This window comes from Pleurodeles waltl, chromosome 6, assembly GCF_031143425.1.
Source record: "Pleurodeles waltl isolate 20211129_DDA chromosome 6, aPleWal1.hap1.20221129, whole genome shotgun sequence".
Taxonomy (NCBI): Eukaryota; Metazoa; Chordata; class Amphibia; order Caudata; family Salamandridae; genus Pleurodeles; species Pleurodeles waltl.
In genome coordinates this window covers 1,561,239,338-1,561,311,426 of record NC_090445.1, presented here as the reverse complement: position 1 = coordinate 1,561,311,426, position 72,089 = coordinate 1,561,239,338, and positions in this window count along the sequence as shown.

The window sequence follows — 72,089 nt, the reverse complement described above, 5'->3', positions numbered from 1 at the left end:
TCAGGCGATGAGGTCAAACAAAGCACCAAGACATCCTTTTACCGCTTCTCTACGCTACGAGACAGGGTCTCCGAATCAGGGATTTCTTGTATGGCCTCAGTTTGCCTCTTACCTTTAAAGGTCACTAGGGGTCTAGGTTAGGGTAAAGGGAGCCTGTTCGGGAAAAGGCTATGACTCATACGGGTAACACAGATTGCACGAGACGGCCTCGCTGTGACATTCCATTGAAGTGCACATTCCTAAAGTCCCTGCTCATTTCCCGTAGAAGTTGCATTAAGGCGCCGTTGCTGACACGCAGAAGAAGGTGTTACTCTGAATACTGACAGGTGCTCTCCCCGCCCCATTCACGCTTCGGCTAATAATGACGCGCTTCTGCTCGCCCGCGGGGAGGCCACCATTGTAAAGTGGCTTGAGATGTGGGTTCCTAAAACCAGCAACAGCTACCCTTCTCTGTGGCAACATCTGTCAAGCCTGCTATGTATCTCTGAGAGGGCAAGACATATTCCCCTTATTAAACACCAAATATAGATCTCAATTATAACTATAAAATCATCCATGAGTCCCATGCCCTTCCTAGGGCTCAAGCCGAAGGCTCCCTGTCTCTGCGCCATTTGTACATCTCATCTGCAACATGTCCGACTGCGCATCTTTAATCAGAGCTACCTCCAGAGCACTGATGATTCATGTTCCCACCTCAAACCGCTGAGGGACTGATTTTGCCAAGGTTGGTAAAGGGATATATGTTAAAAACTGGGGGTGTTTCTCACGGATTCATCTAGGTCCTCTGCATCATTTAGAGTATCTGTGAGAATAGCAACTGTCTACTGTGATGTCGGTAAAACCATTGAACGCCAGGAATGGTACGCGCTATATAAATGCAATTACATTTATAATTACATCGGTGGAAATGGCGTCAGAGAGGACATATACCATCATTTCTGGTGTCTTACTTACTCAAAATCTCCATTGGTGTCCGGTAAGGAAAAGTCCACAAATGTCCCCTGCATTCCTCCATAAAATGGGGAACAGCTTCCAGCTTGTGGGGCAACCCTGTTTTGGGAGCTTGTCTTTGGAATAAAGTTCTGACCGGTTCTCCATGCTGACACAGCATTTCTGTCACATTTCTTTTCCAACTAGGGTAGCATGACCAGATTTTGTAAACAAAGAACCGGGACAGTCCACAAACAGAAGTATAACTGTAAATTTGTAATGACTTAGGGGCACAAATGAAGAACTTAATTGATCGAGCTGACCAAGATAGGAAAGACAGACAATATGGCATTAGAGGGAATTAAATGCAATTTTTACGCACAGTTTTACCTCTTACAAGTACATTGCATTTTGATAAGGGCTAATAAATAATTCAGCACCAAAATAGATGAATACTTGCCCCCCTATGTATTGAGTCCACCCTCTCTGGAAAGCAGGACAGGCTGAAACTTGATTAGAAATGTTGCGAGAACATAGGACAGTCCAGGCAAATCCAGAAGGCCAGTTCATGCTAATAATAATGATTATGCTTACTGCCATAGAAGGACTACATTGGCATATCTCACAAACCTATGAAACAGATGAGGTGTTAGGCAACAAAATCAGCATCTTTCAGCTTGCACCATTATGTTAAGCTCTATTTAGCCAAAGAAATATATTAAAGAGATCGCAAATTGCCATATGAGCAGCTCATTCAGTTTGTTTGCATTCTGGGGCTTGTAGTCTTGCATATATAAAGGTAGAAACAGAGCTGAAAGTGTCAAAAGTAAAGTATAAAACCAAGACTTGAGAATAGTAAATATATACCTACGAAATGGAAAGTGGAGAGATGCACAATGATTCATAAAAATGCTTTCGCTACAATATGGAAAATAAAATAAAGCATACAGGACCTCTTTTTGAAATACGAGATGGCATTAAAGTTGTGCCAACCTCACTAGTCAAACAAAAATAGTGCAATGTGATGAACCTAAGGGTAAAGCTCATAAGTTTGGGCGTCAGCTGAAAGTCCTCCTAGCTTCTAATGAGCCCCTCTTCACACCCTGCTGAGCTACTCCAGTGCGAGCCCCTCACAGGACCTCAGGGGAGTTTATATGGACTGATTTCGGTTGTGTAACCTTTTTTTTGGGGGGGTGCACTTCAAACTTCACATGTTAATGCTGAATGTTTCTTCTGACGTCTTGTCTTTTTAAGATTCCATTGAGTTCATCTGATGGAGCCTGGGACGGCCTCTGGGGACGTTGTGTGCTTTTAGTTATGATTCATGCAGGAAACTGGCTCTTTATATGGTATATCAAAATGAGATACACTGTACAAAGAGTCAGAGGGTTTCCTTACTAGTCGACAGGGTTAATTCCAATTTGAAGGTGCTCTTTTAGGGGGTTGGGTGATTGAGTAGCCTTAGGCTTATCAGAGATGAGCGTGAGGCATTTGCAAATACACACACAATCAATAAATGAGACACATCTCAATGAGGAGATCCACACCAATTTACAAAAATAACAAGTATCTTTATATATATGTTTTGGCACCAGAAGCAATACGTTCAGGTAAGTATGTTTGAAATCTTTACAGTGTAGAAAAGTCGACAAAGTGCAATTCTTCAAAAAATGAAATGTTATCCTATGGAGAGAAAACAAATACGGCAAACAGGTATCGTACAGCGACATACAGGACAAATCTCCTGGGCTTAAGGTAAGTATTGGCCAAGGATCAAGGTCGCACCAACAGGTCACACTGAGAGACACTGGGGCAGTTGGGTGCAGGGGAGTTGTATGGCGTTGGGTGCCCAACGTCAATCAATGGGCATCGCTCCGTTTGGAAAGAGGCTGCAGGTAAGTATTGGAAGTCCAGTCAGGGTGAGCCACAAAGTGGGTTCAGGTCTTGCGATGCTCGGGTACATAGGGACACCAGTGGTCCTCTTCTCCTCAGTCTAGAGCGGCCGGGTGCAGAGAGTTCTTGGACTGTCAGATGTCTGTCACCGGTGGTGGTCACGGTGGAAGAGGGCCCACACAAGCAAGCTGCAGGCGTGGACTGGGGGACCAGTGCGGGCAAACCAACAGGTCTCACAAGTCTGGGGGATGCAGAGACACCAGTGGTCCTCTTCCCCTTGGTCTAGGGTGTCTGGGTGCAGAGGCGCACTGGACCGTGGGGTTGCCATCACTGGAAGCCGTCGCTGTTGAGGAGGGCCTGCAAAAAGAGGCTGCAAGCGTCTGTGTGAAGGTCACAGAGGAGAAACCCACAACAGACTTTGTCTCTGGAGACGCTGGGGACCATGCTAGTACCGTTGGCCCACTTCAACACGGGCTGGGGGGCTCGGGTGCAGTGGTGCTGTCCAGCAGCGGATTTTTGGCAGTCCAGAGTTCTCTTCAGCTGTTCTTTGGGTGCCTGCAAGGCAGCTGGGAAGCAGCTCCACTACACCACAGGAGTTCCCTTATGCAGGGGCGAAGGCTGGCAGTCTACTGAGCTTTTGGAAGTTTCAGCAGCTGGAGGACGAGGCGACTTTGGCAAGATTGTCGAAGTTAGCAGGCAGGCTGGCAGGGTTGATGCTGAGTCTGTTACTGATCCTCAGTTCTCGCTCTGCGTCTCTGGGGTGTCCTTCTTCTTCAGGTCAGCAGGATCTGATTTTCTGGGGCCAGGGGCTCCGCTAAACACTGAATTTAGGGGCATTTCAGGAAGTGTAGGGTAGTAGCCAATGGACTACTTACTGCTGGGGTCACTACACCCCCTATATGACCACTTCCTGTGGGAAGTGGGCATAACCCTGTCCCAGAATACCCAATTCTGCCAACACCAAGAGAGCAGATTTCTAAATGTTGTGTCCACATCAGGCATCTCACCTTAGGAGAGGAACTGACATCAGGGGTGGACACACCTCCCTGACTTCTAATTTTCCCACCTGTTCAGGTGACAAATGGACCATGGGGTAAGGAATTCGGCATCCTCTCCTGTGAGGGAAGCCAGGTCTACATATGAAGGGCAGTGGACTTCTTTGAAGCCCTCGGCCTTAGAATGCAGGCTCACAGCTCATCCTGTTGGGAGGGGTATGCTAACACCCCTGCCAGAGTAGGCTTTGTTTCTGTCCTCCCGAGAGAAAAGGCTGTCACCCAAAGGGGGTTAGAAAGGTGTCTGGTGGTGGCAGGCGCGTTAGAACTGGTCAGCCAGCACACAGGTAACTGGTACTTTTTCCACTGGGCACCTCTAAGGTGCCCTCTGGGTGCATGTATTAATAAATCCATCACTGGAATCAGTGAGGATTTATGAATACAAGATTTGTTATACCAATCATTTCTATTTTCAATGACACCATCATGGAACTGGGATGCTGACAATTGTCCAGCATAGTTATTTAAAATGGCTTCCCTCTCCACTCACTATGTCTGTGAATCGACAAAGCCATCACAGGGGCATAACTGCACTTGCAGATATGTTCTCACATGTATTATAATGCACCCTGCCTTAGGGCCGTAAGGCGTGCTGTAGGGTTGACTTACATAGATTTCATGCAGTGTTAGAAGACATGGCACACAGGCTGTGAGCCATGTCATGTTTTCATTTTTAGCTGCACCAAGACATGCAGCCTGTAATGGCAGTCTGCATGTGCTAGGTGCGGGGTACCTGAGGTTGGCACACCCATGCCCTAGGTACCGGGGAACCACATACTAGGGACTTACATGGGTTGTAAAGATTGGGCCAATTGGAGAACACTTGCACAGTTTTAAGGAAAGAGATCTGGCACCAGGGACCTGGTTAGCAGGAACCCAGTGCACTTTCAGCTGAAATTGAATGAAATATCAGCCAAAACGTTGGGGTGACCATGTCAGAAAGGGGCACTTTCCTACATTTCACATGAAATAAAACTTTTTGTTCCTTATAGCTCTTTTGCTTCAATTTCTCAACCCAACATATTTCGGGGACGATTGAAACTCACTTTGGAACAACACCTTTACTTGGCACCATTCATCACTTCTCAACCTTGCCACAGTATATACATCAAGTTTGTGACAGGTGAGCTCATTCTTTGTTTTCCCAGCATTTTGGAACTCCAAAGTCAGTATATTAACTTTAATTCATGATTACGGCTACATTAGACTGTGGTAGTGCGAGCTTCAGTGCCTTCCTTAACCGCTCTGAACATGAACCAATTTACAGGTTTTAGGCTGATTTTAGAGTTCCTCTGTCCACTTGCGACTTTGATGGAAACCTTGACAATTATTTGAGGGATCAAATTGTTAATTATTTTGCTAGAGTGTGCAAAAGTGTTCAAAAGTTAGTTCTAGTGTCTGATCATGGAGCTGGTTCTGAAATCAGGGGGAGAGGCAAGTACCGTTGCCTGGAGAATGGTGTTGTCAATCAAGATGGCACGAGCGTCAGGATGTCTTGATAAAAATGGTGACTCTTTATGCAATGATAAATGTCGAAGTTACTGTAATTCTGGCCCACTGACCACCATCATGACTGATCAGTTATATTTCAAAGAGTGGAAGAAAGTAGAACTTTCTCCACCGGATATTCATGCTGTAGCGTTTGGTGGTTTCAACATTGATAAAATGGGATATTTTTTGAAGTATATTACTAATGAAGATAGAAAGATTTTCACAAAGGTTTACGTGGCAAAAAAGGGTAAAATGATCATCGGTGGAGAGATCAAGGATCATTTGGGATGGTGTTAAGACCAAGTACTGACTGTCCCATATCTCTAAATGATATCAATGACTGTCTGGTGAGTTCATTGGAGCATTAGCTTGTACATCTGAGTCACTGTTTGAGGCTAGGCTTTGTGTCATCAAGGGGTGTGAGCACAAGATTTTCATGAAGATGGATGCTATCCCTATAGTCCTCTGCCAGGGACCACTCTGCTACCTCCCTATGCCAAGGGCACGCAGACCCATTCAAGTGATGGCAAACCTCCGCCTACTCAGCACCAGCACCAACTGCAGTAATTTGTATGCCATTTACATGCTACCTTTGGATCTTTTAATGTTTCCCCCCCAAAAAGCTCTGGGGTGTCCATTCTATTCTTAAGTGTGTGGCCTGTGCTAATTCATCAACCACCCTGGTCCTGTAAGTCTGTACTGTCTGGCAGTCTGAAGCCAGGTGAAAGAAGTCCACCCCCAGGTGCCACAATGAGGGCAGCCACCCGGTCGAGCTGGTGTCATGCGATGGAGTTCCCTCGCGGTCAGATAGGTGCAGTGCGGATAATTATAATGTACTAGCTTGAAGCGGGTATTATTAGTGACTAATCGAGTTAGCTCACAAACTCATGCCCAGTACCCATCATCCAACGGGGTCCCTAAATCGGCTTTGAAGACTGCACTGGCCCGCAGCTGGGTACCCCCTGCATCAAACCTCATGGTTTTGTCTAACAGGGAGATCAAATGCCTACCTTCCCTGCAGGACAGTAAGATTCCTAGGATGTGGGTGGCTCCAGGTGTTTAGAGAAAGAGGGCCAAGTCTGTCTTGCCACCTCCGCTAAACCTGCATGGTGCAAGAGATGCCCTGGTTCTTGTGGAAACTCTGTGCGTGATTCCTCAAAAGTGATTACATTCTCACTGCGGTACAAATCCTCCAGTAGGGCACAGCCACTATCTCTCCAAGCTTGGAAGGAAATATTGGCCGCCATTTGCCTGATAAGCACCAGTATCCATACCGGCAGCTCTTGATGGAATGTGGCATGCTTTAACACTGCTGTTACAAATCATTGCTATATTCTTGCAGTCTGTCGTGCCACATACGACATGTCATCCCAAACCCCTGCTCCATCCATTAACAGCTCTGGTAGCTGACCTGCCCCAACTGTCCCCGCCAGCAAATGCTTCTCCCAACTGTCTCCCACCTCCAGCCATCGTGCTGCGTGTTGCAAGTGTCCAAACATGGCAACTCCAGTCCACCTTCCTCATATTGCCTAGTCGGTGTGGCCAGAGCCGCCCTACTACGTCTGCCCGTCCACAATAATGAGACGAGGATTGGGTCCAGTTGTCTGAATCCCCTCGCTTTTAGGGGGCAAAGAGAATTCTGTAGGACGTATGAGGAGCATGGCATGAGCAACTTCTTGGAGATGGCCAACCTGCCCATCAAAGAGAGAGGGAGAATATTTTAAAATGCTACCTTGGTCCTCAACGAGCTTAGCACCCTGCTGATATTGAGGTGCAGGTGTTGCATCCTTGTATGTGCCACCATGATCCCCAGGTATCTTAAGTGCACCTGCTCCCAGCATAAACCAATGTCCGGGAGCCGCTCCACCGGTGTTCTGACAGCCTTTAATACTCCGTTTAAGGCATTTAAGTTTCTGTGCATCCCATTCAGATTAGCGTTGGCAGCAGTGCTTAATTTGTAAATAAAGAGGTGCCGGTGCTCAAAGCCCTTCTCTTAAACACGAGGCTGCTGTAATTAAATCTACCAGCACTGAAAACTGAGGCAGCGTAATCCTTAAGCCATCTCGGGCCTTTTCAAACCATTTACGGCCACCCCTGCCCCTTCAGCTCATCCTGCAACTTTCTACTTTCTCCCTTTTTTGACGCTTTTTAGTTTTTCCTTCTTCCATGTTTCCCGTATGTGTCTTTTTCTCGCAGCAAATGCTTGAGGCATAAGAATAAGCCCCAAGCACAAATTAAGCACTGGTTGGCAGCATCAGTTTTTCAAAAATTGATGTTTAATTTGTTTGGTTCAATGCAAAATGTGTTGGCTTAGCAGGATGACATGCTAATATTTTTTGACAGTGAAGAGATTCACTTGCAGGTGCAGAGTGAAGTGCTGAAAACATTACAGACAGACTGCGTGACCATAAAGAAAGAAAAGTGCCAGTTACTGATGAAGGACATCGAGTATTTGGGGCATTGTATTTTGGCTGATGTTATTAAATCTAAGAATGATTTATTATCAGCCATTAGAAACAAGGACCATTTGCTGTTGTGTCTTGGGTTAAGTAGACATTATTTAAGATATTTTGATAATGTTTCTTTTCAAACAGAGACTCTGAGAAAATTGTTGAAGTGATGTGTGAAATACATGTGGGGTGCTACTGCTGAGGAAGACTCGACATGCCAGTCTCTGAAATCCTGGATTATTTTTGTCAATCCCATCGTTACAGTGAATGCCAGTGGGTGGGATTGGGGCTCTTTTTCGTCAAGTGGTGGGATGTAAAGAGACCACCATTACATTTCCATTGAGGAGATTGTCAGAATCTGAGCATGATTATAGGATTATTGAGCAAGAAGCACTGGCATGTGTGTGGGCCCCAAACCACTTTACTACATGTTTTTGGGGGAGGGGGTTTTCTCCTGTCACTGATTACAAGCCTTTGGTGCATTTTTTACCTGAAAGGAGTTTTAATTAGACAAGCCTAAGATTGGTAAGGTTGTTATCCAAAATGTATGAATTTAATTTCAAGGTAAGAAACATTCCTGGTTGGAAGAATTCCAGGGCAGACTTTTTGTCGAGATGTCCTTTGGCTTTAACTTCTAATGAGCAGTGTGTTAAGGATGTGGAATGTGTGGTAGGCCTGAGTAATAGAGTGATGGTTTCGGGAGAAGTCATCACTTTTCAAGAATGACTCACTTATTGTGAAAGTGATGTTTTTCAGTCATTACTAGGGCACTACATTTCTGGTTGTTGGCCTAGAGAAAACAGATTAAATACCGGGATTTTGCCCTATTCTAAATTAAAGGATCAATTGTCTATTGAGGGTGATTTGATTCTAAGGGGAAGTTTATTGATTCCTCCAATGGTGTTGAGATCTCATTAGGCAGAATCTACGCCACCAGGGCATTTGGGTCAAGCTAGTATGAAAAAAAGGTTACATTTTCACTACTGGTGACCAGGGATATACACAGAAATGGATGATTTTTTAAACTGTTGTTTGGTTCGTAATGAGGCAGACAAGTACCTCCGTGCATCAAATGTTCCATTAATACCAGTAGGGCTTTAGGGGTTGCCCTGGGAGAAGTTGGGCATTGACTTTATTGCACCATTGTATAATTTATAGGAAAGTTTCAAGTATATGTTAGTCTTGCTGGATAATCACTCTAAATAACTGGAATGCAAATTTTTGAAAGAGTATAACACACGTGTTGTTGAGGAATTCTTGAAATCTCAGTTCTTAAGAGAAGGGAATCCCAAATGTCTGGTGACTGATAATGGGGCACAGTTTAAATCCCACGCTATGAGTGGATTTTGTATTTTTTTGATATTGAACATTTAACATTGGCTCTCTTTGGCAAACCAGGTAATGGCATGGTGGAATGGGCTAATTGGATGTTGAGGGAGGCCATACAGTTAGGGTGTCTTTCAATTTGAATGTCTTTGATGCAGTTTCAGAAAGACTTTGGGGTTATCACCAATGGTGTAACCCCTTTTGTCTTGTTGAGTGGAAGGCATTCTTCCAGTGAGCTAGCCCCTAATTGCGTTTTGGAGTAGACTCAGGTGGAGGGCAGGAAACCTAATTTGAGAAAGGTGTGCCAGAGAGTGTCTGATGCTCAAGCTAAGTTCAAGCTGAAATACGAAGAGTGAAATAGGTTTAAATCCAGGTGGGGGATGTGGTAAAAATTAGGAGACCTTCAGATTCCAAGAAGAGGAATTCAACGTTTTTCCCAGTACACATGTGATCAAAGTCTCTAAACATGTCAGTCCTGTCACCAGTTATGTTGTTTTCCAAAAACAGGTCTTCAAAACAAGGATTTGTTTTATAAAAATATTTCTAGTGTCCCACCCACGCTCAGAGGGTTTCTCCTGTTACAAGAGGGGATTTGGTCAAATTTCCTGTCTTCAACAGGCATGATTTACATGGTGCCCCAGAGAAGAAATACACTGGCATACCTGGATTTGGAAGTACCGACATAAAAAGAAATGACCCTCTGATAGCATTCTCACAGGTGATGGATCTGGAAAAAGGGGTTGCTGACATTTCTGTGTCTATGAAAACCACAATGCACAAAATGAGGAGAAGAATGCAAATGGTAGCAATTTCTAGCACTGGTGCCTTCATACTCACTTCTAAGTCAGACCCTTTTGCCCTCATTACACGTGGCTATCTTAATTGTGATATGTGTAGTAACTCCTGTTACTGCATCTGTTGCAGTTAGATGTTTGGTGGCTAATACCCTACTCCTGCACTATTCTTCCAATACATTTTAGCAGGATAAACTGTTAAAGTTATTTGGTTGAAAAATGCCTGATAATTATCAGGCCATGTGTATTTTGGTTCATTAAACACTAAAATCTGAACGTAATTCTTCTTTTTCGGAGACTAGATAATAATTGAGAGCTATTTAGAGGACCTGATAAATTCTGATGCTGCAGAATTAGAGTTTGTTGGATATAATAAAAATTGGCCACTTGTAATGAGGATCTAAGTCTCTCCTTGTTAAAGCAGCAACATAAAACCTCATATCTATCCTTGTTTGACCATTATACTTACCTGTTTATGGACCTCTTTGATCTCCCAGCTGGTTTACCACTGAATGCAGTCTTTGCTAACCAGTGACAATAAATCAATGTATTGATTTATCAAGCAGTTTTATATGGTGCACCTACATCACAAGGAGTATTAGGGGTCTTTACTAGGAACTTTTTTGATTACACACAAGAAGGGTGCAGATCCTAAATACCAACTTTGTAATATCAGCAGACCGGCATACTGATTGTCAAAATATACATAGATATTGAGAAACAGAATACAGAGGATAAATATATTGTTTTTTAACAATACTATTGAGGTTTAAAATATTGTTTTCAATAATATTGTGGCGGAAAGTATGTTTATTTCAATATTATAGGTTTTAGGTAATGGAGATAGTAATTTCTGTGACCCTCTTTCCCAATACGTACACTTTCCCAATGATAGTTGGAGCTGTATTAGAAAAATTAATCTAATCACTCTAAATGTCTATGGATTTTCTAAAATGTTAGTGAGACTGGGTTAAATAGTTACATTGACACTCATATGCACTTTCTCGAATGTTACTGGAACTGGAGTTAGAAGAGCAAATCACTCCATAATATATGTATTTTCCACAGTGTTCATGGGGCTCGAGTTAGAATAGTAAATCTAATACCCTAAAGTATATGCACTTTTTTCAGTATAAGTGCAACTAGAACTAGAATAGTTAATCTGATCTCACTCCAAATATATACATTTTATACAGAGTTAGTGGTGACTGGAGTTAGAATAGTAAATCACATCCAAACCCAAATATAACCACTTTTCCTTATCTAAGTTGGGTGATCTCCACCACCAAGGACAACATCTCAGTATGGAAGTGAATAGGGTATCATTCTACACCTGATCTAAATCACACATGCCTGATCCATTGAGACATTGCACATAAATATAGCACACACCCTTGGCTCTGCTCTCTCCCCCCCTTGGAAAGATTGACTGTTCCTAACATGCACCAGGTTCAGACTCCAATATAGAGCCAGACCAATTCAGGAGGTAGAGTAGTGAGGAGGAGACAAGCCTTGCAGTTAACTGTGTGGTGAGTCACTACAGACAGGTACATAGTTTGCCTTCATAAAACATCAGAGTAAGAGGGAAGGCGGCTTTGGGGCAGGAAGTTACACACTCAGTTTATGTCTTGGGAAGGAGGCAAGCACCATGGAAGACAAAAGGCAGCATCAGAGGAGATAACTGAAGGAGACTTTCTCTGGGATTCATGTAGAAAAGACTATTTGCAGAGGTGAATCTGGATTCCATCTTCATCTCCCCCCCACTCAAGTAGCATGTATTTTGTACCAAGAGCCATGATCTACAATAAAGTTTGCTTGTTCCCGAGAACCTCAACATCAGGCTAGGTAAGAACTCATTCCCCTTCTATCTCAACAAGTTCTTCAACAACCACTTATGCCCCAGTGTCATCCCCGCAGTCCTAAAGAGTAGGCAGACATCTCACACAAGTCTCTTACATCCAAGCCATAACCCCCCGCCCTTTGCAGAGTAAACTGTTTAGAAAAAATGACCACACATTCTTCCTTTCTTTAATACAATCTCTATTACAAGTGTTTTGGTTGCTACACCTTGCACAGCAGCAGTTTCAAGTGTGGCAGAGCGACAGACAGGAACAGTCTCCAAATATGCCCATTCAACACTCCCAGGTAAGTCATAATGATATCAGTGTCAGTTCCAGATGATAGGGGGATAATATTCCGTTTTACCATAATGATTTAAATGTTTTTCTGCATTCCGTTTTGAAGAGTCAATTTTTTTGACTTTAACTTACAATGTCATGTAATGTATCACAAGAATTATCACCCACTTCTCCCCTTAATAATCTATTTTCAATGGGCTATGATGCTTTTGGTGTTTTCCACATTCCTATAAAAGACACTTCTACAATCCTGATGAAGTATCCTACATTCGGTCCTGGGTTGGTGATAAATGTTCATTGCCATCCATACTTCACCACAACATTGAACTCACCCTCATATGTGGACTGGTGGCTTTTATGTGCAGGACTAGACACCACGTGAGGTAGTTGGCACAATGGGGAATGGGGAAATAATTTGGTCTGACATTCTGGAAGACATGACAAAAACAGGTTTGGAGAGATGTGAAAGTAGACAAAACGTAAAGCCTGTTATCTAGGAGATAAGGATGGTACATAGGGGCATATGTACAAGAAAGTGGGGCATCAGTCCCGAACCGCCACTTTTCTTGCGTCACCCCTGCCCACCTAACAACATTATGGTTGCGCGTATTTACAATACCGTGCACGCTGGCGGTTCTTAGGACAATAGCGTCAACATTTTTGATGGTATTGTGGCACTTTGCTGCACTAGCATCAGAAATGTTTACGCTAGTGCAGCAAAGCACAGGGAGGCCCATTGATTAAATTGATAGAAAAAATGGCACAATGAAATGTTGTAAATTTCACTGCACCATTTTTTCGGTCCTCCCTGAGTCAGTACGCCCCCCTTGCATACATTATGCCTGGCGCAGGCATAATGTGGTGCAAGGGTTTACTTGCATTGCACCAGTTTGCAAATACAGTGTGGGAGACAGGCCTCCTTAGCGTAAAAAAAACTGATGCTAGGGTGGCGTAGAGTGGTGCTAAGGCCTTGTAAATATGCCCATTGTTTCCTATGGTGGTCATCCAGTGTCTCTCGGAGTGTAACTACTCATCCCTTTAACATCCTGACAAATCAAGAGTTAACCAGCAACTAACTTCCCCGTGGCCTCTTTGAAAGCATCTTTTTTGACATATTCATGATGGGGGTGTGGCCAACACGAGGGCTCAGCGGTGCCAGTGGTGAATGCTTCCCTCAGCCACTGCTCTTCTTGGCAGAGAGTTGGAGGTGGCGGAGACCGGCAGGGGAATACAGCTGGGGACCCTGATGATATGTGTGCCAATAGAGTGATGGAGGGGGTGGCTGTAGGGCCAGTTGATGGTCTCCATTTCTTCCTCTCCTTCAATGGCTACAACAAACTCTACACACAGTCATTCTGTCAAGAGCCGAGTGACTCACCACACAGGTAGCACTCTTCCTTCTGGCGCCTGGTTCCTCACTAGCGGCACTTAAAGGACATTCCTGCCTAATAGTAAAGGATGTTGTTGATCTTCGCCCCTTGTCCTGCTGTCCTGTTATTTCGCTAGCTCTATCCACTGAAAGAAGGAAAACATTCAGCCAAAATAAAGAAATGGTGAGTGCATATATCCAAATGTACATGTCCAGGCAATTACTTATGAAAAATATGTCTACATTAAATGTGACAAACATGACTTTGTCAAGGACTCTGCTAATCTTTGCCGTATTGTTATATAATTTACGTGTTCCATTTGTAACATTGGGTATTTAAATTAGAAAGTGGAAAACGCATTACTTTTAATTTGAACATCATAGCACGAGACCCAAAATGCAGAACGACTTTCTAACAGGAGAGCCACGTATGTTTCACAGGGTCTTGACAGCCCATGTAACTCAGACACCAGTCCCATATACCTGCACCCTACCATGGGAATGCTAATAGTCCAAGATTACCAGGCCAGCGTTTTTTTGTACACGAATAAGGAATACAAACCATAAGAACATGTAATGTAAACCCCAAGCATTGCCCTTCATTTTTGTTCTACACCACAAAACAACACCATTGCACGCCGTGCAGCAAGAATAGCACTTGCATGCATAACTTTCGGAACATAACTACATATGTTAGTGATGAAATTGTGTTGTCTGATGGGTACAGCAAACTTGGCTACATTCTGGACATATGATGGCCAACTGTTACAAATGGTCGCTCCCTGTTCACCAGTTTCTGACGACAAGCTAATGCAGTGGCCTCCAATGTGCAGCTTGAGAGCAACATGATGCTCAAGGCACCGAAATATTGCTCGCCGGGTGATCATTTCAAGTAAGTTTTTTTATCAGTGGTAAATTGGGTAGGCTTGTCTTTTCTTTTAAGTAAGAAACTGAAGAGGCTGTTATGACTCCATCTCCTCCCTTCAGCTACTCCCCCATTTGTTTTGTGGGCGACTGTGTGGAAGAACCACAAAGGTTTCAGGATTCCAGAGCCTGAGACTTTAAAACTAGAACAACTTTAAAGGTGGCCTGCCATCTCTAATAGACAACTGTAAACTTTCTGCTGAATTCTCCCTCCAGGACTCAAGACTAGGAGCAACCAGGAGCATCATGCGTCCATTACTTACTGTTAATTGCATTACTCCTTGTCCTACTCCCTCGCCTTCCTTAACCAAGGAGGCTCCTTTGCCTCACCTAAACTCCTCCCCTCTCTTTTAAAAGAGCCTCCCGCCCCCACCCACTCCTGTACAGAAACAAGCCAACCAAAAACTCAGTTATCCTGTACCGGGAGGGAGGGAGGGAACTGTAAGGAAGGCGAGAGAGTAGGACTAGGAGTAATGCCATTAATGGTAAGTAATGGACGCATTACCTCCCGTCCCTCCCTCGCCTTCCTTAACCAATGAGATATAGCAAGAAAAACAGGAGACAGACAACTGAGTTGCAATGCAGAAAAAAACATATTTAATCACAGCCAGGTCATATACAGAGGAAAACCCCTATTGCTTCATAGAGGACAAAATCCTGTGCCCCAAAACCGCCTCCAAACACCCCAATTCAGCAATACGGTAGTGTTTCACAAGTGGACGGAGATGCCGAAGCAGCGGCTCTACAAATCTCCACCACCGAAGCACCCTGCAACTCAGCCACAGTAGCAGCCATACCCTGCGTAGAACGTCCCTGAATCCCAGCAGGAGGCACCACTCCTTTTAAATCATAGGCCAATAGAACCATTGACCGGATCCAGTGATTCAGGGAAGCAGTAGAAGGCTTTTCCCCTTTTCTAGCAGGACCAAATTTGACAAACAAAGAATCCCCCTTACGGAATGCCGTAACCACCTGTAAATAACACAACAAGGCCCGTAGCTCATCCAAAGCATGTAATCTAATCTCCTCCTCCGAGGAAGGGTCAGGACAAAAAGCAGGAACAATCACCTCTTGTCGACCATGAAAAGCTGAATTAACTGTAGGCACAAAGGAGGGAACAGGAACCAGCACAACCCGATCAGGAAAAACTTTGCAAAAAGGAAAAGAGCAGGATAAAGCACCCAACTCCTCCAAACGCCAGGCCGACGTAATAGCCACCAAAAAACAAGTTTTCAACGTCATATGTTTGAAATCAAAGTCTCCCAAAGGTTCGAAAGGAGGGTCCATCAGCACATCCAACACCAACTGCAGATTCCAGCATGTGAAAGAACACACCGGTCTGGGAAATACATTTTCCAGACTCTGAAAAAATATAGGCATCAGATGATCTTCATCTTCCAGATTATGCCAACAACTCCTAAAAGCTTGAATTGCTGTCCATTGATCACGTAGCGTAGCCACCGACAACCCCATACGTGCCCCATCCCGCAAAAACTGCATGATCACAAACAGAGAACCAACCGTAGGGTCAATATGCTGTCCATAGGAATGCAACGTGGATTTACACCTAGCAGCCTGCAAAGTCACAGCCAAAGGACCAGGAACCTCCAGCCCCGTCAAACCCCGCCGTTCAACCTCCAAGCTGTCAAGTGAAGTCTCTTCAAGGATCCCCGGGAGAGACAAGGAAACACCAGCGGAGATGGATGGAGAGGAAGAACCCACTCCATCCCGAAGGTCAACTGCTGAAGCAGAGGAAACCAATTTGCATGTGGCCAGCGGGGAGCGATCAAAATAACCTGAGGCCCCGCCTGCCGCACCCTGACAAGAAAGGAGCGGATCAACTGAAAAGGAGGGAACGCATAAAGAAGACCCTGCAGCCAAGGACACGTCAGACCTTCCACTGGCCTGAGGACACCTATACTGGGAGCAGAACATCCCCACCTTTGCGTTTTCCAGAGAGGCAAACAAGTCCACAACCGGAAGGCCCCAGTTCCGAATCAGACAACGGAATAGAGACACGCGTAGGGAGAACTTCTGGGAGGAAGGAATGACCCTGCTCAATTGATCTGCCAGAACATTGTCAGACCTCTGAATGTACGTGGCCCGAAGAGAAAGAACCGAATGCTGGGCCCACAAAAAAATCGCCTGAACAACTAGATTCAGTGAACGGGACTTGGTCCCGCCCTCCCTGCCTGTTGATATGGGACTTGACCACCAAGTTGTCCGTCTGCACCAACACTGCCTCCCCTTGCAAGAGCGTCTGAAAATGCACCAGAGCCAGCCAGATCGCCATCAACTCCCTCCAATTCAAGGACCTCTCCGATTCCCTCAGGGAAAAAAACCCTTGAACCTGCCCCGACCCCAGCCATGCCCCTCATCCCAAGAGACTGGCATCTGTCGTTAACACCACAGGTATTGGCGGAGACAAAGGAACCCCAATCTGACGATGAGCTGGCACTGTCCACCAACCCAACTCACTGCGAATGAAATTCGACACAGGAATGCGGGTCCGTAGACTGCAAGGATCCGGAGACCATCAGGATAGTAACCAATTCACCAGAAAAAGAAGATGATACCTCGCCCAAGGAACCAAGAAGATCACTGAAGCCAAGTGACCCTGCAGCCGTAACCACTGAAGCGCCCTGGGAGCCACTTGAGACAGCACAGCCGACACCTGAGCCTGAAGACCTGTCCATCTCCTGTCTGACACAGTCACCAACCCCCCCAGAGTCAGAAATCGAGCCTCAATAAATACCAGGTCCTGGGAAGGCACCAAATCTGATTTCCCCAGGTGATTAAGAAACCGTGACCCTGTAGGACTCCCAAAACCCTTTCCACATGAAACCTCATTAGATCTGTGTCTGGAGCCTGAATCAAAAGATTGTCCAGGTAAGGATGTACAAACACCCCTTCCCCATGCGGAAGCACCACGAGAGGAGCCAGCACTTTCGTTAAGACCCTGGGAGCTGATTTCAGGCCGAAAGGAAGAACACAAAACTGAAAAAGGTCTGGACCTATTGCAAAGCGCAGAAACCTTTGAGAAGACACTGCGACAGGCACGTGGAGGTAAGCATCCTGAAGATCCAGAGAACCCCCCAAAAAAACTGGCAAAATGAGAGGAAGAATATCCTGAATGAACAACCTCCGGAAGTGCACAGTCTTGACCCAAGAATTCACCCAATTTAGATTTAAAACAGGACAGAAACCCCCAGTCAGTTTTGGAACAAGGAACAGAACAGAATAAGTCCTCTCCCCATTTTCCTCCATGGGAACCCTGCAAATGGCCCCTTTTGACAGCAAGGACTGGACTCCCTCCACCAAAGCCTCCCGCCTGCCTTTGTCTACAGGTAAAGGTGTCTGGAGGAAGAAGATAGAACTCTATGGAGTATCCATTTTCTACAATGTTCGGGACCCACTGATTGGTGACATCCTTTCTCCATTTGGACGGAACATGTCTCAGTCTTCCTCCCACTGGCCATGCTCCAACACCTTGATTGTCAGTACCCCTTCTTAGCAGCCCCTTTTGCAGAAGGAACAGACCTCTTAGGAGAAAACCGAGGCTGAAACCTATGCTTCCTGGAAGATGAGGCCCGAGGAACAAACTTTGAAGTGCGGCTTCTACCCTTTGCCAGATGCTGAGCTTCCTTTATAAGGTAAAGCATGCTTGCAGTCCTTAAAGGTCTTGAAAATCATTGCAGGCAACTGATCCCCAAACAGAGCCTGACCCTCAAAAGGAAGTCTTAGGAGAGCCGCCTTTCGCCCCAGGATCAGCCTTCCACTGACGCAACCAAAGAGACCTGCATGCGCCAATCACTGCCCCAGAAGCCATAGCCGAAGAGCGGATAATTTCTGAGGAAAACTCAGCCCTGGTTCTGTTACTCCATCACAGACAGTAATTCTGAACATTCCGATCCATCCTGCACAGCCACCGCAAGTTTGTCAAAGTCCTGAACCAAGGACTGCGCAGAATAAGCCTAAAAAATACTAGCCCGAAGAGTCAAATTTCCAGCAGAAAAGGCCCTCTTCAAACCAGAGTCCACCTTCCGATCGGTGGCATCAGAAAGAGTACAGTCTTCCGGATTGACTGCTGTTTTTCCAATCAAGGTAGCCAGCATGGAATCTAAACGCACAGAAGGAGGAAGAGCATCTGCCCCTTCCAGCAAATATAATTTCTGCAGAAAACGAGGAACCTGGGCTTTGTACACCTCCTTCCATTTCTGGAAAACCATGTCCTTAACAAAGCCCAGGAAAGGCATAGCAAACCGATAAGGAGTCACATATTGAGGAAATAGGGTAGAATCCTCCCCTGCAGGTTGAAAAGCAGGAAAACCGAAATTGTCCCGGACATGAGCCAGAATTCTCCACATTTCCTCATGAGACACATATTTGCCCCCAAAAGATGTAGAAGGACCATCCCCCTCAGAAGAAGAGGAACCAGCAGCATCCATGGAGGTGGTAGCAGCAGAGGGATGACCTGTACGAACAGCCCCAGCCTAGAGAGCCCTGGAAACTGCCACCTCAATCATGTCCTGAAATTCCTCACATGACATAAGAGGAGCAGAACCAGCCATATCAGTCCTTTCCACTCTGGTAGACTGTAATGGCACAGAAACTCCCCCTCATCCTCAGAAGAGGAAGAAGAAGAAATCACTCTCCTGCGTTTTGCACCCTTCTTTGACATGATGACAGCAAACAATTGAAAACCAAACCACCTTGCCAGTCTTAAAAAGGCCCAAAACGGCCTATCTAGGCAACAATCACATAGAGGTTCCTAATTGCCCCCCCAATCGGGATAATCAATGAAAATATTAAATAAACCCGGGCCCAAATGCCCGCCTTACCCCAAAAACCTGCAGAAACAGGCTGCCGGGCAATCGAAGTGCTCCGCGACCTCTGAAACCCGGAAGCACAGCCCCAGCCAATATAGAGCTGTCTGACTGCGGCAGACGATGTTGCCGGAAAACCCCAGAGAGGCAGCCCTGCACGCCTCCAACAAGCCTGTTACGGAGTGACTGGAAAGACGGCACCAGAAGCCCCGCGACCAGCGCCGAAGAAGAGGACGACGCCCTCCCTCATCCACACCAAGGAGGAGAGAAGAAGTAAGTCTCACCAGGGAAGGAGACAAAAGAAAACAGGAGTGGGTGGGTGCGGGGGCTCTTTTAAAAGAGAGGGGAGAGGTCTAGGTGAGGCAAAGGAGCCTCATTGGTTAAGGAAGGTGAGGGAGGGATGGGAGGTAATGGGAGAGGATGAGACAGAGAAATACAGAGACAGGGTGTTTCTGCTGTTAGCAGTGGACCTGCCACGTTGCCACTGTCTTGCCAGTGCTGATGCTTATTCATTTGTTTGCAGACAGGGCAGTGGAATGCAGGGCAGATAAACAACATAGAAGGTCTGACCCCAGTGAAGTGACTTTAAACAGTGAGACACCGCCCAGGCATTCAGCGCAAGGCAAGGACTCAGTGCTGTACTGAAAAGAACATTTTAGAGTTTATGAAGTGTATATGCGACTAGCTTTATGTTAAACTTCTAAGAATGTGTGCTGAAGAATTATGGAACACTGCGAAACTGTGATAAGAAAGATGTTATAGAATTGGCAAAGTGCATTGTGATGGCACGGTGCAATATTACAGAATTAATTAACAGCAGAAATATCATAGCATATAAAGTGATACTTGGGATGATTTAAACATTAGCGAAGTGTGCTAGCTGGGAAGGCCAAAAGGCATAGGCCCTCATTCTGACCTTGGCGGTCGGCGGAGAGACGGCGGTCGGACCTCGAACAGACCGGCGGTATTAAAAATGGCATTCTGACCGCGGCGGTCACCGCCGCGACCGACCGCCACTTCCCCACTCCGACAGCCACGGCGGTCATGACCGACGGGCTGGAGTCTGCGCACTCCGGTCCGGCGGTCGACCCAAGACCGCCAACGGTATCATGACCCTGCTTACCGCCGCGGTTTCTGGCGGTCGGGAACCGCCATGCGAACCATGGCGGTAGGCACTATCGGGGCCAGGGAATTCCTTCCCTGGCACTGATAGGGGTCTCCCCCACCCCCCACTGCCCCCCCGAGTCCTCCCCCCACACCCTCCACCCCCCTGCCACCCCCCAGAGGTGGTACGAACCCCCTCCCCACCCCCACCCCGACATGCACATACACGCACCCCGACATGCACACACCCCCTACATGCACATATACACACCCCCTACACACACACATACACAACGGGGGCACATACCCGCACACATACATGCCGACATGCGCACCCGCCGAACTACACACATTGCCCATAGGCACAGCAGCACTCCCCGCCCGCATGCACGCACTCACACACCCCCTCTACACACTCCCACGCACACCCCCATGCACGCACACATCACACCACACCCCCCCACCCCCTCCCCTCACGGACGATCAACTTACCTTGTGCGTTGGTCCTCCGGGAGGTGACAGGAGCCATGGGGAGGTGACCGCCAACAGAAGACCGCCAACAGAAGACCGCCACACAGAAATGTGGGTCGTAATTCTGTGGGCGGTGTTCTGCTGGCGTGGCGGTGGAGGTTGACCAGTCTCCACTTTCCCGCCGACCGCCAGTGTGGCTGCTGGCGGTTTTCCGGCGGAACGCTCCCAGCGGTCAGAATGCGCACAGCGGCATACCGCCGCGGTCGGCGGTCTTCACCGCGGCGGTAACTCGGCGGTCTTGCGAAAAGACCGCCAAGGTCAGAATGAGGGCCATAGTGTGCTAGCTGGAGAATTAGGGACACTACTAACTGTAATTTCCCCCTGTTAAATTCTGTTAGGTTTGACCACCTGAAATTTAACAGAAGGTGTAAACTTTATTGGGCCCATTAATTACTGGAGATGATACTATTCAAATAACTCGTAACTGTAAACCTTGCACAAGCACGTTTGTTAGGGATTCGAAATACCTGAGACACTTTTAATGAAGGCCTAAATGACTAAAAGATTTGTAGTCGTGCCACAAGCTTACTTGTTAAATTGTATTTAAATCTCAAAATGTTTGTACCAGTATTACTGGCTTAGTGTACTGCAAAATGCACCATTTGCCACTAATGTTCCCTAAAATATTCCGGGCAGAGCAGTCAGCTATACTGCAGAATAGTTTAAACCAGCTGCGCCCGTCCTTTGGGGCTTAGGGCCATGCCACCCCACCTTTCGCCCCTCAAGAAGACTGTCTTACATACACTCTTCATTTTCAGGTCAGGCAGACAGGAGCTAAACATGGGCTATTTGTGCAGGCTCCCTGCTACCTGAGCTGAACTTTGCTGGGCTGAAGAGGTCACAGCCCTGTGGGTGTAACCTCTTCAGTCTAGCAAAGGTGCCTCAAGGCCCTCACCCCTCGATGATGAGGGAGGACCTCACTGATTTCTTCAGACCTGGGTGCTACAGTTTTAAGCCCTGAAGCTCCCAGGGCCGAATGTCAATCAGTGACTCCTCGTTACTGAGTGGGGTGGAGTCAACAGTCTCACTGTTTTTAATGAATGTTTGGTGCTGTGCATGTTTGAATATTTGATAATGAGTGTTGTGAATGGATGTGTGTGCACGCATGTGTGAATGAATGAGTGTGCAGGTGTGCCTAATTGTCCCGCCCCCTCTGTCCTAAAATTACCAGCCCACACTGGTTTAAACCATTCTAGTATTGCCCATTTTCTTGGCACAATATTCTTTACAATTCAGAACGTCAGTTATTTTTCAAATATTTATTGACTAGATCCCACATCTCTGGTAAATTGTTCTTATGATCCAATCCAATTTTAGTCACTGTCACTGGATAAGTTGATGCTTTAAATGAACAACGAGACAGTAAACGTCTTTTCAAAATTTCTTTTCATTACTGCAAATGTGAGTGTATTACCAAAGTGATGGGTGGTAATTTCTATCATTATTATTGTGTCAATCCTTTTGTAGCTCATCAATGCATGTTTGTCTCGATATTGTTTAGATGCTGCTCACAGTTTGGACTGGCACATAAAAATTGTTCTTTGTGCACAAGGGTAAGGGTCTCCTGATACAGTGTATCACATTTGGTCAATAAGAAAAAGAAATGCGTTTCCAACAAGTAGGAGCTGTCAAAACCTTAATGTTATTATACAGATAATGATGGTTTTGCACAAAAAATACACAGGAAAATTTTATAATGTAAAACATTTTACATTGTAATTTTGTGTTTTTATATATATATATATATATATATATATATATATATATATATATATATATATATATATATATATATATATTCACGCCTGACGAGGTGTTAAAGCACTTTACGGCGAGTAGCATGCTACTCTGGAACCCAAGGCTAGTGGTTAATACAGTGGCTATTGTGGTAAATCATGTAATCTCAAGATAATCATGGGTTTACTCTAGTTATTTTGCGATAGAGTTATATTAATACCAGTTAAGTGTGCCTTTGAAATGATGTATCAGACAATTGCAGAATTACAATAAGAAGAATTAAGACAGGCAGCCCTGACACTGAGACCTAAGTTCAAACGCCACATTGAAAATTACCAAGGTCCCGAAATAGCAACAGTTGCATTGCCTAACCATATATCACCCTCATTCCAGGCATCAGAGGAATCTTCCGCACCCTGTGGATGGGTAACATCATCCCGATCTGTTACCTCATAAAGGTCATATTTAAGCGTGGGAGGCAGATGGACCATCAAAAACATCAGGCTCCTCTTGACCTCGGCGGAAATTTTGTATGCACTAAATGCATCCTCTACTGCCTTTCTGAAACAGTACTTCTATTTCCGGTTTGAGATGTCACTTTTGTTCTTGAGCCCTTTTCGACTTTCAGAGTTTTTGCGTCAACTGAGAAGCATCGTTCTCTGTAACTGTTTTTCAATATCAAAAACAGTTTTGATAGAGAAGAATGGTGGAAGTGAGACTGGGGTCAGATTGAACTTTTTTCATGTGTGAGTGACTATCATGACATCTTCCTGAAGCAAAGGACGAATCAAGCAAACTTGTTCAGAGGACAAAGATAAAACACAAACATCCATATTTCTTTGAAACAGGGAAATACAGTGGACAAACTCCATAACGTATTTGAGAAAGGGGAGTGTCTCCGCTTCTTTGGTAAGGAAGGGTAAACGATGAGTCAATAACTAACAAACAAGATGTCTAGGCTTTGGATAGTATGAAATAGGATACCATGTTCTATACCGTTATATGCATATTTTGCTATATTCATCTGTGATAGTGGTTTACACTGTTGCTGGAAATTGTAGTACCATAAACAGGAAGTATGTGTCAAATTAGTTTTGCAGCAATGCAGTTCCTGGATGCAACACTTGAAGCCCGACTCAAATTTTCTGGAGTAAAGTTAACCATGGTCCCATTGCCAAACAGAAGGTATATTGCTCATATTGAAGGCAGTTGATATAAGCCAAATGACAATATTTATTCAATCATTTTCTTATATTATCTGTTTTTGTAGCTAGCAAAACGTTGCATACAAGTTCATATTAAAATAATTAATTAATGTTATTTAACATTCACTGCCTTTCTGCTCCCTAACTCCTCTAACTGAGCATGGAGGTTTGGCCAGGCTGCGGATTGTATTAACAATGCGTAATAAATGAATGCCTGAGCCAGTGACTGATGCAATAGGCATGCGAGGTTCCTCCGCTATGGCGGAGGAGTGTTGCCACCCCCCCCCCCCTACCCCCAGCAACAGCAGCTGCTAACGTTTTACTACAAATTATAATAAAATATGTTCATTGTCATTTTTTAGTAACAGTGGCGGGACCACGGGCTATGACTGGGACAGGCGGGGAGGGCTCAGCACTGTGTTGCCGGGCTGGAGAGAGCAGGCACAGGCTCCCAGTCAGCCTGGGAGCACCCTGGCTGGCCGCTCCAGCCAATCCAAATGCTGCTGTCATGCTGCCATCTTGCTTGACCTTTCTGCAGCCTTCAAAGCCATCTTTCTTCCTATTCCTATTAAATAACACCACACAGCCAGTATCCAAGGACCCACACTTTTTTTCAAATATCTTTCGTGGCAATTTTAACAAATTACTGGTCATCAATTCTTAATCAGCATGTAATTGTCCAGTTTGTACCGGGCAACCTCTGGCGTACAACCTTTTTTGTTCCCAGATAATTGAAGGAATTGTGGGAATAAGGGTAGTAAACAATGACAATCTATTACCACTGGAATGTTCGTTTTTCTTATGTGTGATAATAACATCTGCTTCAATGCATTTTATCATAGTTTCCTGATATATACATCCCACTGGAATGGGGATTGTTAGATCCCAGACCGAGTATCAAGTCCAACAGCTTAAAGGAGAGTAGAGTTGCCATTCTCAATGCTCATATAACTTTTGTAACTTATAAAACATATAAGTTCAAACATAATCAATAAAATAATAAACAATGGATCCCTGGAAGTTAGATCATATGTAATACCGGAAGTGGAAGCAGGCAGCAACCCCGAAAAGAGGCATCTATTTGACTCCATTTGTGTCGGACTTGCTGGGCAGTATATCCAGTTCCCTGTCCAATGCTGAGGTCGTGGGATGGATTAGTCACCAATATGTGTGAACTTGGGGGTATCCATGGTGGGTTGCAGCGCTTTGTCAACCTGGTCTAGGTTAAGGGCATGCTCTTGTTCTAGGCATCTCCCCGATGCTGATACTCTGTGTCATTATCGCTGCTTTGTTCTGAGTCAGTGGCCTCAGCCGGGCACAGCCAGGCACCCAGCAAGTCTCTCCACAGGTCAGCCATATATCGTCTACGTATCCTCTTTTTGTCTTCTGTTCGGAGCACCCCCTCTTCTGCTTCCACCCATTTCACGACATCTTTTGCCAAATCCTCTTAACTAGGTCCTGATCTAGCCTTCCAGGCCATTGCAATATGACACTTAGCGAGCCCCAGCGCAAGATCCAGAAATCTGGTCCCCACCCTCCCTTTCTTGGATCTTGGGAAGAGGCACAAAATGCAGGCCTCCATTTCCTGTGGAATGTGTCATCTAAGTCCAAGATACAACTTATGCGAGACCGCAATCCAGAACACCTAGAGGACTGAACAGCCCCAGATCAAGTGGTAGAAGTCTACATCCAGATGTCCGCACCTCGGGCACCCCCCCCATATCGGCACATATATTACTCGGAGCCTGTGTTGGGTGAGGTAAGTCATGTGGAGGAAGTTGAACTGAATGTACTTGAGCCTGGTATTCCGAGATACCCTCTTGGGATATGCTAATATTGTGTTCCAGTAAGGACCTTCCCACATATGCTATCTCATTTGGCCCTCAGTGTGTTCAGAGGCTGTCGTTCCATGCTACTAAGTGCTGTATAGAACCAGGTAACCTGTTGTCGAGAGGTACCCAGCGTCAGTAATAGCCTCAAATAGCATGAGGCTTTGGTTCCTCTCTTTGGCACTAATACAGCCCTGCAAAAGTTCTACTTACTGCTTCATATCGCAGAAATTGGCCTCCAGGCAGTGCATACTTCTCCATAATGTCTCCCAAAAGCATGAACATCCCCATTTGGTAGAAGTCTCCACAGACGTCAACGCACAACCGTCCAAGCATTCAGTTCATTTGCAGTAAACAAGGTAACTGGGTTACCATGTGGCAGACCTACCCGTGGAAGTTCTGGTACGTATGGGGCCGCCCTCTGGTTTCTCACTTGGCAGCGCCTCCAAGTGTATAATGCCACCTGTAGTAGAATAGTAGGGTGAGGAATCTTAATATCCTGCCTAACGAGTCGTGGGAGAAGGAAGTCTCGGTGTGGGGCGAGGCCCATATGACCTAAAATACTATGAGTCGGGTCATTGAGCCATTTGTGTCACCAAATCATACATTTCAAAGTCTGCTACCCCTAATCTGCCCTCATCCAGTGGGCGTCAAGGGGTTTGAAGCGAGATCTGGTGTCTGCCCCCATCCCAAACCAGGTCCCTGAGCAGTGTGTTCACGTGGGATACCCAGTGATAGATTCACAAAGAAATACAGGAGATGCGGAAGAACCACCATCTTAGATACAGCAATACGTGCCATCAGGGAGAGTGTCAGTGATCTCCAAAAAATGACATTACCCTTAAGGGACCGGTATGTGCTTCCCCAAGTTTCCCTCATGGAGGTCCTCCTCTGAGTGACAACCATGTATGCTAAGGTATTTAAAGGAGGAGGCTTCCCATCTAAGACCCTCCGGCTTGTCTTGGGGGCAGAGCATATCAGCAGAACAGGAAAATAGGCAGGTCTTAGATCTGTTCAAGCAAAGGCCGGACACTACCGTGAATTCCTCCAGCTGTGCCACCGCCCTATCCACCCCTCCATGCCCTTGGCTATGTATATCAGGAGATCATCCGCATAAAGTGATATAATATGCTGAGATCCATCCACCACTATTCCCTCCCTGTCACCCTCCCTACGAAACAGAGCTGCTAGGGGTTCTATGGCCAAGGCAAACAGTAGGGATGACAAAGGGCAACAATGTCTAGTGCCACTATAATTATCATATTTAGAGGAGACAGTATTCCCAGTTCTCACTCTGGCATTAGGGTCTGTGTAGAGCAGAGTGACCCACCTAATCTATCCCTCCCCCAAGTCCATTTTCCACATGACTTCGATCAGAAAGTTCCATCTAATGGAATCAAATGCCTTCTCTAAATCCACTGACATGAGCACGGCCTGAGGTTGAGTTAGCATATCTTGATGATATAGGACATGGAATAGTCTACGTAGGTTGATGGCCGTGCTTCTGTTTGGGATAAATCCATTCTGGTCTTTATGCACTAGTTTCTGCATGTAGGGCAGTATTCTATTTGCTAGTATTTTGCTAAGGATTTTGAAATCCATGTTAACCATGGATAAGGGCCTAAAAGCCATAGTCTGCATACCTGGGAGTTTGGTCTTAGGAAGAGGTGCCACCAGCGCATTTCTGGTAGACTCAGGAAGATGCCCCAAACGTAATGCAGTTGTATAAAGAAGTACCAACTTCGGGGCCAATATGTCTATGTAGGTCTGTAAAAATTCAGCCGGGATGCCGCCTGGACCTGCCGATTTACCTGAAGTTGGCTCCTTGACCACCTGTTTAACCTCCTGTACTGTAATAGGTTCCTCTAATATTTATTTAGCCATGGAGGGCAGTTGTTTAAGCAAATCGGTGTAAGTTATGCAGATTGTGCCTGGGCGGGCAGGGCTTCAGGACGCCCATACAGGGTCTCATAATGCTCCCAAAACTCATCATTGATGGGTCCCGGGGCTTAAACATGTGCCCCCTTAGAAGTGGTCAACTGCGTGATGGGGGCACCTCGGGTCTCCAGGTGTATCAGCCATGCCAGGAGCCGCCCCGACCTGCCCTCCTCAGCATTTGCTTTGGTTAAGTAACTTTTATAAACAACATTTTTCAGCCTGTTCAAGACTTCATTGTATTGTTTATGGGCTGCATTAAGCCTTAAGCCAACCATAGGGTCTGTTTGTTTGCCTATTTCTAGAGTGCATATAGAAGTTTCCAACGCTAGTAGTTCTTTGTGCAACCCTCAGCGAATGTCCACAGCCTGACGCACTCCATCTATTCTGGTGTGTAAATCTTGGAGGTGTGAGTAATAAGAAAAAATTGCATTCCTGAGCGTGTTGGAGCCACCATACTTTTATTAATGGCCAGCGATGCAACCAAGTCCTAACCCCACTTCAAGTCTGTGGGCCAGAGCCCCTTTGAGGGGTGGGGTGGAGCGATCAAGTGTAACATCTCCCACACAATTAAAGTAGCCCCCCAGTAAAATATCCCCCTGCATCAAGGAGCCCAGTGTTGTTGACAACAAGTGGAGGAAGGCCAGTTGATCCTGATTTGGGGTGTATATGGAGCCAATGATCACCTCTCTGCCCATTAGCCGACCATAAAGCAGGACAAATCTCCCATCTTTGCCTATTAGTTACCTAATGAGTTCAAAGGGGGTTCCAGACCTAATCCAGATCAATACCCCTCGTGCATATGCTGAATAGGAGGTAGTGTATAATTGCCTCCACCACCTTCTTTGAAGATGTTCACCCTCAATCCCCATTAGGTGTGGTTCCTGTAACACTGCCATGTGTACCCTCAGTTTCTGTAGAAAATGGTGAATCCTATAGCGTTTCACAGCAGATCCCATCCCACGAACATTCTACGGTATACAGTAGATTTACTGAAGTAAGCCCACCATTTAGATATGTGTGTTTGTTTGTCCCCTCAGGATTGCCCTCCCCCCCTGGGCTGCTAAAGTATCACATATCCAACGATTTGGTATCCCAAAAGAATTAGAAAAAGCCTGACGCATAAACAAGTAATTCAAATCCCCAACTGTGAACGCCCTCTCCCCAAGGCTGCAAGGGAATGGCCAGCCGCCCATGCACAGTAAATGCCACAGAGGAAACAAAGTCAAACCTACGGATCCACCACACTCTGGTAAAGAGTGAGGTGGTGGGAGGGGTGGTGTGCATGAGCCATCAATCACTTAGGGGGTCATTACAACATTGGCGGTAAAAGCCGCTTACCGCCGTGCAGAAGACCGCCAACACACTGCCGCGGCCGCGGAATTCCGCCACATCTATTATGACCCACATCTCGGAATCCGCCATAATTCAGACACCCACACAAGTCCGCCACACCAAAGGTCAGTGATAAACTGGCAAAAACAAAACCTCCACCGCCACGCCAACACTATCACGACACACGAATCCACGCGGCGGTCTTTCAACCGCGGTATTCCATTGGCGGTACACATCGCCGCGCTCAAAATACACACACTCTTACAAAACACAGCCACATTGGACAATTCAAAATACACACACCTGAGACACATACACACACCACTCCCACACACCCAATACAATATAAAACACACACCCACATCACCCACAAACCCCTACGACCACAATTCACGACCGAAGGCCAGAGAGAGACACCACCATCAACAAACTAGCATCCACAGGCACACAACACCATCACCCACACAACTTCCACGCACCTCACACAACACACCACTACATATCACCACACTTATCACCACACACACCTATACCACCCCATGGCACGGCAAAGACACCCCAGGTTCTCGGAGGAGGAGCTCAGGGTCATGGTGGAGGAAATCGTCCGGGTAGAGCCACAGCTATTTGGATCCCAGGTGCAGCACACCTCAATTGCAAGGAAGATGGAGCTATGGCGAAGAATAGTCGACAGGGTCAACGCAGTGGGACAACATCCAAGAAATCGGGAGGACATCAGGAAAAGGTGGAACGACCTACGGGGGAAAGTGCGTTCCGTGTTCTCAAGACACCACCATGCGCTTCAGCGGACTGGCGGCGGACCCCACCTCCTCCCCCACAACTAACAACATGGGAGGAGCAGGTCTTGGCGATTTTGCATCCTGAGGGCCTCGCAGGAGTCGGTGGAGGAATGGACTCTGGTAAGTCACATCTTAACTATTACAACCCCCACCCTACCTGCATGCCATCACATACCCTCGCCCTCACCCCTATCACTCCAACTCCTCACGTATGTCCCAATATCACAAACCACACATCCCAACACCAAGCCCTGCATTCAACAACAACGCATGGACACCCATCACTAAAGCATGCCCACTGCACATACCCATACACCCCCCTAAACCATCATCACACAAGCTTACACACAGGAATGCCAGCACTGGGGTACACGGTCACCCACCCATTGCACATCATGACACACACAGATGCAATAATCATGCCTCTCCACCCCTGCAGGACCACTACCCAACGTCACCAGAAAGGAGGGTCCAGACATGTCCACTCCACCCACAGAAGAGGCCCACAGTGATGACAGCACCTCTGTCCACCTGGATCTAGATAACCAGCCCGGACCATCGGGGGCCTCGGGGCAGTCGGTTCCCCTCACAGAGGCACAGGCCACCACAGACCTTCCCCCCTCAGGAAACACCAACACAGCACCCACCCAGCAGGCCGATACCTACATCCCAAGGACACGTCAATCAGCTGTGTGTCCACCACTACAGGGAACCCAGGATAATCCACCACCCCAACAACAACAGGGACCTGGGGGCAGTGGCAGTGGGCACACGGTCCAGGGGACGGAGGCCCAGGAACACAAGGGAACTGGGAGGGCTGCTGTGCGACAGGGGGCGGACAGGCCAAGGGAACCCACTCTCCACGAGGCCCTTTCCTCCATCATGGGAGCCTACCACCACTCCCAGGAGACGATGGCAACGGTACTGGCCAAGTTTCAGGAGACCCAGCGGATGCAGGAGGAACAGTATTTGGGGTTCAGGGAGGAACTCAGACCCATCAGCTCCACCCTGGGCACCATCGTAGGGGTGTTGAAGGAAGTACTCAACACCAGGAGGGACACTGTGGCACTACAAGGGGCCCCTGACACTAGCATGGATGATGAACTGCCCACCACCTCCGCCGGCGCTAGTGGACAGGAGGCACCGCCACACGACCACCACACCAGCACCCCACCCCCTGCAGACAGAGAACCACCCCGCAAACGGTCCCTGAGATCCAGGAACAAGACAGAGCACGATGCCAAGACCTCCGCCAAGAAATGAGACCACCCTGATTGTCATCCCACTGTCCCACTTTGTCACCCTGTCCATATTGAAACTGCCCCAGCTCCACTTCCTTTGCCCATATGGGCAATGCACCTGTGAGACTAATAGACTGGACTCTGCCATGGACATTCCTCTGCCATCACCCCTCACCATTTAACTTCTCCCTCCAATATTTTGTATTCAAATAAACACACCTAAAGCACCAAAAGATCTGGAGTCTGTCTGTGATTTCGAAATAGTGTATTTGCAATTACAGTGACAAAATGATCTTGAAATAGTAATGTCAACATACCTATGTCACACAGCTCTAGTCCATGAGGAATCTAAGCAGATGAGACACGTTGGGACCCACACCTGTGAAACCGTAAGGGAAAGTGACAACTCAGTGACCATACACTGGGTGAAAACGACATACAGGATAGAGGTAGAAGTGTAAAAGTACATGTAGTAGGCAGGAATGTATTCTCACCTGTGTTTCACTGGAAATATTGCTGGATCACTGAGTCCATGTTCTGCATGTCTTCTTCCTCTGCTTCCTACTCATCACTGTCCACAGGCTCCACAGCTGCAACAACACCGCCATCTGGACCATCCTCCTGCAGAAAAGGCACCTGTCGTCGCAAAGCCAAGTTGTGAAGCATACAGCAGGCCACGATGATCAGGCACACCATCTTGGGTGAGTAGAATAGGGATCCACCTGTCATATGCAGACACCTGAACCTGGCCTTCAGGAGGCCGAAGGTCCGCTCGATCACCCTCCTAGTTCGCCCATGGGCCTCATTGTAGCGTTCCTCTGCCCTTGTCCTGGGATTCCTCTCTGGGGTCGGTAGCCATGACAAGTTGGGGTAACAAGAGTCACCTAATAGCCACACACGGTGCCTCTGGAGTTGACCCATCACATAAGGGATGCTGCTATTCCGCAGGATGTAGGTGTCATGCACTGAGCCAGGGAACATGGCATTCACATGGGAGAATGTACTGGTCTGCCAAACATACCATCTGTACATTCATGGAATGATAACTCTTCCGGTTTCTGTACATCTGTTCACTCCTGTGGGGGGGGGGACCAAAGCCACATGGGTCCCATCAATGGCACCTATGATGTTGGGGATATGTCCAAGGGCATAGAAGTCACCTTTCACTGTAGGCAAATCCTCCACCTGAGGGAAAACAATGTAGCTCCCCATGTGTTCCAGCAGGGCAGACAACACTCTGGACAACACGTTGGAAAACATAGGCTGGGACATCCCTGATGCCATGGCCACAGTTGTTTGAAAAGACCCACTTGCAAGGAAATGGAGCACTGACAGCACCTGCACTTGAGGGGGGATTCCTGTGGGATGGCGGATTGCTGATATCAGGTCAGGCTCCAACTGTGTACACAGTTCCTGGATTGTGGCACGGTCAAACCTGTAGGTGATAATCAAATTTCTTTCCTCCATTGTCGACAGGTCCACCAGTGGTCGGTACACAGTAGGATTCCGCCATCTCCTCGCATGTCCCAGCGGACGGTGCCTATGAAGGACAACAGCGACCACAGAGTCAAACAATTCAGAGGTATGTACCCAAAGTCTACACAGAACACCAATCATGCACAAAATGTGGCCTGTATGTGTGGTGAGACTAGGCCTAGGTATGTGTGACGCATGTGGAAATTAGGCCATGTGGGCCCCTAAAATGGCGGCTGCCTGACCTCTAAAGTGGGACAATGGGATGTGAGGTAACTGCGCTGGCGTTGTACACCGTCGCGGTAGGCGGTCGAAGACCGCGGCGCAATGCTGCATTGGTTAACATTGGACCCTATGGGTCCCAGGAGCCAGTGACGATGTATGCCGGCGGTGATGGTACGCACCGCCGCGGACGTGACCGCCGCGGACGTGACCACCATTTTCTTTCACTTCAATCACTCAATACATGATCTTCAACAGGAGAGGACCTACACTGCAAGTGCTGCTGTGACCTCGGTCTGGAAGAGACATTGGCTCGTGCGTCTGGGGAAAGGGCCCCTGCCTTCACATCGGAGGAGTTGGAGAAGCTCTAGTACACGCTACTCTGCTGTCCTCCAGACCAACAGTTAAGTACACAGGGAGCATGATGTATGGGCTATGCCTGTGTGGAGAGGGCTGGGGTTAAGTAGTAAGGGGGCAGAGTTCTGCGTGCATGAAAGACGGTGAGTGCATGTGCCACATGGCAAGGGTAGGGATGGGGGCCACTCACTTTGACGGCGCAGTTGGTAATGACTTCTCTTCTTCTCCTGTACATTTCCTGTAGGTCAGCGCCCACCAGAAGAAGGATATTTGGCGTGCCATCGCCAAGGACGTCCGGACCCTGGGGGTCCATCACAGACGGAGCACCCACTGCCGGAAAAGATGGGAGGACATTCGCCACTGGAGCAAGAAGACGGCGGAGGCACAGCTGGGGATGGCCTCCCAACGTGGGAGGGGTGCCCATCGAACCATGACCCCCCTGATGTTCAGGATCCTGGCGGTGACCTACCCGGAGTTGGATGGGCGCTTGAGGGCATCACAGCAGACACAAGGGGGTGAGTACACTCTCATTCTGCTGACTTTGCACGCAGTGGTGGTGTCTGGGTGGGGGAGGAGGGCAATGGGTTTCCCTAGGCCAGGGCAAGTTCCGTAGGCTAGGCCCCTCCGTAAGACATGGCCCATTGGCCCCACACCCCACCTCTGTAGAGTGCCAAGTACACCTAGTCATGCACCTGTGTCATCTATGTGTGCAGATGTCGTCCATAGGCCTGTAGGCCATTTCCCATGAATTGCACTGTAGAGCCCAAGAGCGCGATGTAGTGCAGGGGGCTTCTGTGTCTGTCTTGTCCGCCAACGGTAGCGGTAATCCATGCACTCAACATGTCTTTGTTATGTTTCACCCCCCCTCCCTTTTTGTGGTCTCCCTGTTCTTGTGTGCATTAGCATCATCAGGCGGAGGAGCAGTGGCACAGGAGCACGAGGGAGCTGCATCCCACATGGCCATGGAGGGCCACATTACGGACTCAGAATTCACCAGTGGGACGGAGGGCGAGGGGAGCACCACGGCGGGGACAGAAGCTGAAACCAGCGACACGGACTCGTCCTCTGATGGGAGCTCCCTTGTGGTGGCGGCAACATCTGTGCCCCTCGCATCTACAGGTACAGCCGCCACCCCCCCTACCAGCACCGCCCTCCCAGCAGCCCCTCAGCCTTCGCCCCGTGCCCGCTCACCCAGGAGGGTGGGCATCACCTTCGCCCAGGGCACCTCAGGCCCTGCCCAGTCACCCCTGCTGCCCTCAGTGAAGAGGCCATTGACCTCCTCAGGTCCCTCACTGTTGGGCAGTCTACCATTTTGAATGCCATCCAGGGTGCAGAAAGGCAGTTGCAACAAACCAATGCATTCCTGGAGGACATTCATTCTGGTCAGGCGGCCCTTCACTGAGCCTTTCAAACTCTGGCCTCAGCACTGATGGCAGCCATTGTCCCTGTGTCTAGCCTCCCCCCTCCAACTTTCCTCCACCCAGACCCAATCCCCTCTACCTCTGCCTATCCCAAGCACACCATCAGACCAGCCTGCACACACATCAACACACAAGGCAAACATAAGCACCACACATCCCACAGGCACTCATGCAAGCATCACACACATACAGACACACCAACATCCACTGCCTCCACTGTGTCCCTCTCCTCGTCGTCTCCCTCCTCCCTCCCAGTCTTGTCTACACTCACACCTGCATGCACTACTTCTACAGCCACTACGTCCCTCACCAGCACACCCACCAGAACACCCCGCTCACGTGCAGTCACCACCCCCACTACCACACACACGTCCCCTGTGTCCTCTCCCAGTGTGTCTGTGACACCCCCTCCCAAGATACACAAACGCAGGCACACACCCACCCAACAGCCATCCACCTCACGACAGCCTCCAGCGCATGCACCTGCATCCAAAGCCACTAAACGTACACCTCCTACAACCACCACCTCTTCCTCCACTCCCAAACCCCCTCCAGCTACCCGTCCCAGTGTGTCCAAAAAACTTTTCCTGTCCAGCCTTGACCTATTTCCCCCCCGTCCAACTCATAGGTCCCGAAGTAGCACCTCAGCCAGAACACCTCCGGGACCAGTGGTGCCTGTTGTCACAGGTATGTGGAGTGCACCGGCCACCAGGACAGCCAGTGTGGCACGGAGCCACAGCACAGCCAACCCCCCGTGAAGCACCAGAAGTTGGACAGTGCCCGGCGGGAGAGGGGGAAGACTCCAGCCACCCAAGCGGCTCCCATGGGTCCCAGTGGGAGTGTGGACTCAGCTGTGACTCCTCCCAAGGTGGGGAAGGGGCACAAGAAGCCCGGCAAGTCTGGGAGGAGCAGCACGGTGGAGAAGCCCGCCATCATCCCCGCTGCCCGGGAGGGCCCCGCCAGCCCCATCCTCGCTGCACAGGAGGGCCCCGCCAGACCTATCCTCGCTGCACAGGATGCCACTGCCAGCCCCATCCTCGCTGCACAGGAGGCCACCGCCAGCCCCATCCTCGCTGCACAGGATGCCACCGCCAGCCCCATCCTCGCTGCCCAGGAGGGCCCCGCCAGCCCCATCCTCGCTGCCCAGGAGGGCCCCGCCAGCCACAGCCCAGCTGCCCAGGAGAGCCCCGCCAGCCACAGCCCAGCTGCCCAATGAAGGACCGCCAGCCCCAGCCCAGCTGGGTAATGAAGGACCGCCAAATCAAGCACCGCTGCACAGGGCACAGCCAAATCAAGCACCGCTGAACAGGGCACCGCCAAGTCAAGCACCGCTGAACAGGGCACCGCCAAATCAAGCACCGCTGAACAGGGCACTGCCAAGTCAAGCACCGCTGAACAGGACACCGCCAAATCAAGCACCCCTGAACAGGGCACCGCCAAATCAAGCACCGCTGAACAGGGCACCGCCAACTCAAGCACCGCTGAACAAGGCACCACCAACTCAAGCACCGCTGTACAGGGCACCGCCAAATCAAGCGCCGCTGAACAAGGCACCGCCAACTCAAGCACCGCTGAACAAGGCACCGCCAACTCAAGCACCGCTGTACAGGGCACCGCCAAATCAAGCACCGCTGAACAAGGCACCGCCAACTCAAGCACCGCTGAACAAGGCACCGCCAACTCAAGCACCGCTGTAGAGGGCACTGCCAAATCAAGCACCGCTAGCCCATGAGCGGCAGGGGCACTGACGCAACTGGGGCCGTCACGGGGTGAGTGATGCACTCTGGGCACCAGTCCCCCTCCAGAACCAGTGGAGACATGCATACACTCTGTCTTTCCTTCACAGGATGAAGTACTCTGGGCACCAGTCCCCCTCCAGAACCAATGGAGACATGCATCCACTCCCTCTGTCCTTCACAGGATGATGCACTCTGGGCACAATGACCCCTCCAGAACCAGTGGAGACATGCATCCACTACCTCTGTCCTTCACAGGATGAAGCACTCTGGGCACAATGCCCCCTCCAGAACCAGTGGAGATCTGCATCCACTCCGTCTGTCCTTCACAGGATGAAGCACTCTGGGCACCAGTCCCCCTCCAGAACCAGTGGAGACTGTCATCCACTTGTGAGAATGTGGCTTTGCACTCCCCAGGATTGAAGAGTGGGCAACCCACCCATTGTAGAGACTTGAGAGACTGTGGCTTTGCACTCCCCAGGTTTGAACAGTGGGCAAACCACCCACTGTATAGACTTGAGACTGTGGCTTTGCACTCCCCAGGATTGAACAGTGGGCAACCCACCCACTGTAGAGACTTGAGAGACTGTGGCTTTGCACTCCCCAGGATTGAACAGTGGGCAACCCACCCACTGTAGAGACTTGAGAGACTGTGGCTTTGCACTCCCCAGGATACATCAATGGGCATGGAGCCCCCTCATGGATCTGGCGTCGTGCACTCATCCGGCTGAGGTGCCCCCCTTCCCTTCCCCCTGAGGTGCCTGTTGTATTTCTATCTGATGCCCCTGCAATGTTCTCTCTGTTTTGATCTGGTATCGTGTGTGGGCCTCGCCCATGCATTTTGGGCCCAGTGGTTCACGGACTATGAGTGGTGCAATACCTGGACTACTATTCTTGGTGTTTATTTTGTTGATAGTGTATATATGTATATTTTTATGTACTGCATTTTGATATATTACAATGGTTACACTCATTTCCTTTTGTCTTTGCATTCTTCCGTGGGGGTTGGGGTGTGTAACTATAATGTATAGATATGTATTAGTGTGTGTGTTGTAGTGGGTGGGGGTGGTGGTGGGGGTGGGGGTGTTGCGTGTGTGTCCCCCTGTTTTTCCGTCCCCCTCCCCTGTGTCGTAGGTGCCGCACTTTGTTTGTACCACCGTGGCGGTCTGAGTGTTAAAGTGGCTGTCTTTGTTGGCGGTTTCCGCCACAGTCGTAATTGCAAATTTTTTACAGCCGGCCTGTTGGCGGTCTTACTGCCGCTTTAACACCGTCCACCAGGGTTGTAATGACCACCTAGGTCTCCTTGGCCCAGTAATTCCAACCAGAGCTAGGGCCCAGGGCACCCAAGAGGCCATTCAGCAGGCCAGTTTCTACCATCCGCTAGTCTCTGCTTGTGTCAGAGCAGGGTGGCTCCGGATCACCGTATTTAACAGCAGGCGCCTTTCTTTAATATAAATGTATACATACGTGGGCCCGCAGATCGAGCTGCAAAGTTTTGGTGTGGCAGCCCCAACTAGGGGCATGGCGGAAAAGAATGTCAGATCAAATCATCAGCTGGTTACGGGATCACCGCTGGCCTGTCTTCCTCCCCCAGCGTTGACCGTTCTGTGTCTGAGTCTGTTGTTGTTTTGTTAATGTCTAGGCCCGGCCCCTGGTCTGATCCCTGATGGGTGGCAAGGTCCGCCGCCACGTGAATCACTGACTCTCTCTCCTCCTCCACCTGTTATTTAGTCGGTTTAGGCAGTCAGTGTATGCCTCCTGAGTTCAGGTATTCTTTGTTGCCAGGGGCGCTGACATCTTCTCTTCGATTTGCATTGCCATCCCTTCCAGGGGGTGCCAGCCTTATAACTCTTGAGCCAGTCCCATGCATCTTGGGGGGTCTCACAGAAATTCGTTGTCTCGTCTACAATAAGTTTCAGCTTTGCAGGGAACATTAGTTAGTATTGAATACCCTCATCTCTGAGTGTCTTTTTTACTTCAGCACAGGAGGCCTGTTGAGACTGGACAGCCATTGTATAATCAGGAAACATAGTCACCCTACCGTTCCCAACTTGGTAGGGGCCCTCCACCCTGGCGTGTCTCAGCAAAGTGTCCCTGTCACGGAAGTGGAGCAACATGGCAATTGCTGTGCGCAGTTGTCTACCGGGAGCGCGTGGCCTCTCCGGCACCCTGAGTGCCCTTTCTATTGCAAGAAAGGAGTTAATTGGGCCTGTACAGTGAGTGATCTGATCCAGTTTTCAAGATAGGCCACCATATCTACCCCCTCAATGTCCTTGGGAAGTCCCAATATTCCGTCTATTTCGTCCCTCCTCATCCTCTGCTTAACGCTCCAGTACCCGTACTCTGTCTGTCAGAGAGGTGCATTGGCACCCAAGATCCTTCTGTGCCGGGCAAATTTCCTCGTAACCTCTCTTAACCTTGTGCACTCTATCAGCCAGCTTTTGGTGTTCGGCACGTAACAGGCCCAGGCCCACAGACACTCTGCTTATTTCCTGCTGGAGAGCCGTCTTGGTGTCTACAATAGCTGGCAGTATTTTATCAAGGTTGAGATGCATGGATGATGGCATGGTGACCATCTCTTCAGGCCATTCTGATGCAGGTGTCTGCGAATTGGACATTCCTGGGATGGCCTGGAACCGTCTGGTTCTGGTCTTCCCCATGTTCATTATCAAGATATGTGGAGCAGCAGCCTCCAGTGCCCCGTCTAGCTGGTCCCTGTTGCTAAATATATTAAGGGGGGGATTGGATGGAGGCATACAATCCAGCTGGTCCCCTAGTGTGCGGGCTCCAGGCCCGCCCCGAGCTCAACAGCGGCGCCCCCGGTCAGGTGAGCACTGAATGCCTCACAGGCCCAGATTCCTGTCTCAATCCCCAACCTGCTGACATATGGTAAGTATCCCAGTGCAACAAGGGCTACTGTCATCACAATAGGACCTGGCCCGCTGGGACTGGCAGCACCCAGTTTCACCGCTCCTCTCCCAGGGAAAGGTCTACTCACTAGCAGCAGTCTATTCAGCCTGGCTCGACACAGGCCCCAGCGTCTTCGTTAGGCTTTATTTTCACAGTCTTCCACACGTCCGCCCCCCTGTCCACCCTCTCATCTGCCCAGACGTCACTAGTTACCTCCGTTGGTCACTTCAAATCTTTACTGAGCCTGGTGAGGAGGCTGCAGATCCATGGCATCCAGTTCAGCCTCCTTCCCTCTGCTTTCTTGGGCTCCTCGCCAGCCTGATCCACCCAGCAGGCCCCGTATGGCCAGCAGTCCCTCCTTCGGCCCGCTCACCTCTGCTCTGCGGGTCACTGCATCTCCAGGGGCACAGCAGTGTGAGCGCCTTCGTTCCTCTGTGCTGCCAACACCAGTGGCAGTTGTTAGGCAGCAGGCCTCACCTTGTGGTGTCTCTGCTTCAGGTCCAGGTGCCTCAGATCTCCCCACCGGCTGCTCCGATTCCTCTCTTTGGTATGGGGGGCTGCAGGCATGCAAAGCCCAGCCGGGCGCTCCGGTGCCCCACGGGTCCCAATTCAGTCAGATTTTTCTCCGGGCCAGAGCAGAGTGTTTCATTCACATGTCTGCCGTGGTTTGGCCACGCCCCCAAAGGACCCACACTTCACTGGAACATTGCATCCTTTCAGTCAGCCTGGTCTACTTCACCTCAGAATCTGTCAATTTCATATGCAGAGTTCCAGAACGATCTTCACTCAGCCCCACCATGTTTAGCGCCTACATGATGCCATTGCTAGCATCATACTTCCCCCTGGAATCAACATGAAATTGTACCCTGAAGATGCCTACACCTGGACCAATGTCTCCGCCTGCATGACTGAAGTCCCTATTTAAATGAAAAACACCTAGCTCAAGATCAACACAGACAAGATGGAAGTAGTAATCGTCTTTAAAGACTCCTCTTTCTGGGGCTCCACCTAGTGGCATGTCAAACTCAGACCTTTAGGTGGGTGGCAAGCTCCGCTCTTCTGGCGGAGCTAACAGAGTTTTTGGCACTCTGTGCTGTGCTTGGAGCACGGAATTTGCCCCAAAACTCCCCTAGCACCGCCAGCAGACTGCACTGCATGCACACTGCAACCCAGTTATGTGACACACAGCGCTGGTGCAGACAGCCTGTGCTTTAGCTGTGTAGCCCATCACAGGGCTGCAGTGTGCACTCTTTGCCCTACCGATGTTGGCGCAGCACCATGGAGCTGCTGCCAGCACCAACTCCGATCCTCCATGCCTTCCTCTGCCAGCAGCCTGGGCCGGGAGCAAGGGGCAGAAGGAGGCAGAGAGCCAGGCTGCTGGCAACGATGAGGATCCCCTGGGAGGACCCAGGTAAGTCCTTGGTTTTCTTATGTGTACACTTGAGCACAGGAGGCCTGAAACGCCCGGGTCTGAATTCAGGCCACGGCCGTAGGCAGCGAAAGCTGCCATTTCAGGCCTATTGTGTTCTGGCCTGCGCAGGCTTCTTGTGCACCGCCCTGCCCCGTGTGCTGTGCACATGGGACAAGCCGGTGCACAAGGGGCCTGAAACAGCAGCTTTCACTGTCTACAGCCCTCTCCTGAATGTGTCCAATCTCGGAAGCACTAAGCAGGATTGGGCCTGACTAACTAGGCCTAACCCTGCTTAGTGCTTCCGAGATTGATCGCATTCAGGAAATGGTGCCACTTTGCGGCTCACAGAACACCGCCTCTGCGGAATTCCACTGGGTGTTATATCACCTCTGCAGAATTCCTCGGCCTACTCATACCTACACCACTTCCAGCAACCCTTGCAAAGAACCTGGCCAAGTGATTGCAGTTTTAATTTCCTGTTTCCACACACTCAAGATATTCAGGAAGATTTTCAAATAGTTCCCTACCAATAAGTGCAAACCCATAACCCAAGCCCTCATCATCAGCAAGCTGGACTATGGCAATGCACTCTGTGCTGGAATCAACGCTAAACTAACTTGAAGCCTCAAGACCATAAATAATTCAGCGGTCATGCTCTCACTCAACATCCCCACTCAGCACTCACATCTCTCACACATCCAAGAGCTTTACTGGCTTCGAACTCACAAAGGAGCACTCTTCAAACTCCACACTCACACATACAATACCTTAAACAATATTGGCCCCATGCACCTCAAGAACCGCGTAAACTTCCACAACTCTACCAGACACCTCCACTAAGTACTTGCACACCCCCTTCACATATGCAGAAACCATATCTAGCAGTCATGCCTTCTCCTACCTCTCTCTGAAATCTTAGTACAAACTCCCCTTGTACGTCAGAGATGGCTCCTGAGTTCTTGAAATCCACAAGAAAACGAAGAGCTGGCTTTTTACCAAGCCCCAGGCTTGGCTCGACCCATTTGGTGCAAGGATACCTTTTTGGGTGAGTTGTGCACAACATAAATAAACTTTCCATGAACTAGGCTTTGACATCTAATGCTCATTCTAATAAACTAGGTCTTAACTAGGTCTTAACTGCTTATACGCAGACAATCATGAGCTAGGCTTTTACTACTCAATCTTTCATCTATGAACTAGGTCTTTACAGCTCACACACACATTCCTCCGCGCTATGTCTTTACTCCTCACTCACACGTCCATGAGCTAAGTCTTGAGGTAGGCCTTGACTGCTCGCTCTATGTCACTACTATGAGCTATTGAGCTACTTTTTGAATGCTCGCTCATACTTCCATGGGCTAGGCCTTGGCTGCTCACCCTCAATTCCATGATTTTGACCTTGATTGCATAAAGAAGACTGAATGAGGCCTTGGAGGCCCAGCTTTCCCTCTCAGACGCAGTCCCACGCACCCTGGCCAGTAGGGACCACATACAGTCTTGCCTTTGGCACTGCTCTGAGGCTTCTTCAGTTTAAGGATCTGGGAATAATGTTAAACTTTGTGTTATGCTTTCTGGTCTTGTTAGGTATGGCTTTACTGCACAGCCTTCGCAGAATGTAAATACCATTTACGAGGAGACCCAGGTAAACAGAATGATAAATCACCTGCTTCTGGGAGCTGAAGTCACAGAGCACAAACTTTCCCTTCCTTAATCATCCTGGCCTTTTCGTCTGCCGCGTCCTCTGCGACCTAGCTGAGAACCGTCCAGACTGTCTCCGTTTTAACCACACAAGACAACCTGACTGGAGGGCTCCCCAGTGTTCTGACCCCATCAAGTAATTAATGTCTGCGCAAGCACTGGATTAAATATTCCCCTTATGAAATTTCGCACACAAGGTAGGTTAATGATATATTTATTTATGCACCAGAATAAACAGAGGGCTTCCTCGGGGCCTGGTCAGACACAGACCGGCTGAGCACAACAGATCCGAGAATATTAAGTTTGTGTGTGAATCAGGACAGGAAATAGTTCGGGCACCAAAATAAATGTGGCCCCATTAGTGAATTAGAAGGCTAAACAAAGTGGCCCATGTTTGCAAATTGGTGCAGTTTTGAACTTGCAAAGACACACTGTTTAAGTGTTTTGCAAGGTATGGGAGGTTGCATGAAGTTGAGCTTACTCCAGGCAATTTTAGTTTTAATATCAGGGAAATTAACAATAAAAACCATCCCAGCAGACCATAAAACATCACAAAAACTGATCCACACTCTGACCTGCCAGACCCTCACTTCCTGATTGCCCCATAGGCCAATATGTCCCTGCCACAAGTACTCATAGCCACCGCTACTCTCTCCCATGAAATCTCGTAGCCGTCTCTACTCACCTACACCAGTACTCACGGCCTTCACTAATCCCACCCATGACTACTCAGTCTCACCCAACTTACATGCACAGCCGTCACATAACTGCCACCCCACTTCTCTCACATGAGTACTCAGAGCTGTCACCACTCACCTGCATCTCACACTATTCAAGTCCTGTACTAATCACACACATTACTACTCATGGTCACCTCTACTAACATACCCTAGTGGTCACAGCCATCACTATACTCCTATAACCTCTTCCATCAGTACTAACTGCTACCACACCTCTCTAACCTGAGCAGATAGAGCCGTCGCCACTCATCTGTATCTCACAATACTCAAGGCCTCTACTAATCACTGCCAACACATTTCTCTCACATGAGTACTCACAGCTGTCACTACTAACCTGCATCTCACAGTACTCAAGGCTTCTACTAATCACACACATTAGTACTCGTGGTTACAGGGACATCTTGAGGATTCTGGAGGCCCTGGGCCAAACATATTTTAAGGGCCCCTGTACAGAACAGCCTTGAATTTGTGATCAAATTTCAGCTTTTGGTGCCCTCTTTGTCCAGGTCACCAACACTCCATAAGCACACTGGTCCAAGTTCTAAATGTGTTTCCATCTAATATTCAGGGATGGTGGTGTGTATTCTCAATATCGTAATATAGCAGCAGCTCGCTAATATTATTGCAAAAAATGTGTGCGACCAACTGCCATTTCATGAGGTCCTGATTTGATCTAAAAAGAAACTTTTTATGGATGTTGCCTGGTTTTTAAAAACAAACATTTCTCTGCAATATGATCCTGATTTGGAATTTGGAGCTTGGGTTACTCCGTCACAATGGCGACAGTTATCTTGTCCACCGAAATCTAAATTCCATTATAGTCTATGGGATTTAGATTTCAGCGGATGGGATATTCTTCACTGTTGTAACAGAGTAACCCTTCCACCAAGTTCTAAATCAGGCCCAATGTCTGTATTAGACTCCCATACCACCCACATAAAAAATATATTAAAGGAAAATTGAGTTTAAACAATCTATGTTTAAGAATCATTCAAGGTCATCCAGACAGGACTGTGTGAAGAGAGCCGGATCTAGCAAGGGGCAAGCTGAAAGGCTGGGGCCCTGGGCCAGAGCCCACTAAGCCCATGCCTTAAAACGTCTCTGCAAGGTCACCCCTACTAAAATACCCTAGTCACTATACCCACTTCCAGCAGTACTCACTGCCACCATGAGTCTCTTATGAGTACTCAGAGCCATCACTACTCATCTGCACCAGTACTCACAGCCTCCACTAATCACACCCATTACTACTCAGTGTCAGCCTTCTAACATGCACAGACATTCTTATACCCACTTCCACCAGTACTCACTGCCACCACACCTCTGTCACATGAGTACTCAGAGCTGTCACCACTCACCTGCAACTCACAGTACTTTAGGCCTCTACTAATCACACACATTACTACTCATGGTCACCCCTACTAACATACCCTAGTAGTCACAGCTATCACTTTACCAACTTCCACCAGTACTCACTGCCACCATGACTGTTCTACATGGGTACTCAGAGCCATTACTACTCACTTTTATCTCATGGCACTTACAGCCTCTTGTAATTTAACCCATTACTACACATGATCACCCAAACTAGTAGTCACAGCCATCACTATGCCTACTTCCACCAGTACTCAAAGCCACCACAGCCATCTCCCATGAGAACTCACAGCCAGAACTACTCACAGCCATCAATGGTCTCAGCCTCCACTAATTGCGTCCATTCTTACTCACAATTCCCCTACTCACTGTTAGAAATTGTAGAAATTGGGTCTCTAGTTAGCAGTCGGTTTACACCCTGTCCAAGTAGGGACCCTCACTCTAATGAGGGCAAGGGAGATACCCAGGTCAGATAACTCCTGCTCACCCCCTTGTAGCTTGGCAGGAGGAGTCAGGCTTATCTCTGAAGCAATGTGTAAAGCATTTCCACATAACACCCAGTAATACAGTGAACACACTACAAAAGGACACCACACCAGTTTTAGAAAAATAGCCAATATTTATCTGTGTAAAACAAGACCAAAACGAGAAAAAATCCAGCATACAGTAACAAAGATATGAATATAGCAAGGATTACTTAAAAATACAGTTCCTTGAAGTCGATAGCTCCATCTAGGGCTATCACAGTGTCATGAACAATAAATCCAACAGTTCAGGTGAGCTGCAGTGTCGAGGGCCAGCTTTGGTGTTGGAAAGACCCACAAACAGTATCTTGGTAATGTAGGGCATCGTGATCCTCGCAATGAGATCTGGAGTGCGGCGTTGCTGCCATCAGCAGGCGTCTGCAGGCAATGGTTCTGGATGTCAGTGCAGGGGTCGTCGGGCCGTTGAAGTCACACGCGTTGCAGATCGATCTCCAGGTTGATTACGAAGTCAGGGGCAGTAGCTTTGACGGCATCGGGGCTGTGGTGCGAAGGGGGACGATGCGACGTGCGAAGCCCACAGGTCACGGTACAGGCAGCGGCTCAATGACGGAGTCCTACGGCATTCGTGAGACCAGGGCTGCAGTGTGAAGCAGGGCGGTGCGACGTGCGGTGTCTCCAGGTCACAATGCAGGCAGCGGTGTCGTTGTTGCTGAATTGCTGTCATCGGTAGGCCTAAGGCAGCGGTACGACGCGGGGCGGGCTCCGTGCGGCACCCATGGGTTGTGGTGCAGAAGGGCTTCTGTTGACGATGCTGGAGTCAATATGCTGTCGTCTGTGGACAAGGGCTGCGGTGCAGGATGGGACGGTGCTTTGTGTACCTCACGAGTGGTGTCCTCAGGCCACGGTGCAGGCAGCGACATCAGCGTAGAGCGTCATCGTCAGGGATACCAAGGCTGCGATGTGAGCAGGGCGATGCAGATTGCGGGACCACAGGTCACGGTGCAAGCAGTTGCTCAGTGACAGCATCAGGTAGCGGCGGCGGTGAGACCAGGGTTGCGGTGCGAAGCGGGGCACGGCTCCGTGCATCATCATCAGGTCACGATGAAGGCAGTGGTGTTGTTAGTGGCATGATGGTGGTTTTTCTTCTGTTGCAGCTAGAAATACACAGTTCCCAGTCCTGTAGGCAGATGAATCTGAAGTCTTTGATATCCCTGAAACATCCAACAGGAGCAAGCTCTACTTCAAGCCCTTGGAGAAACTTCACAAGCAGGATACACAGCAAAGTCCAGTCGTTGTCCTCTTTAAGGCAGAAGCAGCAACTGCAGGCCAACCCAGCAAAGCACACACAGCAAAAGGGCAGTACTCCTTCTCTAGCACTTCAGTTCTTCTCCTTAGCAGAGGTTCCTCTTGATCCAGATGTGTTCTTCCAGTCTGGGGTTTTGGGTCTACTACTTATACCCCTTTCTGCCTTTGAAGAAGGCAGACTTCAAAGGAAAGTCTCTGTTGTTTACAGGATCCTGCCTTGCCCAGGCCTGGCCCCATACACACACCAGGGGGTTGGAGACTGCATTGTGTGCGGACAAGCACTGCCCTTTCAGGTGTAAGTGTCAGCTCCGCCCACCCCACTCTAGCCGAAGAGACTCATCAGGATATGCAGGCTACACCCCAGCTCCCTTTGTGTCACTGTCTAGAGGGTATTCACAACAGCCCATCTGTCAGTCTGACCCAAACGTGGAATACACAAGCAGACAGAGGCACAGATTGGTTTAAGCAAGACAATGCCCACTTTCTAAAAGTAACATTTTCAAACTGACAATCTAAAAACCAACTTTACCAAAAGGTGATTTTTTAAATTGTGAGTTCAGATACCCCAGACCCATGTCTCTATCTGCTCCCAAAACACTGCACTTAAAAGATATTTAAATATTTAAAGGCAGTCCCCATTTTAACCTATGAGAGAGATAGGCCTGACCATCAGTACTTACATAGTCTGTAGTAGGATCTAGTTGTCCTCACAACCATCAGTTTTCAGAACCATGTATACCAGGCCAAAACCTACAATTGTCAGTGCCAACAACCACCAGCACTCACACCAGTCAGTAGCCATATCAATCAGAATACAGACATATAAATCTGTACTAGGATCTATGTATCCTCAATACCATTAGTACTCAGACCCAGCTATAATATAATGCTCCAGTAATCACACTCATCTGTGCTAACAACAATCTGTACTCACACCAGTCAGTACCCATATCAATCAGAATACAGACCCATCAGTACTTACACTAATCTGTATTATGATCTACTTATCACCGGTACTCAGACCCATCTGTACTGCACCAGTGCCTACACTCATCAATGCTAACAACCATCAGTATTCACACCAGTCAATACATATATCAGTCAGAACACAGACCCATAAGTACTTACATCAATCTGTACTAAATTATATTGGTCCCCATAACCATCTCAGACCCAGCTATAATAAAATGTGCCAGTACCCACATTCGTCAGTGCTAACAACCGTCAGTACCCATAACAATCAGAATATAGACCTATCAGTACTTACATCAATCAGTACTATGACCTATCTATCCTCGCAGCCATCAGTACTCAGACACAGCTATAACGTACTGCTCTAGTACTGGCACTCGTCTGTGCTAACAACCATCTGTACTCACACCAGTCAGTACTCATATCAATCAGAATACAGACCTATCAGTACTAACATCAATCTGTACTAAGATATATTTGTCCTCAAAACCATCAGTACTCGGACCCATGTATAATATGACGCACCAGTACTCACGCTGGTCAGTGCTAACAGCAGTGACGTAATGCAAAATATAGACCCCTCCCTGCGGAAAGTGATGAGGGCCCCTGAAACTCTCATTTCTCACAGATGTTCTTTGGTCTTGGACTTAATGCCCCGCCTGAAGGGGCTGCAGGGGCCTATTTACGCCCTTTGCTGACAGCCATCAGTTCTCACATTCATCAGCACTGATATCTCAGGGCAGTTAACGATCATTCCTCATTGTTACTCACACCCACTGACGCAGGCCCCCTTTTCCTTAACTGCTTCCTCCTTTGATGGCTTCCTGCTCACTTCTATTGCCCGCCTGTTGCTGCCACTTACGTCAAGCCCACAAGTCCGAGGTGTCTGAATTTTATCGCAGAAACCAGCAGTTTATCTGTTGCTCCGGGAAACCTCCTGTCCCTGAGCTGAGCTGTCCTGGCAGGAAATCTCCCCGAGAATTAACACATCCTTCAGTGTGAAATCCAATCGTCCGGGTGGCGGGTACATGCAGGCCTCAAGCTCATTTATTTAAATGAGCTGTTATGTCACCAAATGCCAAGTTCCTAGCAATGTGCTTTGGATGCCAGCACAAGTGAGGAGCGGGAGTACAGTATCCTGCCTCGGAATATATCTGGGCACCTCTAGGCACCGAGACCCATTCACAAAGGCATTGATGAGTACCTGAACTAGTACTCCAGTAATACTGCTTTAAATACTCATAAATGGATGTTGCCGGGCAGATTTACAAATACATTTATGAGTACATGCAGTAATACGCCTGTAGAACTAATTTATGTACTCACATGCCTTTGTAAATCCCCCAATGTGTTCAGAGGAGTATTTGTTGTATGTTAAGATTTACATGTAGACAAACAGTATTCAGGGTGGAGATCTATCTTGTTTATATGCCACACAGCTTCAGGGAATGTGCTGTCAGTGGGGTTGTATGTCAGAATATCAAATACAGTGATATACGCTCTCACAATATTGTGTTCTAAATAGCACTTACAAAAATGTTCTCCCATTGAATGTAGATGTGTTATTAACAGATCCCATGGCATAATAATTTTGTAAACTTTATTTGAGATAGGATATTAATGTCAGGCGATATTGTATCAAATTTGGGGCACCATACCTCTTAAATTGGACACAAAGTGGCATATTTATACTTGTTTTGCACCAAATTTGCGTCATTTTTTTTAACGCAAAGTCGGTGCAAAACTAGCTCCATATTTATACTTTGGCGCTAGACCTGTCTAGTGCCAAATTTATGGAGTTAAGGTCATTTTTTGGACGTGGAGACCTACTTTGCATCAATGAGATGCAAAAAATAACTCTAAGACCCTAGCGCCTTAATAAACCTCAGTGCAAAAACCACACACGGGGGAAGGAGGGGTCAAAAAATGGTGCAAAGCTTGCTTTGCACCATTTTTCAACGTCTTGGCCAGGGCAGGCATTAGGGGGCCTGTGGGTCTATTTCCATGGTGGGACACCATGGAATAAGCCCACAGGTGCCCTCTTCAGGCCCCACGGACACCTCCACCCACACCAAAGGGACAGCGGAGGATGGGGAACCCATCCCAGTCAAGTATGGGTAAGTACAGGTAAGTAATTCTTTTTTTTTAAGTGCCATTGGGGGCCGGAAATGGGCCCCACTATATGGCACTGGGTGCAGTGGCCATGCCCAGGGACCCTGGTCCCCTGTGCTGGCCATTGGGGTGGTGGGCATGACTCCTGTCTTTTCTAAGACAGGAGACGTGGTATGGATGGTTTTGCGTCAGAAAATGACTCCAGGCAAGTTAGAGTCATTTTTTTTAGTTGCAGTTTTGCACCAAAAAGTATAAATCAGGATCCACATTGGCTATTGCTATTGGCTCGTCCTAGAATTGCATGAGAGGTACTGTGTCCTTGACTGCAGGGAACTAGTGTGACCTGGATATGAAAATCTGGTTGTTACAGTACAAAAGGGCCAGAGGGGTAGACCAATTGTGGTGCCGTAAACTCAATGACACATTAATGTGAGCCGGAGTGAAGGAAGGGTGTATAGGAGAGGATGCTTAGGAAGTGTGCTATGGCACCCTCGAGGAGTTGCTGGCAGCACATGCATGTGGACAAGAGGAAGGTGAGTGGGAGCAGAGCCTAATGATCAGAGCTATGTTTAGGACATGGTGCAGAGTGTGGCACAGAATCTTGATGATAGGGTAGAATGGGTGTTTGGCCTTTAGAGGTACTTTTTCTGTTGGTGGTTTGTTCTCATGCGCATAAGGTTGGGTTTGACAAACAAAAAGATCACATGGGTTTATGGTGAGAAGGTGGTCTTGAAGGTGTTTTGCAGTGCTGAACTGGCCTGTCGGGCACTCTGGCACTGTTGATCAGCTGGCTTGAAATGGACAGTGTGTAGGTCATTTGTTTTGGTCCAGTGGGCCTTGAGGGAATTTTTAAAAATGTCCAAAACACTGGCTCTTTCATATAGGCTCACCTGGCAGGCTAGTCCAGCACTGCATGCACATGTACATGCTTATCAACAGGGAGTTGTAAAATGTTGCATTCTGTATAGGGAATGGTACGCCCCAAAGTGACATCTGTGAAAATGGGAAATCCCAATGCAGAGCTTTGTTCTCAGTGAAATGCATATGGGGTGAAATAGTATAGTTTCCTTTGAAGGAACATAGGTCCAACGTCATGCAGGGTGTCGTTTCCAGTGGAGGGTTATTAGAGGACACCCTGAGGCTACTGGAATCTGATGGAATAGATGAACAGCAGGATATACGTGGTTCAATGGTTGAAGATGAGAAATTGGTCTTGCTGGCAGAGTTCAAACCGTTTGAGGTTTACAAAGAAGGTATTCACCAGAGTCTGAAGAGAAGGTATTCACCACAGTCTATATAGCACCCATTGGTATAATTTAGTCTTGCGAGTACCAGTACAATGAAATCTTGTACACAAAAAGGAAAATACTCTGAGTGGTTAAAAGAAGAGTTTGGCTACATAATTGACCAATGGTGCCCATATATTGCCAGCACACAAAGTACCTCCAAGGGCCCTCCCTGATGGCGAGGTTGTAACAGTGGAGCCTAGGTATCCTGGCCACAATAAGAACAGTAGGCAGTAAACCATCTGTCAGTATTTCTATCTAACTGGCGTTTAATTTCTGTGTGTCACCTGCACTGTTTGAGCTACATAAAATGACTAAATAAAGTAGCGGTCTCAAAAGAAGAAGGGGAAAGCCAGAATAACCCCTGTTACTCTAGGCATATGATACATGCACATAATAAGGTGTTTCTCCCTAGGGAAGTTTTCTGACTACCTCTGTAGCAGGTTCAACAATAGTGCAGTTGCTCACTACTGGCGTGAACAATGATTCGTGAATGCAAATTACTTTGCTTTTATTTTGCCAGTAACAGTATCACCCAATTCCTGGCCATTTTGTGCAGTATATTCATGTAATGACCATGAATATATATAAACAGGACAAACACAACATGTAATATATCAGCGAAACAAATTTCAAATAACAAAAAGGTCCTTGTGAGTAATTTGGTGTGGTGTCTCCAAATTGTTTGTGAAAGAGAGTCAACCTAGTGATAGATCTGCAATATCTCAGTCTCAACCCATCTGGGGAACACAATCTGGCTCCCAAGGTTGGTGCTTGAAGATGCCCCGTAAGCTCAATTCTCATCAATAATTAGAGGAACTCCACAAGAAGAAACAACTGTCAACACGTTTTGGCCCCTTCCTTTGGGCCTCCCCAGGACTTTAAAACAAAGACGCAGGACACATATACCTTAAACTAAAATGTAGCAGGACAAGTGGGTAAGAAAGTGGGTAAGAAATCCTTCATGCCAAAAACAGGGTCCACATAACACCGAGAAATGCTCAGAGTGCACAGAGTCACTCGTTGAATATAATCAGTAGAGAAATGCCTGGAGACAATACGGTTGCACTGCTCATCTTCTGCGGCTCTCCTTACCACGTTTTCACAGGAGTCTTTAAAAGCAAGACCTTCCGGTAGGTGGGAAAATTTCACGATTTAAATGCTATTTTCAAAACATTTCTAGCAGTTTTAGAGGCTAAGGTTCCAAGCAGAAATTCCTCAAACACTGTTGAACATCAGATTTCCAGTAGGTTGACACAAGATTTAACAACTCCGAGTTAAATAACAGGTTAAATGGCTTCAAGAGAGCAGACAATGCTGGTGCTTGGGGGAAGAGGATAGCAGAACGATGTAGTCTGAAGCAACCTCCTTGCCTGAAGAAGGTTGTCTGCTTAGTGGGATGGGGTCATCTCACTAGAAAAGGCAGTCCAGTTCTGGAATTCCTTGATTATCCTAAAAGCTCTTGTTAACGCGTCCCTTTATGATAATTTATTACACATCAGGACTCGTTTTAGGCCAATGAATCTTTTGACCCAGTTGAGAGACATCTTAGGACGAGATAGCTAATCAATATGTCAATTAATGCGTCAATAATGTCATCAATATTTATTACAACAATGCATTTCAATTTAGTCAAAGACATTAATCTACTCAAGACAGCACCATGACCTTGCAGTCATGAATAACCATACCAGTTTTATAGAATTTTATGAGTTTTATTCCCTATTAGTTACAATTCTAAAAGCAAATGCGTTAATCTCAAAACCAAGAAACACAATAGCATTGTCACAATATGGCAATTCTGATAAGATTTCATTAAGGCAAGAATCACAAACATCAGAACATAACACAGCGTAAACATAGATCGATCTTTAGCAGAGTGTCATCAACGCGTCAGTTCAACAAAGCATAGATTCAGTCATTTGCCTATTTGCGTCAGTTTAGTGAACCCTTATACTAACCACTGATTAGCATTGGCATGTTGGGCTTCATGCAAAACAATTTAGAACACCAATTTGGAAAACATCTAGCTATGGTCACTGCCAAAATAAACAGTTGGTACCTAGAAAGGAAAAGCAAACAGACAAATCACAATTTCATTGTCATAGTTACCCTCCAAGGTTTAGGTCAGCACTCAGGTTCAGTCTTCATCTTCAGGACATCAGTTGATTCACCATCAGTCAAACCTCAGCTCTGGGGCAAAAAGGGCACTTCCCCGATAAGGAGGCAAAGTGTAAAATGGCCAATCTAAGAAAAGGATGGTTTAAGTAAACCATATAAGTCACCAAACAGAGTGACAGAGTTTCTGGATAAAATCAATAGCATCTCCCTAACCCACCTTAGTCTAACCTGGTGACAGGGGGTTTTATCCCCTTTTCGTTGTACATGCCCCTAAAATCTAATTGGCTAAAGGGTTGCACCCCACTATCTCTACCCAATTAAAAACGGATTATGTCATTAATCTTTTACCCCACATTAATTCTCAGATAGTTTATTGGTCCATATGATTGACGTCTTCAGAGGTAGCATGTCCGGTATGATTTCATCCTTCTGTAACTCCTTTGCACATCTTCGGTCAGTAGCTCCATTGTCTGTACCTGTTTAAACGACCTTGTACATTATACTAATCTACACTGTTGCATTTTGACTAAACATTTCTACAGGCAATATGAATTTCATGAGAACGGATACACTATAGTTACATTCAGCTTCTAGTTAAAGAAAACAAGGGGTCATGTCCTTTTGCGAGTCAGCACACTGCACGTTTAGAAAAACACATTTAATATGAGAGCCAGGCAGCTAGGCTTCGGATAATGCTAACTTAAGGCCTACAAGACTTATTTAGCAAACTTTAATAACATAATCATTAATAATTAGTATAAAACCATTCTTTAATACAAGAATTCATGAGCATTAGTCATTTACATTAGTCCTCGTATACATTGGCGGCCACTCCCCGTGGTGACATTTCAAGTGCACGTTTAAGCAAAACATATTAATATAGTTTCTATGCGGCATTATTATACATTAGTTCACAAACATTTTCATGTTAATATAAATTATATAAGCTACGCTCTCTCAGTCCCTCCTCTGATGATGTTCGTCATCACACAAATCTTTCCCTTTCAACCTTTCACTTCTAATTTTTCACTTTGCGCATAATGCGCATTTCAACATCTTGCCCTTTGTGTGAACTTTCCCAAATTTCATGAAACATTTTCTCCCTTTCATTTTCTTAGTTCCTTTTGTTTCGTTTTGTCCAATTTCTTCTAATTCTTTCATTAATTTTGCATGCTCCCGATAAACCTAATAAACAAATCAAGACAATTAATAGACCCCCGAATATTTTTGCGAGAACCCCGTTCCAAATATTGCTTAACCAGCTCCCTACTTTGGCAATTCCTTTTCCAACTTTCTCCCAAACTCCAGGCTCCTTGAAATCCTTTAAATCTGCACTATCTATAGTTAGGTTAGTAAGCATACCTCTAATCTTTTTGCTATTATCTGGAATAAATGAGCAACAATGACGCTCGTCAAGCATCTTACAGACTCCGCTACTGTTTGCTAAAAGAATGTCTAAAGCAAGTCGATTTTGAAGAGTCATAGCTCTTTCCGCAGCAAGTTCAGTATCCATCAGGAGTATAGCCCCTGTGAAGTTTGTCAGCATGTTATCCACAATAGTAGACAATTTTCGAATCTTTATGGAGTTTAAAATAACCTCTACCGAAGGAATTATGGCTCCAAATATGTCACCAACGACAGCAGCCGCTGTCTCTCGTTTTTGTCTAGCATGTTGTAATTCAGACATTTTAGGTATTTGCTTTAAGTCATCAATCTGGTAGATCTTTGGGAAAACTATCCCTAAATAACATGTCCCATACCATCCCTTAGGAAGTTGGTAATAAGCATTAAGTCCACAGATATAATAGATCCCAGGGATCGCTGGATCCTGTCCATTTAACATGAATGTTCACTCACTTTGTAACAAAACACATGCCTGCATTCACTCGTTCCCACAAATAAAGTGTCATGATCAGATTTTGGCCTATATATACAAAGCCTACCTACATGTAATGCATCTATAGCTAATTTGCCCTGCGCCTTTATTGCAGGGTAAGCATAATCATTTGCATATGCACGCTTTTCTAATCCCTTTTCTAATCTCTCTTTCAGTGCTTTGTGTGTATCATCAGTGTGATCTAAAAAACGTTTCTCTACAGGTGTTAATAAGCAGGTCAGATTGTTGCGGTGTGCATAAGCTGTCCCAAATGTTAGTGTCGGCTCAGAGAAACCTCTAACTAATTTTATACTATGCTCTTTAGCTAACTTGTTCAGAAACTCAATCACAGGCACAAAAGAAAACACTACATCTAGATTTGAATAAAAATATTGCACATGTTCCTGGTCATAGAATCTTGTTAGTAGCAGACTACAGCTTATCCTGTAGGTTAGTGGCAAGCTATGGTAAGTGACCCCTTCTTGTACTGACGTAGGAATCTTTGTGCACACATAACAGTTCCTCGCATCCATAGTATCAACATACTCATTCAGTAGGCGATAGAAGACATTAGTAGAAAGTTCCCCCTTTGAATGAGTTCCCTCATGCAAATATTTTGTATCTTGCTCAAACTTCTCCCACGGTGATAATGTAGCAGTCTCAGGTTTTGAAGCATTGTTAGTCACTTTTTTATCCAACCATGGCATTCCCACAATCACACCTACAATTATTATTGCACACACAATACCCAATATAACACTTAACCAACCACAAACTTTACCCTTTTTGTTACTACCTCTAGTGTAAGCCATGATCTGTAAAGAATCAGATAGCAGAACAATTCAAAACAAACAATCTACTTGAGGACGATTTAAAAGCTCCTTTTTTTTTCTTTTAATGCAAAGTCTCTCTTTCTCTCTGCATGTATTTACAGCGTTTCACTCACCCCAGGACCCTTTGTCAAATCAGGTTAGTAGCTTGTCATAATCGGACTTATTCCTCTATTGTTTCACCGGGAACAAACTTTTCCCTTGCATCTTGTTTCTTTGGCCAGTTATCACCTTTATGCATTTTCTTCCTGCTTGGCCTTTCAGGATGCTGAACAGCACCCTCCTCTTGTGCTATGGTGTTTTCTCTCGACGGACCTGTAATTGGCTCAGGGGGTGTCTGTGTGTTCTGATCTCCTTCTGCTCTCTCCCCCTCGTCTTCTGGGTCTGTAACGGGTTCGAGTTCTAACCCGTATCCGTCTACTTCTGGGGGAACCTCTCCTTGTTGCGGTTCTCCTGCTGCCTCTACTGAGATAGGCTCACCGTAACCTCTCTCAAACTTGTTTACTGTTTGAGGGACTAAGCCGTCCTCAGTGGGCTCTCCCGCAGTCTCAGTTTCCCTTTGAATATTCTCCGGCCCTGAGACTTCCCTCTCTGGAGCTGTTGTTTCGGGTACTTCAAGTTCCTCATCAGTTGGACATGTCATCTTCTTTGTGTGACTGGCATGTATCCAGTTTGGAATGCCTGCACGTTTCACAGCAGTGGTTGTCGTCAGTATTACTTGATATGGCCCCTTCCAGCGTGGCCCCAAACACGACTTCCTCACGTGTTTCTTGACAACCACCCAGTCACCGGCCTTCAGGGTGTGACCTGGATCACTGATCGGTGGCAATGTGTTATCCTCCACCTGGTGAGAAAAAGAGAGGACCACATCAGCCAGACCTTTGCAGTAGTCCAACACCATATCATCCGTGATATTCACAAGACCATTTGCAGGTACTGCGGGTAACCTCATAGCTCTGCCCATGATTATCTCATGGGGTGATAGTCCTGTCTTCTTGTCAGGGGTGTTTCTCATTGACATCAGCACTAAGGGCAGTGCATCTGGCCATTTCATATTGGTAGCTACGCACATTTGTGCCATTCTCGATCTCAAGGTACCATTCATCTGTTCCACTAGTCCTGAGGCTTCGGGCAGTAGCTACAATGCAACTTCTGTTCAATGTCTAATGCAGCACACAAGAGCTTTATCACCTCATTGTCGAAGTGTCTGCCTCTATCTGATTCTAAAGAGATCGGGAATCTGAACCGTGGTATTAACTCTCTAAGCAACAGCTTTGCAACCTTGAGACTGTCATTCCTACGTGTAGGGTACGCTTCAATCCAGTGACCGAAAACACACACAATCACCAACACGTACCTCAAGCCTCCACACACAGGCATCTCAATGAAATCCATTTGCATCTTGCTAAACGGACCTCCAGCTCTCCCTATGTGGCTCAAAGTCACCACAGTCCGTTTTCCTGCATTCATCTGTTGACAGATGATGCACCTGTGACAGGTAACCTCTGCAGCTTGTCTGAATTTTGGATTAAACCAATCAATTTTGAACAATCTGATCATTGCATCTCTCCCAAGATGTGCCTGACCATGGTAAAGCCTTGCAAACTGTGACAAAAGACTGTTTGGCAAAGCCAATTTCCCCTCCTCTGAGAGCCACAAGTCGTCAGCCCTTTGTACACATTGCATTCTTTGCCAGGAGCGTTTTCCCTCCCTGCTTGCACGACCCTGCAGTGATTTTAGCTCGTCTAATGTGTGAACCACTCTCAATGCAAAGTTTAAACATGTTTCATTTTCAGTTTGTGGCAATAATTCCCACTGATCCTTGAACGATATACAGTTCAATGTGCAAAACCTTGCAACTTGATCTGCATAGCCGTTTCCCATTGACACAAAGTCTTGTGACTTAACATGAGCATTGCATTTCCCCACGGCAATTTCAAGAGGCAACTGAATCGCATGCAACAAGACCTTAATCTGTTCGCCATTTTTCACTGGTGAACCAGAAGAGGTCATGAAACCCCTCTGTGACCACAACTGGCCAAAATCATGTACAATGCCAAATCTGTATCTGCTGTCAGTATAGATAGTGACTTTCAGGTTTTCAGCTGCGTGGCATGCCTTAGTAAGGGCAATTAATTCAGCCACTTGTGCGGAATACACTCTTTCAAGCCAGGAGGCTTCTATAATACCAGTGATTGTACACACAGTATATCCGGCTCTCAGTATTCCGACTGAGTCTCTCAAACATGATCCATCAACAAACATAATGTAGTCATTTTCTTCTAACTGTATATCTTTCATGTCAGGTCTAGGTTTGGTGCACAGTTCTGTTACCTCAAGACAGTTGTGCTTCACTTCCTCTGTATTGTTAATCTCAGTATTTTCAACAGGAAGTAGAGTTGCTGAGTTCAATACATTACATTGTTTCAAGGAGACATTAGGTGACCCCAAAATGATTGTCTCATATCGAATAAGTCGAGCATTTGTCATGTGCTGAGTTTTAGTTCGGGTCAACAGAATTTCAGCTGAATGTGGTACCATTACTGTTAGGGGATGTCTCATCACTATGCCTTCACACTGTGTGAGGCTCTGACCAACTGCTGCAACTGCGCCCAAACAACCCGGTAAGGCTGCTGCGACTGGGTCCAAGGTAGCTGAAAAATATGCTACAAGGCGGTTTGCACCTCCATGGACCTGTGTTAAGACAGGCAAAGAACAAGCATCACGTTCATGACAAAACAGTAGAAAAGGCTTAGTGTAATCAGGCATACCTAAAGCTGGTGCCCTACACATGCACTCTCTCAATTCCATGAATGACTCAAGTTCTTCTTCGGACAAAGTTATGGTATACGGGTCATCCTTAGTTTCTTTGCCTGTCAGCTTTATCAATGGCTTAGAGATAATCGAAAAGTTGGGAATCCACTGACGACAGTAACCCACCATTTCCAAAAACATTCTGACATCTCTCTTTGTTGTCGGGGGATTCATCTGTAGTATGGCCGTCACCCTCTCTTTTGATATTCTCCTGGACCCTTTCTCAATCAAGTGCCCTAAGTATTTCACTTCTTTCTGACAATACTGCAGCATCTTTGGGGATACTTTATGTCCGTTCTTTCCCAAATGGTTCAATAAGGCAATTGTGTCATACCTGCAGTCATCTTTTGTTTTGGACGCAATCAGCAGATCATCAATGTACTGTACCAGAGTCAAACTAAAAGGCAGTTTTAATGACTCCAAGTCCTTCTTCAATATCTGATTGAAGATGGATGGTGACTCTGAAAACCCTTGAGGAATTCTACACCAACTGTACACCTTGTCCAGGAATTTGAAACTGAATACAAATTGACTGTCCTCATGAAGAGGCACCGAAAAAACCGCTTGTGACAGGTCCACTACTGTGAACCACTCTGCATCACATGGAACCTGAAACATAATCACTGCTGGATTTGGCACTATGGGGCAACACTTTACCACAATCTTCTTTATTTTACTCAAATCCTGCACAATTCGGACCTTCCCACAAGGCTTTTTCAGACCCATTATTGGTAAATTACATGGGCTGCTCAATACCTCCCTCAGAACTCCTTGCTTTACAAAGTCTGCAATTGTCTGCGACACCTGAATAAGAACGTCTTATGCCATGTGGTACTGCGGCACCTGAGGAAACACTGCATTTGGCTTTACTTGTACTTTAACCGGTTCTACTCCTTTTATCAGTCCCACTTCCTTTCCTGTCAGGTCCCACACTTTCTCTGTCACTGTTCCTTGCAACTCAGCTGGCAAGTCAGTTACTGTAAGCATCGGGAATAAGGTTATCAAAGGGTAGTCTTCATTTGCGGTTTCGATTTCTAATTCTGAAAACTGCCCATCATCCCCTTCATCATCACTGTTTGTTTGTGCTTCAATTTCTTCATTAGAACAGGTAATCGAACATTTCGTCTTACACAGTAAGTCTCTTCCCAGTAGGGACACAGGACTCGAATCACAGACTACAAACTTATGCAGTCCCTGAAAGTTACCAATTTCCACTTGAACCGGGCCAGTGATCAGATTTGTCAAGTCCTGGTTTGCTACTCCTACTACTCTTATGGTACGCCCTGAAAGTGGCAATTTTGGAACTTCTGCACTTCTGACTGTAGAGCGTGTAGCTCCTGTGTCAACCAAGAATGATACCTTGTGACCCATCACCTTCCCCTCTACATAGGGTCCCCTCTGATCTACCACTAGGGACGCTGCAAGCCTGCACTCCTCACTGTCAGAACTGTCATCCGACCATTCATCATTTATTCCATCCTCACTACGTAATGGGAATTGCTGTACTGTGTTATTTTGACTCATTAATTGACCTGTGACCTGCTGAGGAAGCATCACCTGTTGCTGTCCCATTGGAGCTAATGGTAATTGCATTTGCTGTCGAGGTACCATAGGAACCTGCTGTTGTACCTGCTGCTTTTGTGCTGGTTGGACAGGCAGCATTTGCATTTGCTGCATGGGCTGTAACCCTTGCATCTGCACCATGTTGTTCTGGAAGTTGTGATTTTGACCTCTCAATTTTGGACCCCTCACATTTTGAAATGTACCGACATCAGGGCTTTGTTGAACGACACCATCATGCACCGCATTCGGGCATTCTCGCTTCCAATGCCCCACGCCCCTGCACGCGTGACATCTTTTTCGACCCTTGCGCATCGTTTTGAACCACAACAGTATTCAAATCTGGACCGCGATTCACAAAACCTCGGCCTCTCGGTTGCGCCTGAAACACCCCATTCCCTTGCGGTTGTTGCTGTACCATCTGCTGGATTCCATTTCCCTGCATAACTGCCTGCGTTGCTTTTATCTGCATCACCATCACTTTCTCCTTCAACTTTCTCTGCTTCAACTCAATCTCGTCACTACAGTATTTCGCATACTGCAACACCTCATCAATCGGCTTCCCTTGCCAACAGATCAAATGATTCCTAATCATCTGGCTAACCTCTGGTCTCAGTCGTTCAACAAATCTAAACACAAGATGGTTCATGTCTTTCGGCTCAATAGTCTCAGTGCCACTGTAATGTTTGAACGCTTTCAACAAACTCTCATAGTAGGCATGAATAGACTCTTTAACCTCCTGTGAGGTTCGATTGATTTTCTGCCAATCAGTCACTTTCGGCGACACTTTCTGCTTCAAAAATTCAATCACTTTATAATAGTACTACATCACCTCCTCAGATGGTGCTCTGGTCACCTTATCCCTTGCCGGTTCCTGCGTCGCCCAATCTACACCTCTCTTGCACTCAAGCCATAAATCAGGTGGAACAATGATCTCAAATAAGGTATTCAAGTCTTCCCAGAGACACTTCGCAAGCTTCACAAACCTGTCTGTCTGCTGATACCACTCTATCGGTTTCTCCCTCAACATGGGATAATCATTGTGAATGACAGAATGTCTCCCCTAGACCACGGTACATGTACTAGAACCCCTCCAGCTGTTTCTCTCATTGGTAACATCTTTACCGACCCAGTATCCAGTGAGGGTTTAGTCTGGCTTGATCCCGGACAGTCACCTTTCTCCTTATCTCTTTTCTTTGCCCACCTGCCTTCCCATTTTTCTAAAGCTCCCCAAATCTGCGCACTTTGCAGTATTTCTTCAAGATGCGCTTTTATTCCGGCCGACCTCATGTGACCAAAATCTTTAGAGTCAAAGTCTAGTCTGTAACTTCTTTTCAAATGTTTAGTATTCTCAATATCAATATTATATTTGTCTGCCAGGTTCGCCAACTTCTGATGCACCTTGCCCACTTCTTTAGTAATTTTGGGGCACAAATATCTTAATTCTGCTTCGTGTATGATTCCAACCTGTTTACCCCTATTGTCCCTTCTACTAATTCGGCTGCTTCCACACCCAATCTTACAAAGTTTAGGTATTCCTCCCTCTCTGACCTCTCTGCAGTCACTGTGGTAGTTTGCTATACATGAGTCTTTTCTAACCACTCTTTCAACTGTTGCACAGAGAAACCTTGCAGTGAAATATTCCCTGCATGCAACATTGGCGACTGTGAGGCGTTCATACTTATTGTCTGTGGGGTTAGCACACCTAGCCCTGCCTGTCTCATTGCCTCCAAAGGTGCTTCAACCGGACTAAGGTCTAACAAGGATCTGTGTCCTTCAACTGATTGCTCTCCTGGGGCCATTAACTGGGGAGTTCCTATGGATCCTCCTCTTATTGCATCTTGGGTCATTACTCCCTGATCACACATACCAGGCTTACCCTGCGCATACAATGGTACAGGTGGACCAACAGTAATTGGTAATGATATGGCAGCTGGTGTCTGACCTGGTCCCAAACCCCGCGGAGCAGTAACTCCCGAAGCTTGGCTCATTGTGGCTGGTGCAGGTACAAATGGAGGTCCTGCTGCTGGACTATAACCCGGAATCAGCTGTTGCTGCGGCTGGGGCAGCAATTGCGGAGTTGGCTCAATCTGCACTAACCATGATTTTGTATATATCGGATCAGGCAGCACTATCAAATTCGTAGTAGTCTCTAGTACTGGGACGTCTGGGTAAATCCTCTGTATTTGTGGGGGAGGTTGCAACTGTATCTGCATGTCTGGCGCAGTGGTTACACTGACACCATTTTGTATCAAAACCGTATCACTAGTCTGCACTGTATTTGTAACTTCCTTGCTCTGCGTCTGGTTCCCAGGACCCGCACTAGTGCTCGGAGCATTGTCATCTATTGCATAAGGTGGCGGGCGATCATGCAACAACTGGTTAAGAAACTCTTCATCATCTGAATCATCTTCATCTATCCAAGACCTCTTAGTCTCTTTTGGCTTAATAGAGCCCTTATCTGTCTTACAGGTGGCTTTCTTTCCCTGTGTCTCGTCTTCTTGTGTCATTGCTGGAAACAGTTTGAGTCTGTCTACTATTCCCCTTCTCCACATTTTGCTCTTGTTGTCCCATCGAGCCTCGGCTAAAGTCTTTTCTGCCCTTTTCATTCTCCTCTCAAATTTCTGCTGTCTCTGTCGTATGGCCATTAAATCCCAAACTGCTAATGCCTCATACTGGGCTGGCCTCGGGGGTGGTTTCAGCACACTTTACATCCACCTCAAATTTTCTAAAATTCTCGGATTAAACGTTCCATGCTCCGGAAACGCTAAGCATCCCTCTTTCTCTGTTAATTTACGCCACTGCTTCATCCAAAGACATGGCGCGACTCCCTTTTCCTCCATTACAATATAAGCTGGAGTACCCTCAGGCGGCGTAGGCTTCCCTTCACCCGCCATAATGTATGTGTCTCCTTTCAGAGCGCTCTTAAAAGCCTTAAGAAAAGTTCTCAACCTTTTGCCTTTCACGGACGGCTGCCAATCCGTGCGCGACCCCTCTCGGCAACTGACCTATCCCAGCGCGGCACCACTGACGTCATGCTCACACACACAGCAGCTCACAAAGGCCCTCATTCTGAGTCTGGCGGGTGGCGGAGGCCGCCCGCCAGACTTCCCCCCTCCAAAGTACCGCTCCGCGGTCCAGAGACCGCGGAGGGTATTCCAAGTTTTCCCCTGGACTGGCGGGCGGCCGCCAAAAGGCCGCCCGCCAGCCCAGGGGAAAACGACCTTCCCACCATGAAGCCGGCTCGTAATCGAGCCGGCGGTGTGGGAAGGTGCGACGGGTGCTACTGCACCCGTCGCGTATTTCACTGTCTGCTACGCAGACAGTGAAATACTAGCGGGGCCCCACGACAATCCTTACCGCCATCCTGTTCCTGGCGGGCGAGCCGCCAGGAACAGGATGGCGGTAAGGATTGTCAGAATCCCTTCGGCGAGCTGCGCCGCCTTGGAGGATTCTTAGGGGCAGTGGAAAACCGGCGGGAGACCGCCGGTTTTCCCTTTCTGACCGCGGCCAAAGCGCCGCGGTCAGAATGCCCAAGGGAGCACCGCCGGCCTGTCGGCGGTGCTCCCGCCCCCGTTGGCCCTGGCGGTTCTCTACCGCCAGGGTCATAATGAGGCCCAAAGTCTTGCGTCTTGTCCTCCTCACACTGGATTCACACCAAACGAATGCAATATATTGCGAGCACCTTTAACAACAACAACAACTTCAAATTTGCTGGTTTACTACAGGAAGGGTACACAATCGCTTCAGAACTTTACAGAGATTTCACTTGAAGCCTCAGCCGCTACTCTCTCCTTCTCAGCTCCCGCATACGCAAGCAGAATTCGACCCGCAAATCCTACTCTCGACTTGACAATGGTTCGTTCTAGTGCACTTTAGAACTTGCCAAATCTCCATCGAAGGTTTCACTCATGCACTTTGATTCAAACTCGACTTGTCAACCACGCCCGATTGCCCTATTAAACCGCACAAATTACAACATAAACCCAAGTGTCTCCTACACTTGTCAATATACTCCGGAGACTTAGACCACCACGGGTCCGTACATTACCAACCAACCACGTAGATAATTGTTTAGCACAAAGCGCCACACTCATATGAAGTACGCCGACTTCCCTACTCTCATACTGCGGAGTACGCCCACTCCTACTAAAACAACATTACCTGGCCTAAACACACATAATCTTCACAACTCACGTGCAAAATGCATAAGTCACCTGCAAAATGCATAAGCTGAGCAAGCGCGAATTCTACACCACACATGCTAAGACGCCGAGAACATTCCCAACTCACTTAGGGAGGTTCCGAGATCCCGGGAAAGTCATGGGGAATTTAGAAACACATCATATCTCCAATTTGCATTATCTCAGAAAAACAATCTAAACAATAATTCTCCGTCCTAGGGCCCCAAAGGGCCAAACCGTTGCTCTGCTACCAGAAACTGTTAACGCGTCCCTTTATGATAATTTATTACACATCAGAACTCGTTTTAGGCCAATGAATCTTTTGACCCAGTTGAGAGACACCTTAGGACGAGATAGCTAATCAATATGTCAATCAATACGTCAATAATGTCATCAATATTTATTACAACAATCTATTTCAATTTAGTCAAAGACATTAATCTACTCAAGACACCACCATGACCTTGCAGTCATGAATAACCACACCAGTTTAGCAGAATTTTATGAGTTTTATTCCCTATTAGTTACAATTCTAAAAGGAGATGTGTTAATCTCAAAACCAAGAAACACAATAGCATAGTCACAATATGGCAATTCTGATAAGATTTCTTTAAGGCTAGAATCACAAACATCAGAACATAACACAGCGTAAACATAGATCGATCTTTAGCAGAGTGTCATCAACGCGTCAGTTCAACAAAGCATAGATTCAGTCATTCGCCTATTTACGTCAGTTTAGTGAACCCTTATACTAACCACTGATTAGCATTGGCATGTTGGGCTTCATGCAAAACAATTTAGAACACCAATTTGGAAAACATCTAGCTATGGTCACTGTCAAAATAAGCAGTTGGTACCTAGAAAGGAAAAGCAAACAGACAAGTCACAATTTCATTGTCATAGTTACCCTCCAAGGTTTAGGTCAACACTCAGGTTCAGTCTTCGTCTTCAGGACATCAGTTGATTCGCCATCAGTCAAACCTCAGCTCTGGGGGAAAAAGGGCACTTCCCCCACAAGGAGGCAAAGTGTAAAATGGGCAATCTAAGAAAAGGATGGTTTAAGTAAACCATATAAGTCACCAAACAGAGTGACAGAGTTTCTGGATAAAATCAATAGCATCTCCCTAACCCACCTTAGTCTAACCTGGTGACAGGGGGTTTTATCCCCTTTTCGTTGTACATGCCCCTAAAATCTAATTGGCTAAAGGGTTGCACCCCACTATCTCTACCCAATTAAAAACGGATTATGTCATTAATCTTTTACCCCACATTAATTCTCAGATAGTTTATTGGTCCATATGATTGACGTCTTCAGAGGTAGCATGTCCGGTATGATTTCATCCTTCTGTAATTTCTTTGCACATCTTCGGTCAGTAGCTCCATTGTCTGTACCGGTTTAAACGACCTTGTACATTATACTAATCTACACTGTTGCATTTTGACTAAACATTTCTACAGGCAATATGAATTTCATGAGAACGGATACACTATAGTTACATTCAGCTTCTAGTTAAAGAAAACAAGGGGTCATGTCCTTTTGCAAGTCAGCACACTGCACGTTTAGAAAAACACATTTAATATGAGAGCCAGGCAGCTAGGCTTCGGATAATGCTAACTTAAGGCCTACAAGACTTATTTAGCAAACTTTAATAACATAATCATTAATAATTAGTATAAAACCATTCTTTAATACAAGAATTCATGAGCATTAGTCATTTACATTAGTCCTCGTATACATTGGCGGCCACTCCCCGTGGTCACATTTCAAGTGCACGTTTAAGCAAAACATATTAATATAGTTTCTATGCGGCATTATTATACATTAGTTCACAAACATTTTCATGTTAATATAAATTATATAAGCTACGCTCTCTCAGTCCCTCCTCTGATGATGTTCGTCATCACACAAATCTTTCCCTTTCAACCTTTCACTTCTAATTTTTCACTTTGCGCATAATGCGCATTTCAACATCTTGCCCTTTGTGTGAACTTTCCCAAATTTCATGAAACATTTTCTCCCTTTCATTTTCTTAGTTCCTTTTGTTTCGTTTTGTCCAATTTCTTCTAATTCTTTCATTAATTTTGCATGCTCCCGATAAACCTAATAAACAAATCAAGACAATTAATAGACCCCCGAATATTTTTGCGAGAACCCCGTTCCAAATATTGCTTAACCAGCTCCCTACTTTGGCAATTCCTTTTCCAACTTTCTCCCAAACTCCAGGCTCCTTCAAATCCTTTAAATCTGCACTATCTATAGTTAGGTTAGTAAGCATACCTCTAATCTTTTTGCTATTATCTGGAATAAATGAGCAACAATGACGCTCGTCAAGCATCTTACAGACTCCGCTACTGTTTGCTAAAAGAATGTCTAAAGCAAGTCGATTTTGAAGAGTCATAGCTCTTTCCGCAGCAAGTTCAGTATCCATCAGGAGTATAGCCCCTGTGAAGTTTGTCAGCATGTTATCCACAATAGTAGACAATTTTCGAATCTTTATGGAGTTTAAAATAACCTCTACCGAAGGAATTATGGCTCCAAATATGTCACCAACGACAGCAGCCGCTGTCTCTCGTTTTTGTCTAGCATGTTGTAATTCAGACATTTTAGGTATTTGCTTTAAGTCATCAATTTGGTAGATCTTTGGGAAAACTATCCCTAAATAACATGTCCCATACCATCCCTTAGGAAGTTGGTAATAAGCATTAAGTCCACAGATATAATAGATCCCAGGGATCGCTGGATCCTGTCCATTTAACATGAATGTTCACTCACTTTGTAACAAAACACATGCCTGCATTCACTCGTTCCCACAAATAAAGTGTCATGATCAGATTTTGGCCTATATATACAAAGCCTACCTACATGTAATGCATCTATAGCTAATTTGCCCTGCGCCTTTATTGCAGGGTAAGCATAATCATTTGCATATGCACGCTTTTCTAATCCCTTTTCTAATCTCTCTTTCAGTGCTTTGTGTGTATCATCAGTGTGATCTAAAAAACATTTCTCTACAGGTGTTAATAAGCAGGTCAGATTGTTGCGGTGTGCATAAGCTGTCCCAAATGTTAGTGTCGGCTCAGAGAAACCTCTAACTAATTTTATACTATGCTCTTTAGCTAACTTGTTCAGAAACTCAATCACAGGCACAAAAGAAAACACTACATCTAGATTTGAATAAAAATATTGCACATGTTCCTGGTCATAGAATCTTGTTAGTAGCAGACTACAGCTTATCCTGTAGGTTAGTGGCAAGCTATGGTAAGTGACCCCTTCTTGTTCTGACGTAGGAATCTTTGTGCACACATAACAGTTCCTCGCATCCATAGTATCAACATACTCATTCAGTAGGCGATAGAAGACATTAGTAGAAAGTTCCCCCTTTGAATGAGTTCCCTCATGCAAATATTTTGTATCTTGCTCAAACTTCTCCCACGGTGTTAATGTAGCAGTCTCAGGTTTTGAAGCATTGTTAGTCACTTTTTTATCCAACCATGGCATTCCCACAATCACACCTACAATTATTATTGCACACACAATACCCAATATAACACTTAACCAACCACAAACTTTACCCTTTTTGTTACTACCTCTAGTGTAAGCCATGATCTGTAAAGAATCAGATAGCAGAACAATTCAAAACAAACAATCTACTTGAGGACGATTTAAAAGCTCCTTTTTTTTTCTTTTAATGCAAAGTCTCTCTTTCTCTCTGCATGTATTTACAGCGTTTCACTCACCCCAGGACCCTTTGTCAAATCAGGTTAGTAGCTTGTCATAATCGGACTTATTCCTCTATTGTTTCACCGGGAACAAACTTTTCCCTTGCATCTTGTTTCTTTGGCCAGTTATCACCTTTATGCATTTTCTTCCTGCTTGGCCTTTCAGGATGCTGAACAGCACCCTCCTCTTGTGCTATGGTGTTTTCTCTCGACGGACCTGTAATTGGCTCAGGGGGTGTCTGTGTGTTCTGATCTCCTTCTGCTCTCTCCCCCTCGTCTTCTGGGTCTGTAACGGGTTCGAGTTCTAACCCGTATCCGTCTACTTCTGGGGGAACCTCTCCTTGTTGCGGTTCTCCTGCTGCCTCTACTGAGATAGGCTCACCGTAACCTCTCTCAAACTCGTTTACTGTTTGAGGGACTAAGCCGTCCTCAGTGGGCTCTCCCGCAGTCTCAGTTTCCCTTTGAATATTCTCCGGCCCTGAGACTTCCCTCTCTGGAGCTGTTGTTTCGGGTACTTCAAGTTCCTCATCAGTTGGACATGTCATCTTCTTTGTGTGACTGGCATGTATCCAGTTTGGAACGCCTGCACATTTCACAGCAGTGGTTGTCGTCAGTATTACTTGATATGGCCCCTTCCAGCGTGGCCCCAAACACGACTTCCTCACGTGTTTCTTGACAACCACCCAGTCACCGGCCTTCAGGGTGTGACCTGGATCACTGATCGGTGGCATTGTGTTATCCTCCACCTGGTGAGAAAAAGAGAGGACCACATCAGCCAGACCTTTGCAGTAGTCCAACACCATATCATCCGTGATATTCACAAGACCATTTGCAGGTACTGCGGGTAACCTCATAGCTCTGCCCATGATTATCTCATGGGGTGATAGTCCTGTCTTCTTGTCAGGGGTGTTTCTCATTGACATCAGCACTAAGGGCAGTGCATCTGGCCATTTCATATTGGTAGCTACGCACATTTGTGCCATTCTCGATCTCAAGGTACCATTCATCTGTTCCACTAGTCCTGAGGCTTCGGGCAGTAGCTACAATGCAACTTCTGTTCAATGTCTAATGCAGCACACAAGAGCTTTATCACCTCATTGTCGAAGTGTCTGCCTCTATCTGATTCTAAAGAGATCGGGAATCTGAACCGTGGTATTAACTCTCTAAGCAACAGCTTTGCAACCTTGAGACTGTCATTCCTACGTGTAGGGTACGCTTCAATCCAGTGACCGAAAACACACACAATCACCAACACGTACCTCAAGCCTCCACACACAGGCATCTCAATGAAATCCATTTGCATCTTGCTAAACGGACCTCCAGCTCTCCCTATGTGGCTCAAAGTCACCACAGTCCGTTTTCCTGCATTCATCTGTTGACAGATGATGCACCTGTGACAGGTAACCTCTGCAGCTTGTCTGAATTTTGGATTAAACCAATCAATTTTGAACAATCTGATCATTGCATCTCTCCCAAGATGTGCCTGACCATGGTAAAGCCTTGCAAACTGTGACAAAAGACTGTTTGGCAAAGCCAATTTCCCCTCCTCTGAGAGCCACAAGTCGTCAGCCCTTTGTACACATTGCATTCTTTGCCAGGAGCGTTTTCCCTCCCTGCTTGCACGACCCTGCAGTGATTTTAGCTCGTCTAATGTGTGAACCACTCTCAATGCAAAGTTTAAACATGTTTCATTTTCAGTTTGTGGCAATAATTCCCACTGATCCTTGAACGATATACAGTTCAATGTGCAAAACCTTGCAACTTGATCTGCATAGCCGTTTCCCATTGACACAAAGTCTTGTGACTTAACATGAGCATTGCATTTCCCCACGGCAATTTCAAGAGGCAACTGAATCGCATGCAACAAGACCTTAATCTGTTCGCCATTTTTCACTGGTGAACCAGAAGAGGTCATGAAACCCCTCTGTGACCACAACTGGCCAAAATCATGTACAATGCCAAATCTGTATCTGCTGTCAGTATAGATAGTGACTTTCAGGTTTTCAGCTGCGTGGCATGCCTTAGTAAGGGCAATTAATTCAGCCACTTGTGTGGAATACACTCTTTCAAGCCAGGAGGCTTCTATAATACCAGTGATTGAACACACAGTATATCCGGCTCTCAGTATTCCGACTGAGTCTCTCAAACATGATCCATCAACAAACATAATGTAGTCATTTTCTTCTAACTGTATATCTTTCATGTCAGGTCTAGGTTTGGTGCACAGTTCTGTTACCTCAAGACAGTTGTGCTTCACTTCCTCTGTATTGTTAATCTCAGTATTTTCAACAGGAAGTAGAGTTGCTGAGTTCAATACATTACATTGTTTCAAGGAGACATTAGGTGACCCCAAAATGATTGTCTCATATCGAATAAGTCGAGCATTTGTCATGTGCTGAGTTTTAGTTCGGGTCAACAGAATTTCAGCTGAATGTGGTACCATTACTGTTAGGGGATGTCTCATCACTATGCCTTCACACTGTGTGAGGCTCTGACCAACTGCTGCAACTGCGCCCAAACAACCCGGTAAGGCTGCTGCGACTGGGTCCAAGGTAGCTGAAAAATATGCTACAAGGCGGTTTGCACCTCCATGGACCTGTGTTAAGACAGGCAAAGAACAAGCATCACGTTCATGACAAAACAGTAGAAAAGGCTTAGTGTAATCAGGCATACCTAAAGCTGGTGCCCTACACATGCACTCTCTCAATTCCATGAATGACTCAAGTTCTTCTTCGGACAAAGTTATGGTATACGGGTCATCCTTAGTTTCTTTGCCTGTCAGCTTTATCAATGGCTTAGAGATAATCGAAAAGTTGGGAATCCACTGACGACAGTAACCCACCATTTCCAAAAACATTCTGACATCTCTCTTTGTTGTCGGGGGATTCATCTGTAGTATGGCCGTCACCCTCTCTTTTGATATTCTCCTGGACCCTTTCTCAATCAAGTGCCCTAAGTATTTCACTTCTTTCTGACAATACTGCAGCATCTTTGGGGATACTTTATGTCCGTTCTTTCCCAAATGGTTCAATAAGGCAATTGTGTCATACCTGCAGTCATCTTTTGTTTTGGACGCAATCAGCAGATCATCAATGTACTGTACCAGAGTCAAACTAAAAGGCAGTTTTAATGACTCCAAGTCCTTCTTCAATATCTGATTGAAGATGGATGGTGACTCTGAAAACCCTTGAGGAATTCTACACCAACTGTACACCTTGTCCAGGAATTTGAAACTGAATACAAATTGACTGTCCTCATGAAGAGGCACCGAAAAAACCGCTTGTGACAGGTCCACTACTGTGAACCACTCTGCATCACATTGAACCTGAAACATAATCACTGCTGGATTTGGCACTATGGGGCAACACTTTACCACAATCTTCTTTATTTTACTCAAATCCTGCACAATTCGGACCTTCCCACAAGGCTTTTTCAGACCCATTATTGGTAAATTACATGGGCTGCTCAATACCTCCCTCAGAACTCCTTGCTTTACAAAGTCTGCAATTGTCTGCGACACCTGAATAAGAACGTCTTATGCCATGTGGTACTGCAGCACCTGAGGAAACACTGCATTTGGCTTTACTTGTACTTTAACCGGTTCTACTCCTTTTATCAGTCCCACTTCCTTTCCTGTCAGGTCCCACACTTTCTCTGTCACTGTTCCTTGCAACTCAGCTGGCAAGTCAGTTACTGTAAGCATCGGGAATAAGGTTATCAAAGGGTAGTCTTCATTTGCGGTTTCGATTTCTAATTCTGAAAACTGCCCATCATCCCCTTCATCATCACTGTTTGTTTGTACTTCAATTTCTTCATTAGAACAGGTAATCGAACATTTCGTCTTACACAGTAAGTCTCTTCCCAGTAGGGACACAGGACTCGAATCACAGACTACAAACTTATGCAGTCCCTGAAAGTTACCAATTTCCACTTGAACCGGGTCAGTGATCAGATTTGTCAAGTCCTGGTTTGCTACTCCTACTACTCTTATGGTACGCCCTGAAAGTGGCAATTTTGGAACTTCTGCACTTCTGACTGTAGAGCGTGTAGCTCCTGTGTCAACCAAGAATGATACCTTGTGACCCATCACCTTCCCCTCTACATAGGGTCCCCTCTGATCTACCACTAGGGACGCTGCAAGCCTGCACTCCTCACTGTCAGAACTGTCATCCGACCATTCATCATTTATTCCATCCTCACTACGTAATGGGAATTGCTGTACTGTGTTATTTTGACTCATTAATTGACCTGTGACCTGCTGAGGAAGCATCACCTGTTGCTGTCCCATTGGAGCTAATGGTAATTGCATTTGCTGTCGAGGTACCATAGGAACCTGCTGTTGTACCTGCTGCTTTTGTGCTGGTTGGACAGGCAGCATTTGCATTTGCTGCATGGGCTGTAACCCTTGCATCTGCACCATGTTGTTCTGGAAGTTGTGATTTTGACCTCTCAATTTTGGACCCCTCACATTTTGAAATGTACCGACATCAGGGCTTTGTTGAACGACACCATCATGCACCGCATTCGGGCATTCCCGCTTCCAATGCCCCACACCCCTGCACGCGTGACATCTTT